The following is a 72,089-nucleotide window of genomic DNA, read 5'->3' on the forward strand; positions in this document are numbered from 1 at the left end:
TCAACAGGGACAGTGCAGGGTTGGTCCCTTCAGTACATTTCAGTGAGTTTAGTTTTACAGCTCCTACCACTTTCCTGATGGGACCATTCCACAGCTTTGTAAGCTGCCCTGGAAGGAAGTCTCATAAGAGCAGACTAAATAATAGAATAATTTTACTGTAAAATATAGATTAGAGGATGATGGTTAAATGCCTTTCAAAAGTCTCACACTCAGCTCAGCCCTGGGAAAACCTGGCCCGGCTACACGAGAGAGAGATGTGGAAGTATCCCCTATCCCTTGTCAATACCGAAACTCAGCCAATCCACACCCGGCCATGGAAGGCTTGGACATCCAAGCCAGCATCCAAACACTTCCATTTTGGGGGGGAGGGGAATGAGGGAGAGACAGACGCCAACTTTAAAATCATTTATTCGCACACTAACAACATGTGACCCAACACCCCCCCCCCCCCCCAAATAAACAGTGACTATGAAAGTCTATGGAATGGCTTCAGCTTTCAGACAACATCCTCCACATAAACATGAAATCAGAACAAAGCATACAAGGACAATGCAATGGATAAGGCAGCCAGGTCAGCAAGAGAGCTCACAATACATCCCAAATGGAGGATTTATAAATATATATTTCTCATATAGCAGTCAAAGAAAGCCAGTCAGATTAAAACCAAATGGCATCAACAGAAGAGCTTAACTCTCTTCTCCAACATTAGAAGTGGTGGAGAGAGACAGACAAACTACAGCCAGCAGTTCCACCCTCCTCCCATCCCGTCCCCAATGACGGTCACAGGTGGGGAGAATTGCGGAATTGATCGGAGAGGAGGAAGGCAGTACAGATGGAGTCTCCTTCACCATCGTGATCCTGCTGCGCTGCCTTCTGCTCCCTTTGGTATTTGATACAGAGCCTGTGTTAGCAGCGCCTGAAGTCTCCAAGGGCCTCTCTGGAGCTAGTAACAGAGGCACAGACCTCTACTTTGAGATGAGGAAGATCATGAAGGAAGTGATTAATTAAAAACTAAAGCCTCCTTAACCAGTCTCACCAGAGACTTTAAAGCCAGTGACCCACATTCAGACCAGGATAGCTCATACCTTTCCTAAGGACTCCCAACCACTCCACACAACTAACACACGAGCAGCCAAAGAAGAGCTCACCTGAACCAGAGGCAGTGCCCCAATGCTCCTTTTATTCAATGTAAGGAGAGTACCACTGCAGCACTGCCAGACGCCTAGGAAAAGGCTCTTCTCCTTCTAAAATAAAGCACCAGCTGGGTAAAGTTAACCTGAATGCCCCTTTGTTGAATGCTGCCATAGCGCAGAGTAAGACTGTTTAAACCAAAGCTGGAAGAGCAAGAAGCTTTTTTAAAAGAGGGGTAAGCTGTATATAGCATTGGTTACCCCAGTGCAGAAATGTATAGGGTTTTAAATGTAGTGTCATTAAGAATTAACTCAAGCACGTCCCTTCTGTGTCTCTACACCCAAAACATGCCTTACATTTAAGAGTCTGAGTGAACATAAAAATAGACAAGTCTTTAAAATGTGTGCCACACATCAGGTGATCAGGGAAAAAACCAACACTGATTTAAAAAGTCAAGAAATTGATACTGCTTCTAGCCACTGTGTTCTCCCTGGCATGCCAGGCTTCCATTCACAGCCTAAGCACGAGGCACTGCTAGGCTAACAAGTATACCACACAGCTGTATTTAAAGAGCTTCTATGCCAGTTCATAAACATCTTCCATTTACTATTTGGAGATTACGCGCGCGCGCGTGTGTGTGTGTGTGTGTATGTATGTATGTGTATATATATATATATAGATATAGTTCTCTATGTAACACATTTCAATGAAAAGTCAACTCTGAGGATATACAGGCCAATCTAACAATGAGAATTGCAGTTTCAGTCCAACAGAAGCTTGTTTTCCTTTTCCGCATGAAAGGAGATTTAACCCCTTCTCCCCTCAAAAGCATCTTCAGGTCACGCTGACGTACTCCACAGGGGCTATTCTTCATCAGAGGAAGAGTTCTGATCCAGAGAGTACACCATGAACATCACGTCGGGTCGCGATGGAACGCAGGGGTGGCCAGGCCTCACAATCTCAAAGCCCAAGAAGCTGAATGTCTTCAGAAGTGGAGCTACCCAAGGGGAGAAAGAGAGAAACCGTTAACCTTAGGAACGAAACACCTTGTTAGCTGTATTCCGCAGCACAAAGTCCAGGTGGGGAATCAACATGCATATAGGCTAACTCCACATTTGCAGGGCTGCACTGCCCACCAAAAAAGGAATTTTTCGGTGGTCTGACCTTTTAAACTCAAAGATTCATGGTTGCCTTGTCCTTTCCCTAAGTCTCTTTATCTTCACCTGTATCTCGTCTGTTCTTTATGCTGTATCTCCATTTCCCTCTCCCTGCTTCCTCCACTCCTTTGGGTATCTAGAGCTCATTGGGGCAGGGACTGAGTGTACGGTGCCTAGCACAACAAGGCCACGAGCCGGACCGGGTACTCTAGGTGCCAATGCAACACACAGTTGCAGAAAATTTGTGTACCAAATAGGAAGGTGGTAATATCACTGTAGCACCTCACAATGAACTAGCCCCTACTTCCCAGGGAGGCTGTGAGAAATATTTACAGATGGGCAAGCGAGGCCTGGGAAGATTAAGTGACTTGCTCAAGGGTACAAGGATTCTGTGGCAGTCACAAATTCCCCAGAGCTCCAAGTCCAGGGCTCTTAGACACAAACCCATCCTACATCTATTGGTAGACTCTAAAGTGTAGTATACACCCTAACACAGTGCAATCTTCCTACATCACCTACGAAAGCAGTGGGTGTTGTACAACAAACTAAAAGAAATCCTTTTAGCCTCTGCAGAGGGGGCAATGGGTCAGTCCCTGCTCATTTTATCTCACATACTTAATATGCAACAAGGACAAGCCTCCCAACATTCGCTGTGGTCTTCGTAAGCCACACATTTATTGCTAACAAATTCAGGTGTGCAGTGTTGTGTTGGTCCCAGGGTATTAGAGAGACAAGGTGGGTGAGGTAATATATTTTATTGGATCAGCTTCTGTTACCTCACCCAACTTGTGTCTAACAAGTTCAGGTAGTAATTTGCTTCTTCCAGCTGCCTGGAAGACGCTATTGTGGAGTCACTCCACACCACTAGGTACAACATTATTTGTAGACCAGACTGTTAATTGGGAGTCTGAATACATCTTCCCTGGCAGATGCAAATTTGAGATGGGAAGCAATGGCGTGAACTGTGAGTGCCACAGGATTACATAAAAATAAGCTTAACCAGCCAACAGCATTCTTGCGGGGATGTGGGGACACAGGGTATTTGACACACACTTAGTGGGCTTGCCTGTGATGAAATCCTTTGGGCCCAGATGAAGGTCACACTCACTCTGTTGCAGTTAAGGACCAACTAATGATGGCAGCCAGAGGAACAAGGAAGTGCCCAGCATCTCCGGGCATCTCCGCTCCCTCATGCGCAAGCAAGGAGCTGTTCCTCCCCCTTCCCTGGAAAGAAGGAGAGAGGACCCTGCTGCAGCCACTCCAGGCCTGGGAAAGAAAGCGAGGACCCCCTGGAGCTGCAGCAGTGAGGCTGGAGGAGGCAGAACTGACGTGGCGAGTGCGGGGGGGGGGGGGGGGAGGAGAACAGGATTGATTTTAGGGGCAGAATTAATTGCTGGGCAGGGGGACAGGCAGATGTGGGGGTGATGACTGACCCCACTTTTTTAGGTCACTTGAAGCACTGATGGCTGCCAACTGGAACTTACTGGCAATGCCACAATTGCAGGGATTATTTACCATGGTTTGGGACATTCTTCCAGCCAAGCAGCTTGCGGTCTTACCGCACTGTACAGATTTTGCCACCAAGGCATCATTCATACAACTCAGGCAGAGTGGGGTTAGCCCAGAAACCCATATTTTGACAAGTTATGGACAAACAAAGGCAGATAATTGGGTACAATGGATACACTTGTTACTAAGAAACCACAGCAGTGTTACCTCTGGTATCTACACCGGGGTGACTCCCAAGTACTCCTTAACTAACCTACCAGTAACAATTAGACATTCTAAAACCTCCGTGTGGGCTCACTCAGTTTAACTGTGCCACAGGACTTTAAAAAGAGAAAGACTCATTGTGGCAGATTTGTTCTGTGTACTGAAGTATTTAGCAACTGGAATGTGAGCTCCAGATCACATGAGATCACACGAGGAAGAAAGGGTTTGAACACCGACAGTTAATTGTTTCAGGACCAGGTAAGAAATTTCACTGCACCTCCCAGAAACCAGCTATTACTGGCCTCCACAGTGGGTAACTCAAGTGTGCTGCCAGCTTTCTATTCACGAGAACAAAAATTCCTCACTCCCAAAAAGACACTGGTCAGCTAACCTATTTTTAAAAAATATTTTCCTGTGTTTAGTGCAAGTGAGGAGCTCCAACCAATCTGAAGATAAAACAGTGATGCAGGAAGACATATAGAATAATCCTTTTTTGAAAAGCAGAGGATTAATATTGGACTTGTAAGAAGAATTTTGTTGCATCTATTAATTACTCCTACCATCACAAAGCTGTTTCATTACTAGATAGTCACTCACTCATGTCTTGTCAGATTCAATACTGGCTTATTCATAACCTTGTGCTTTGCCATAAATTCCCCCAGGCTTCCTTGTTCTAATCACCTATCCAATACATCTATCTTTAGATACTAGCATATCCCCCTTAAGTCATGAGTACCTACAGGCAGGATAAGTTTTACCCACAGGTCTGGAAGAGAACAGAAGTGCTGGGAGATCAACTGGTCAAACATCCGCTCAGAAACGATGAAAGGGATCAACACCAGGGCACAGAGCCAGGCACAACCATCACTAAAAGTACTTTAGTTCCCCCGTGGGGTAGGACAGCCACCCCACTGCAAATCACGTGAACCTGGCAGTTTCATTTCTTGCTGGGAGGAAACATTAAATGAGTCTTGACTAAAGATATTAGCCATCCTGCATTGCTACTGAAGTAGTAGGGAAAGGGCACTTTTCTGTGTGGCAGCCTTACTGTCTGACAGCTCAATTCCTACTGATGCAAGTTACAATGGACTTCCAGCCACAGAGAAATCCAATATCCCTTCTTTACAAGAAATAATCAGGCATTCAAATAAGTCAACAGAAATAATTTCCTACTGGCCAAGTAATTTGCAAGAGAGCTAATTATGACAGTGCTTGTTGTGCAGAGATCGATCACAACAGGAAACTTCCTACTGGCGGAAGTGGCCTGGTGAAGCCCTGCAGATGACAGTACTTCGCAGAGCAGCTGCTGCTTCAGTCTATTCCGAGGGAGGAAAAAACCACACAGAGGCGAAAGTTCTCACCTCTATCTTCTCTGCTTTTTCTGAAGCAAATAAAGACGTAGTTTGCTTTCATTTTCTCTTCAGCAAATTCCAACAGCGCTAGCAATCTGTCAGGGAGGAGCAAAGGGCACATCAGTCACACCAAGCTATCAGTCCCAACTGGGCGCTGTCAGCCTGACTTATGAGGAGGAATTGCTAAGGTGTTCTGAGGCACAAGAGATGCATTCGCACTGATACCTGGGAATTATGCACTTTGGTTAACGCCGGAGGAAGAAATCCTGCGACGAAACCCTGTTGAGGCAGGGCCTGTCTTTTTGTTGTTTTATTGTCCCTACATATTGGGGTCCTGATCCATAACTAGGCACCACAGTAATCCAAGTTAATAATATGAGTCACTGAGTGAGTCTTCCAGCCCTTTCATTGCACATGAGGGAAGTGTTCATGAATTTCCTTGGCAATAGACAGGGTGAGCTCTCCCACATTCATGCCAGTGCACTAGGCACGGATATCTGTCCCACCAGAACAACGGCTAAAGTCTGGGAGGTAGGCCTGATCTACATTGAAAAGTTGTATCAGCAAAGGTACCTCGGTCAGGGGTGTGAAAAAAAGCCAGCCCCTGACTGACGCAGCTATGCCAATCCCCCCGCCCATCCCTGGTGGACACAGCTACGTCAGTGGAAGAGGACATAGCTAACTACATTCATGGAACTGGTGTTTCTACACCCACAGGAAAAGCCTTCTGTCCGGTGTAGGCTGCATCTGTGCTACGAGGGTTTGCCGGCACGGACATGCTGACATGGTTCAAACATACCTTTAGTCTGAGCTGGCAGGGAAATGGTTGGTAACCAAGAGCTCCATAGTTCAGAAGCAACAGTTCATACGTAAACTGCTATTGATCCAACCTGTGCCCTGTTCGCTCCCTTACAAAAAAGGAGGGGGGAGGAAGGGAAGGAGGCAAAGAGGAAAAATTGCCTCGCTGAGCCAGTGAGAATTTTTGCATATTGTTCACAGAACAGGTCTTCTACTCATGATGCAATTTTCCATCAGTGCCATCCTGGTGAGGTGGCAGAAAACTTCTGAAATATTTTCTACCTACTAGTAAAACATAAGTTGCGCTGATCCAAAGTACCACAGCCCCACTGTTCAGTTTAGTCTGGACTCTTCCATCAGTCACTGACCTGAGACTCTAGTACCGTATCACAGGAACGCTTACTAATAGGAATTTCAAGACCTAATTAAACAGCAGCCAGCAAGATTGGAGAACACCTAGGGGGATTAACTTGGAAGGGATTCTGTTAATATGATAATCATCTATTTTAATTATAACCTCCAAGGCTTATTTTACCTAACTAAAAATAATCTATTACAAAATTGTGGCGACTTGGGCAGACAAATACCCTCAGAGAAGAATCTGTGCCTGTGGGCGTTGGGAGAGCTGGAATATTTATAAACTACAGAAAATACAAGGATTTCTCTAGATCCCATTTGTGCAGTATGACATACAGTGCAGGTGTACACTGAATACCCTGCTAGACTGTGTACCAATATGTTTAGATAGTATATAAGTTGGATCCAATTTTTAAGGCACACAAATCTAGATTTGGGATCAAACAAAAGAAGTGGGAAGGCAAATGATGGAAGGCTATGGAGGAGAAACAGAGATCCTGCTAAGGGCCAAATGAAATTTACACACAACATGTATAATTAATCTGTGCTGTCCACTTCAACATGAAGTTATGGAATCTCAGAGTTCAGAGATACTTTAAAGCGTTCTGGGATGGCTACAGGAGAACAACAGCCAGCTCTACTAAGAGCAGGCTAACAAACTGATGACAAAGGAAAATTATGCTTTGGGACAATGTAATTATCTGTAGGGAAATAAAAATGTTCACCCCCAAAAGCTTGTCTAATTGCTCAAGAGACAAAAATTTGGAGAGATAACCCCTTCCCCATAAGCATCTACTCACCAGCCCCTGCTAGAGGCAGGTTACCAAAGCAAGATCACTACTGGTCTGACCTGGAATGGGAAATACTATGTACCAAATAATCATGTTGATCCTTTATACTATTTGAATTCTTATGCTAAAAAGGAGAAGGGCAAATCTCTTTTGATCCCTAGGCGAAAAAAAATACACGCAGAACCACAAGAATAAGGAAGCTTTGGTGTAGAAGGGAATAATGGAATATTTATATTTACAATCTAAGAATGGAGGTATAGCATAAATCCCTTCCCCCATTATCCTGTCAAAGCAATTCCCCGTGTCACATTGGCTATAAGCCATACCTTCTTCCACAGGCAGTTAACCCTCCATATGCCACTCAAACATCTTCAGGATCTTACCCTTCTTTGCTCCCGTCAGCTAATAAGCCATCAGGGATTTCCACAAAAAGGCTCTGATTGGAAAGCACTGCATCCCAGGAGGAGATCTTCACTTCCGTAATCTTGTACTGGAAGTGGACAATGTGAGGTTTCCCTTCATGCACTGGGACATCTTGGTTAACAGTGAGCTTCTCGTCCTTCAGGTTTTGATGGGGGGAAAAAAAGGGAAGAGTGAAATACAGTCCGAAGGCTTTAAAGGCTTTTAAATTAACATTTATAATGAACTAAAATAGAAATGCTTTTTTAGAACTGACTGAATGGGGTCTTGCTTGAATTTTACAAATTGCTGCAGGTAAAGAACAAAATACTAAAACTGTTTGGCTCCAAATTCTTTCCAGATAGGATTTTCCCCCTGACTTCACCACTCCCTTTATTTCTAAAAATAAAGGCCCGACGCGCTAGTACCCACCTGTGAGAAGAGACACCCAGGATTACTAGCCACTTTGAGAAATTAAGGCCAAAAAGAGTTCTTAATCTACATTCATCTAGCACAGTGTAAGGGGGAGGGATAGCTCAGTGGTTTGAGCATTGGCCTGCTAAACCCAGGGTTGTGAGTTCAATCCTTGAGGGGGCCATTTAGGGATCTGGGGCAAAAAATCTGTCTGGGAATTAGCCCTGCTTTGAGCAGCGGGTTGGACTAGATGACCTCCTGAGGTCCCTTCCAACCCTGATATTCTATGATTTTAAGTGAGTGAATGAATTTGCCAAATCCCTTGGTAAACATGTGCTTAGTCTTAACTGCAGAGAATTTGCTAGAAGATTCGAATCTTTCACTGAAAAGTATTAGCTATGATTGGACTGGCCATGGTCTGGGCACATGTAATCAGAAACATACGCGAGATCAGTACTTTAGCTAGGTTTAAAGCTCTCCTGAACACTTTAAAGCCTAAAAACAATAGTATACACCTATCCAATGCTTTTCTAGAATATTCTATTTTCAATCTAGCCTAAAATATGAACTTCAGAAAGATGAACATTTAATATAGGGTTTTTTCTACTACTAAGCATTGTGAAGTAAAACCTGAAATTCTAACTAGGAAAGAATAATTAAAAACTCAAACAGATAGAAAACAGTCATCTTGGCAACTGAAGCCTATAAATAGGTAAAGAACATGTAAATAAAAAATGCACTCTATTTTTAGGGTTTTTTTAAACATTGTCTGATCCTAGAGTAGACAGTGTGTTGACATACCATCATGATCACCGTAAAGAGAACTCAAGTTTCCTCAAATTCCCTCCAGTTCAATTATAACTTGTTTTGCTGATACCACATGTTCAGAATTACACTTGTGAACAGCAGTAATGCCATTTCACTCCACAACAGGTTACACTGACAAATCTGTATAATTAACTATGTCCCAGAGAACACAGCTCTCTTCAATCCCAATACTCATCTAGTAGTTCAGAGTATCAGCTAAGGTCTGACCAGTTCTGTGCCCAGTGGCATTCCAAAACATTTGACCAAAGTCAGATTTACAGCTCCTAAATCTGAAGCCACTGGCCAATTCCAGTGCACATGCATCGGATGGTCAATCTCTGTTGGGGTTCTTTGAACTCCTGTTCTTGCATATAACATGAGTGAGTGAACTCAAGAGCATTTCCCAGAATTTACTGCCAAAGCAGGGGACATCAAATGAGTATTAAACGGCACACAGAATTCTTTAGCGGTCAAATTGAACTGAAGCGGTAATGAAAGGCAGGCTATCCGAATTCATGTTTAGTGACATCTCACTGACAAAGATGTCAGGTCAGAAACACTATTTGGATGCATTCTACATTTCAAATGCATGTCCAAAAAGATGCCATTTCAAATATATCAACTGCCAGTTACAGTTGTAAACAAAATGAACAATTAACAGAATTTTAATTATTAATGGCCTATTTGTCTTAAGGACTTTCCTGCGGCTGAAAATTTACATTCACTGTTCCTCTCTATTACAGATATAGTTACTGTAGCATGAAAGAGATGACAGTATTGCTTTCTTTGGATTTTGCCTAAGAAAAAACTCTTGGGAAACACCAAGAACAGCTTAAGTCATCCGAGACTAATGAAGTCAGAGATGCCAATCACGTAACAAATAGAAAGGAAGCATCAGTTTTGAAAGTGAGGCTATGGCAAGGCCTGGGAACATTGCATTGCTAAAAGACTCCTAGCTGATCCAGGAGAGTTGACTGGCAAGAAGGAAACAGCATCCAGCACTCCTCAGCCAGAAGGTAGCATGTCTGGGAAGAACATGTGATACCACCCCTTACAAGGAAGAAAGGCTTTTATTAAGAGGAATGTTTCAATGGCAGGGTTCTGTTCACTCTACAGCACATTAGACTCAAGTTCATCGGTGAGGTTCTACAACATAGCAGTGCTGCTTTCTGCAGCACACAAACTCCTGGTGGTAGCGTGTCAAGTGTATTTTTTAACTGAGATACTGCCTTGCATTCTCGGCTTCAAACAGTTGCTTTGTGTGGACAATGCAGGTATGCTAGAAATCAGTGGGGAAGCTGGAGTTTTGACAACTGGGCAGAGGGGGAGTTGGGGCTTTGGCCACTGGGAAGAGATGGGCATCAGTTTGGGTTTTTATTTAATGAAATTTATTTTGAAAGTGTTCCCACCTGAAGCATGTACACATGAACAACATTTAATACAAAAAATTGGAAGCAGTCTGCAAAGTATGAAATCCTCCCAACCTGGCGCCCCACCTAATACTTTCCTAGCAAAAGACTGGGAGAAAGCGCTAGTTTTACAACACGATCTAATGGTCAGCAAATTTGGGTTCTGGAAGGACCCTCCTCTCCAAACTGTCTCAAAAACCCTCCCAACTAAGCCAGCTGACTCTGCTCAAGTTCCTCACCTGCTCTCAACTGACCCTCCTCACACAAGCGATGGTCTCTGAGGGGCTTAAGCCATTTAAGGTTATACAGGTTAAAACCAACACTGTACTGTACCCAAACATTAATGGGAAGCTGTGTTGATTATGGAATACAGGTGTCACATGCTGTTTTCAAGCACCATCACAAAAGCAAGCAGGAGGTGGATTCCTGGTGATGTTAGTGAGCAGCACCATCTGGAGCACATGATGGTGATCCAGTCTGGCAGTGACAAGGCATGGATTACCCTGGAGAGGTCCCACAACCACAAGTAATGGCCCTGGCCAGGGGTAGAAGATAAAAAGCATTCTCAGCTATTGAGGCTATTTTGAGCACCCAGGAGATGGAGGAATATTGTGGAATTGGGGAAGGTATCTTTCCCATCTCCCTTGTGGACAGAAGATCGGATAGTCAGTGAGTTTTGTTTTGTTAATGGGAATTCAACTCAGTTCTCACCCAGCAACTCTCGACAGCAACCAGCTGCTCCATGGTTCCCAACCCTAATCACTTCTTCACCCCATCTGTCATAGATAACCACCACAGCTGCACTTTTCTGCTAAATGATCAGCTTTGAAATCGTTAAGGATGGCACTGAAGTCACCGTTAGGTTTCTGAGTCAACACTCCTTGGAGACAAATGGTGCCACTCACAGCTTTGAGGGTTATTGCTTCAGTTTGTCCGGTTACAGACTCAGGAAGACAAAAACATTACAAACATGATTGATGGGTATTATCTGTGCAACCCCAAAGGCTAAAATCTAATCTGGGAAAGAGTTTAGAATCTGCAGCCAACTTCTAATTTAGGGGGCAGACTAAGGACAAATCTGCTGCTGAATCACAGAAGGAGGAGGAGGGGAAAAAAAAAAAGACCCCCCAGAGAGACTCATGCCCCCTCACTCCCTGATGGTATCAATGGATGATGGTGTCGAGTTAGATAAGCACACTTTGAGACCATTCAGTCAATCAACAAAGTGCATAGTCCTCTGAAGAGGATGTAACCTGAAGAAGTGAAAAAACCCACTGCCAATGTCATAACTTATGCTGGACTCTTATTTTTAAAATGTCAGATTACTTCACCAAATCAGTACTAGAACTCCCACCTGCTGCTGATTCATTTTATTCTATTAGCCAGACCTAATACAGCGCACACGGCAATGAAACACAGCAATACTGCTACAAACACTATCTTGTGAAAACAGCCATTATAAAAAAAAAAAAAAAAAGTATTGTCAGGAGTATGCATCTATTCTAGCCAATAAGCCCACATTACAGTGGCAACTATGCTGGTGACAATCAATTTTAAGTGCTAGTATAGTTTAGAACAGGGGTCTCAAACACACGGCCCGCGGGGTGATTTTCTGCGGCCTGTGAGTCCCCCCGCCCTCCCCCAGTGTTTACCAGAGCGGCTCCAGCCGGACATGCACCGGGGGCAGGGCATGCTCCCTGCCTGCCTGCCCTGTGCAGCTCCGGGAAGAGGCTGGAACGTGGGGAAGGGGGGGCGGAGGGGCTGTGTGTTGCTGTTGCTTCAGGCAGCGCCCCAGCAGCTCCAATTGGCCGGGAATGGGGAACTGCGGCCAATGGGAACTGCTGGAGGCGGTGCCTCAAGCAACAGAAACACACAGCCCCTCCGCCCCCCCTTCCCCACGTTCCAGCCTCTTGCGGGGGCAGGGCAGACAGGCAGAGAGCCTGCCCTGCCCCCGGTACGCGCTGGGCCAGATCCTGCCCCCCGAGACCCTCCTGCAGCCGAACCCCCTGCCCTGAGCCCCCTGCCACACCCTGCACCCCGACCCCCTGCCTCACCCCTCACCCTTCCTGCATCCCAACCCACCGCCCTGAGCCCCATGCCGCACCCCTCCTGCGCCCCGACCCCCTGCTGTACCCTGCACCCCTCCTGCACCCTGACCCCTGCCCTGAGCCCCCTGCCGCACCCTGACCCCTTGCTGTACCCCTCACCCCTCCTGCACCCCACACCCCAACTCCCTGCCCTGAGCCCCCACCACACCCCACCTGCACCCCCTGGGGGCAGGGAGGGGGCAGAGTTGGGGTGGGGATTTCGGGGAAGGGGTTGGAAGAGGCGGGGCCGAGGGCAGCAGGGAGGGAGGTGTCAGTAATGCGGCCCTCGGGCCAATGTACTAGTCTTCATGTGGCCTTCATGGTCATTTGAGTTTGAGGGCCCTGGTTTAGAACCAATGAGGACTAGGATATTTTCCACCTCCACATAACTACAGAAGCCAAACTGTGGTACCTACTAATCTCCCAGGTAGTCAAGCAGCACAGTTTTAACAATTGCTAGGGAAAACAAAACAAAACGGTGTGCATTCCTCAGTGTGACTGTGCTAGCCACTGTTCAGATGTCTTGCTAGCACAATTTCAACCAAAGAATGGCTCAGGTCTAAGCATTACAGTAAGGTGGATGCTACAGCCATAACTCAACTGCACTGAGCCTTTGTTTACAGATGGATTTGAGGAGCGTCAGCCTTAAGTTTACATCCTGACTAGTCAGCTTCTGTCCTAAGATGGTATTAAGATCAGATCACCGGTGTCTGATTCTATTAAAACTCAGAGGATTGTATTTGATTATAGCATCCAATGCTGGATCAGATAGCCTCTCACATGTAATCAGACTGTTTTGGGTTTGCTAACTTGAGAAAAGGAATTACCATCTGTTCTGAATGCACAAAACACAGAATAGCAGTGCTGAAAAATGGGTTGACATTTAGTCAAGACTTTTCCTATGGGGAACAGGTTTAGTCATTAGATGTGAAGGGAGAGTGCATGGCTGCACACACCTCATCACAGCTACTTAAGTTTCTTTCCTGCAAAACAACCCCCCCATCCCCACACTCTATTGTCATAACCTGGCCCAGGTTATTCCAATAGTGCATCATAATTACATGGATTAACTTTGGGCCAGTTTCCCCCAGTTGTTTGGGAATTAAGTTTTATATAAGCCCTCTCTCAGGTGGCTGTTTCTTTATCCATGTATATTAAAATACAATTAAACCACTATCTCCCCAGCTCAAAAACCACATGGAGTCGGGAAGAAAAAAGTTGGTTTCCAGTAATGGGAAGCAGATCAGGAGACTTCTGAAATCTGCTCAAAGTGAAGTTCTATTTATGCCACTAAAGTTTGGTTTCAGGTCAACTCAGCAGGATACATGAAAACTGTGTTAGAGGAGTTGGTGTCAAGATAGGGACATTTTTAAGAAACCCTTTACCTCATGTTACTACAGTCTTGAAATAAATCTCTTAGATTAGAGGCTCAAGGATAAATTTCCATTTTAGGGAGAATTTACTGTGCACGAGACATCTAATCTGGTTATATTTTTTCATTAATCCAAGAGGAACAGCAGGAAGGACCATGCGTACTGACAGTTTATTGGGCAGAAAGGATGTTATGATCCACCAGAGCCAAATGACTTGAGAACCCCATGTGTGTAGTTTCCTCTTGGCATGTACAGCACCCGCATCCTCCTGCCAAGTTTACCCACCCAGAGCATGTACTTCAGCACAAGTCCCTGTCTGCAATACAATACCAGCTCTGACCGCTGACTATGTTGTGCGGTAAAGCCCTCTTGATTAAAGAGTTGAATCTTTTAAGTTTCTTAACATGAAAAATGATGATAAAGAAAGGCAGCCTAACCCGTTCAATTTATAATACTGCTGGATACAAATACCATGCGTTTAATATTCTAGTCTCAAATGAGGGAGGGCAGGCAGATTCTCAGGAACAGATGCCCAGGGTCAGAAGTTAACATTTCATTTACAGCTACTTTGCACCAACCCAAGTGCCATACTGGAATAAACCATGTTAATAAGGAATTACTTGCTTTCAACAGAGGCCCCGTGACAACCCATAGGAGCAAAGATTAAATGGATTTTTGCCAACAGCACCCAAGGAATTAAACTTAATACAGGTACAAGAACTAAGGGTCACCAAATGAAATTAATAGGCAGCAGGTTTAAAACAAACAAAAGGAAGTATTTTTTCCACACAACGCAGTCAACCTCTGGAACTCCTTGCCAGAGGATGTTGTGAAGGCCAAGACCATAACACGGTTCAAAAAAGAACTAGATAAGTTCATGGGGGATAGGTCCATCAATGGCGTCCCTAGCCTCTGTTTGCCACAAGCTGGGAATGGGCAACAGGGGATGGATCACTTGATTACCTGTTCTGTTTATTCCCTCTGGGCACCTTCGCATTGGCCACTGTTGGAAGAGAGGATACTGGGCTAGATGGCCCTTTGGTTTGACCCAGTATGGCCATTCTTATGTGGGACATAAGACATGTATTCTTAGACAGCAATTAATGCCAACACCCCTGCTGGAAATCATTTCAGTATCAGTGGCAGGCGAGAGCAATTCTAAATACTAGAGGCCCCCCCAAACCATTATGTTTTTCAAACGTGTCTTCTCCAGAGTGGGCTTCATTCCAAGTGATTTTGTCAGTGGAATACACAAAAAAAGCTTGAGGCAGATTAGTGAATGAATGACAATGGGGTTGGCGAAGTGAACGCTCTTCAGAGCCCCCTGATCTCCTACCCACTGTTTTCTAGGCGACACCCAAGAATTCCTCCAAAGTCCACTACTGACACCCTATCATTTTTCTCTTCCTCTCTCCAAACTGATATCAACTGTTACTTTTATGTTAACTATTTAAAGGTAGCTGTAATAGACATGGCCCATAGGAATCACTCATACTACTGGATTAATAAACCTAGCAAGCATTATATTGCCTTCTCTGCAAGTACCAAAGGGCTATATAGCTTACCAAAGCTGACATTTATAGCACAGCACAATGTTTAACCACAAAAAGCTCCTCCTGCTAGAACACAAAAGAAAAAAAACCTAAAAAGTTCACCGTGCTCAAATTAAAAGAAAAGTCATCCCCAAAATAGGTCAGATAAAATGACTGAAGTGTCTTATTCTCTCAAAGATTCCAGCAGGATATTTTTGTGACTGTGACGATACAGGGCCTATTTTTCCCCCCACAGTCAAAGTAGATGTTTCCTAAAGAGCACACTGTTAAATATCTGTCTAGCACAAAGGACAAATCAAACATTTCTGAATTGGTAGGCACAGCATGCCTTCAGGATTCCAATCACTAATAGATCCTTGCTCCTTGGGCTGATGGGAGGTGTCTTGTGGCAGGTTATCCCATAAAGGAGAAACATTTGTCACTCAAAGATAACCCCATAAAACTATTAAGGAGTATGCTATTGATGGACTTCGTAGGAAGAGACAGACAATTCTCAATGGCCGGAAGTTGAAGAGGAAAAAACAGAACTAAGGGCAAAAAACCAAAGAAAGATACAGATCGACTTATGGCTGGAAGGGACCTTGAGAGGTCAAAGTCCAGCCCCCTATACTGAGGCAGGACCACGTATTGTAAACCTAGACCATCCTTGACTGGTTTTTGTCTATCCTGTTCTTAGAAACTTCCAATGATGAGGATTTCACAATCCCCTTTGGAAGCCTAATCCAGAATTTAACTACACTTATAGTTCAAAAGTTTCCCCTAGTATCTAACCTAAAAATCTTGCTTGCTGCAGATTAAGCCCATTACTTCCTGTCCTACTTTCAGTGGACATGGAGAACTATTGTTCACGCTCCTCTTTATAACAGCCCTTAACATATTTAAAGGCTTATCTGGTCCCACCTCGGTACTCTTTTCTCAAGACTAAACATGCCCATTTTTTTCAACCTTTCCTCATAGGTTAGGTTTTCTAAACCTTTTATCATTTTTGTTGCTCTTTTCTGGACTCTCTCCAATTAGTCCACATCTTTCCACTGGAAACAGTACTCCATTTGAGGCCTCACCAGTGCTGAGTACAGTGGGACAGCTACCTCCTATGTCTTGCATTCAACACTCTTGTTAATGCACACCAGAATGATATTAGCCTTTTTCACCACTGCATCACATTGCTGACTCATTAAATTTGTGGTCCACTATAACGCCCACATCCTTTTCAGCAGTACTACCACCTAGCCAGTTATTCCCCAATTTGTAGTTGTGCATTTGCTTCTTTGTTTCTAAGTACAGTACTTTGCACTTGTCTTTACTGAATTTCCATCTTGCTGATTTCAGACCAATTCATCAAGGTCCTTTTGAATTCTATTCCAGTCCTCCAAAATGCTTGCAACCCATCCCAGCTTGCTGTCATCTGCAGACTTTCTAAGCACACTCTCTACTTCATTATCTAAGTCACTAACGAAATCACTGACTAGTACCGGACCCAGGACTGCCCCCTGCAGGACCCCACTAGATATTATCCCTCAATTTGGCAGCAAACAATTGATAACTACTGTGAGTATGGTCTTTCCAAGCAGTAGTGCACTTACCTTATAGTAATTAAATCTAGACTACATTTCCTTAGTTTGCTTATGAGAATGCCATGTGGGACTGGGTCAAAACCCTAACTAAAATCAAGATACATCACATCTACTGCTTTCCCCCATCCACTCGGCCAGTAACCCTGTCAAAGAAGGAAATTAGGTTGGTTTGGCATGATTTATTCTTGACAAACCCATGTTGGCAATTCCTTATAACCCTATTATCCTCTAGATGTTACAAATTGATTGTTTACTAATTTGTTCCAGTGTCTGTCCACACTGAAGGTAGGCTGATTGATTTATAATTCCCCAGGTCCTCCTTGTTCCCATTTTTAAAACAGGTATTATGTGCATCCTTCTCTAGTTCTCTGGGACCTAGCCCATCCTCCATGAGTTCTCTGAGAGAATCGCTAATGGTTCCGAGGTTGCTTTAAAACAAAAGCTGCAGCTAGAGATGTTTTACTATGAAACGTATATAGGAGAAGAATGCAAACAATACCTAGGGTAGGGGTTGAAAGTGGGGAAGCAGCCCACACCCTTCCATACTGCTATCAGTAGTAATCTCTACGACACAGCAGTCCTGTCTAACCTGTAAGATTGTCAGCTACTCCGGTTTAGCATTTTATCTTTTTGGTCCCTACTTCCTATTGTTTAGAAAGTTACTTCATGTGTTTACACACCAGCCTCATGGATACCACAAGGAACACAGTGCTCTGAGAATAGTATTGGTGAGTTAATTACTCAAAGCAGACCAGCAGGGAGAACCCACTTATTTCTCAGTTAGTAGGTGGTATTTTTTCTTTAAACAAAACAGCATTCAGGCCAGCATTTCTACCTGACTAACCTGGCAGTGTCACTTTAAGGGTCTTACCTTATTTACTTAGTTTATTTACCTTACAACCAGTGCTTGAATTATAGTGGAAAGAAGTAGGGTAGCCATTAATGAATGGGGACACCACAGCAAGTGAGATGCCAGGGTATTCCTTGGCCTGCTCCTGTGCTGGCATCCTCTGCACAGCCAAGCCAAGCTCAGCTGCACAAGACTGCCTTTTCCTCTCTGCCCTCACCATCCCCTCCCCTGCTTTCTGCCCTGCCTCTTTTCTTAACCTCAACTGCCCTTCCTCTACCCAAAATAGGCCTTCCTGCCCTACCCCTAACTCCATCACCACTCCTACCTGTTACTGCCAACCTTCTGGCCCACCTCTTCCCATAATCGTAACTCCCCCTTCTGCACCAACCCAGCATCCCCTCTACCTGCCACTACCACTTACACCCCATCTGCCTTTTGACCCCACCTACTGCCCTTGACTTCCCCAGACTCTGCACCCACCCAACTGCTCCTAGCTCCCCTGAGCCCTATGGGCTCTCCCTCCCACTCTGACTACCTACTCCACCCATGCTTCTCCCAACGTGTAGGTCCCTAAAAAGGACAGGGATGGATCTTTGCCCCCTTCATCTCCTGTGGTGGCAAGCTGCCATTTTCTGCTCTTTCCCTCTTGAAGGGTTCCTGGCTTGTGCAATTTCACCCATCCACCTCTTCACAGCCCTTGGCCGGAGGAGGAGCGGTTGGGACAGGACGCGGCAGGCTTGCTCCGATCTCTGCCAAGCAGCTGGCCAGGGTGCTGGGCAGCACCTCTCGCTTCCTGCTGGGATGAAGGGGCTTCTCTAGAGGAGAGTGTCGGAGCCTGAGAGACTCCAGTGAAGCATTGAGCCCGGGCAGCAGGACCTGCTGTGTTTGGGGGGGGACCTCCCCCCAAACAGAGTGGTGGCACCGGGGCCCCTGATCACACAGGAAAGCCTACCAGTCTCTTCGCAGACCATCCCCTTGTGGTGCCCCAGCTCCCACTGCCATGAGGCAGGGGCACCTGCTGACCTCTCTGCAGCTGTTCCACGCCCTGCTCCTGGCTGCACAGGGAGAAGTGCCAACACACTACCGCCTGCGCCTTTGATTAAATCCGAAGTGGGGTAGCCCCTAGAAGTAGTAAGGCAGCCCAGCCCCCCAACCCCCTAATCTGAGCATTGCTTATAACAAAACAGTAGCATTTCTTTAAGTGCACAGGAGAACTCAGAGCTCTCAATTATAACAAAACAGGTAATTAGCTCTCTACATATCGAATCAGGCTCACCTTATATATCAGAGAAGGATCCCTGCCACCCCCTCGCCCACCGGGGATCTTCGACAGTGGGTGAGGGGCATCAGGAGCACCACAGAGGCCCTGGAACGATGTGCCTGGAGCATGGTAGCTGGGGACTGTTACTCAAAGGTAAAATACTACTGCAAAAGAGAAAGAACAGCACAAAGTTATATTAACAAATGTTTAGTGGTTCAGCTGTCAAGACTCCAAATGACAATTCGAGAACACTCGTGACAGAATGTCAATGACAAATTTCATGTTTCTAACACTTGGACGTGCAAATCAAAGATACCCGAGCTCTGTTTTACCAGAAAAACTGCACCCTGTTATTTGAAATGGGGGAGGGGATTCTTGTGAAAAGTTGGGAGTGTGCTGAGCAACCTCCTACCAATAAGGAAAGTTTGGAAAACTGCCAATAGCAGATGGCTGGAAAGGCAGGACCAGATAAGCACACATTTTCTATAAACAAACACCTACAAATAGATAGGATCTAGAACAGGGAGGTTTAAATTTCACATTTTCCAAGAGGGAGGAGGAACGAGAGGGCTAGTTCTCAAAACATTGTAAGTGCACTATAAAATGTTTAAGGTGTTGACATTTTCATACTCTAATGAAGCCTCATGTGAGATCCAATGTCAGGCTGAAGAACATTTACAAAGTTTTCCACATGCACTTGTCCCCTAAATGTTGTTGATTTCTTGTGGGGAGAGCACAAGAGAGAAGAGAGTTCAGAAGCTTGTTCCTTGGGTTAAGAACCCTTCCCTCACACTTCATGCTTTAAAACGTAGCTAGAGGTCAATGAAGCAAAGACAGAGGGCACGGCTATACTAGGAAGTTTACAACGGTGAACCTGCATCAATGCAGCTGTAAACTCTGTGTAGCTGCTCTAAGGCTATGTCTACACTAAAGCTTATGTTGGCATAATTTATGTCGATCAGGGTGTGAATATTAGTAGGAGAGCTTCTCCTGTCAACTTAGCTACTGCCGTTTGTGGAGGTGGTTTTATTATTCCAATGGGAGAGCTCTCTTCAGACGTGCTACAGCGGTGCCGCTGCATGTATAGGCATGGCCTAAGCCAATGGGAGAGAGCTTTCCCGTCAGCTTAACTACTCCAGCCCCCACGAGCGGCGGTAGCAGCTTTACCGCCAACATAGCGCTGTCCACACCAGCACTTATGTCAGTGTAACTTATGTCACTCAGGGTGGTGGCTCAGTCATATCCTGAGTGACATAAGCTGAGCGACATATGTCTGTATGTAATGCAGACATAGCCTAAGTCTCTTTCACACTCCACCTGATAGTCCAAGACTTTTAGCAAGTCAATGAGGGCAACTATTTTACTTCTGGAATGTTGTTTCTTCCACTAGCCTTGTAATAATAGCTCCTTTTGCTGGGACACTGCTTAGCAACATTACACCAACAAAACCTGCAGAAACCATGCAAAGAAGCAGGAGGTCATTCTTTACGATTCCGGTTATGAAAAACCTCAGAATGAGGTTATATAAATACCACCTTCATGGTTCCACTGAAAACAATGGTGTTTTGAGTAGCTCTGGAGAGGGATAGTCAGTAAGGAACACAACACATTAAAAATGCAAAAAGCAGCATCCACATTAAAGATCCTAAGTTTGCAGTAGGTCCTCCCACACCTTTCGTACACTTTTTGTACAGATTAATCTAGTTGCAAAGTAATGTTTTCCAGAATTTTTTCTCCTCTGTGCTATGCAAGAATCATCTAAGTTTCCAAGGACTGAGTCCTGAATGATACTCTACATCAGGGCTGTCCAAACCAGTTTGTTTGCATATCACGTGACTGATGAAACATTTACAAAAGAGCCAAATTTTAACTTGTGAAGGCAACCGTAAACACTCTGGCAAAATACACACTGAAAAACTCTGGCTACAGTACTACTACAATACTGCAGAATTTAAATCTTCTTCCCCTCCACCATTTCAAATATTTTAACATACAACATGCTTTGGCACTATTCTGAAGGGGCAGTAGAAATGAACTCTGTTTCAACAGACTGTCTGTCACCAGACACAAAGCAGTGATGTATGGCAGGCTCCTCTACACACATGCTCAGTTGCATTTTGTATTAACCTGGTCCTTCCTTACCACCCACATCACTGGAACAATCAATTGATTGTCACACCTCTCTAGCAGCTACTGACAGAGCTGCATGACAAAATGCTTTGCTCTGCATCGCCCATTCCCTCCCACAAAGAAAGCTGTTGGCAGTTTTGTTATCCCCCCCCCCCACCAGTGAGCAGTATAGCACTGATAACTCCCCCTTCAAGTCATGATCATTGTTTCAAGAAGCTGAATAATGAAGTGAAGTGATGAAAACCAAATATTATTTTCACCCAAAGTAACTCACATGAAACATTTCCTAATTTCACTTTTCTTGGTAAGTGTGGAATTTATTACACAGGGGATAGTCATACTTCCTAACCTGAATCCTTTATGCTATGCCAGGCCCTTCACTAGCATCCACGGCTTGGACCCAGAAAGCTCAGCCAAAGTGTTTACAGAACAGCAATTTATTAGCCCTCTTCCACTGCTATGTTTTCTTGGACCTGCATACTACTGCCACCCCCCACCCCATCCTCCACTCTATCTATGCCCCCAGAAAAAGACCCAAACCAATCTAGCCAGGGTACAAAAGCTGTACCTCATGCTACATGCAGAGTTAGTACAATGGGGCAACTCAGCTCTCCTTGTAGGGGGAAGTAGATGTGGAAGGAGCAGATTAAGAAGCATCTTCTCACTTTCCCAAACCTGTACCAATGGCAGCCTTGGAAGGAATGGTATACAAGACTTAGCCTCAAACCATCTGAGAAACACAGTGTCTTGTTCCCAGCATTCATGAACAATGTTTTTATACACTTCTTAAATGTATCACATTTTCACTTTGCGTTCATTTACTGAACACCATGAAGATTATCCTCTTCTCTATTGCTTCTGCCTTTCTCCTTCTCTTTTCCTGGTGCTGGCTCTTTTTTGTTTGTAAAAAGCTGCACTCCTTCAGTTACAACATACAGTTGTGTATTTATTGACATAAAGCCTTTTAACTAAAAAGACACTAGATTGTCTAAAAAGCATATGTCATGTACTCTCTAACTTCTAAGTATAAACTTCTTTGTGTTAAGTCCCATGCCAAATATGAGCTATTTTCAAGTGTGCATCAGTGCGTAGTGGACATCATTTTATCCTGCTAAACCTTTAGATATCCCAAATTGGTAACCAAAATACCGGTAGGACAGTAGTCCCCCCAAAGCTTCTTTGCCCTGGACAACAGGGAGGCATTTGGAGCGATAGCTCATCAACTCTGGATCCCAGACTGGGTCAACTCCACAGCGTGCCTAGGGATCCATTGCACCAGAAGCACCTAGGTTGCTTTCTAATCCATGGCTACCACCAAGATACCTGTTTGGCTCTTGAAATCCATGTGATATATAAATAGAGATATAGTTCCAAATGGAATCTTTTCCACTTCAATTTCCACATCGCTATGGTGGAATTAACCATGGAGACTTTTTTTAAACTGCACATAATAGGTTCTGGGTAGAGTGTTCATTTTTGAACACGCTCCTAACAAAGATGTTAGTCCGTTACTCAACCCTAACAAGTCAGTTTATAAAGTGTCTTGTTTGTCTCTTTAAATAATATTAAAAAGATATACCATGTTCATAGAATGTCTCTTCAAACACATCACACAGAAAATAAGTCAGATACACCCTCCAGTCTCTATTATTGTCTGCACAATTCTGATAATTGTAAGAACCAATACACAGTTTATTCAGGACTCAAAACTATGAACTGATCCAAGTAAAAAAATATCCTTGCTGAAAAAGAAACCACTGCACTTGAAGATATGGTTGGGCAAATGTATCACTACTGATTATGAACTTTTGTCAGCTGACAATATGATCAATCTTTATTCACTGGATGAGTAGAGCCCTGCAAATCTGTGGTTTTCTGCTTTAAATCTGCCAACCATGTCTGCAGATCAGATGGAGATACAAATTTTGTATCCACACAGGGCTCTACAGATGAGGCTTGAAAATTGCTTCTCTTTAGAAGCTCCTTCAGAAGTTAAGCATTGCTCTGACTTTCAGCTTTATTCACCATCTAATGAGTAAAATTTAAGTAGGTTAGCAAGAATTGCTAACTAAAAGATAACAACTAGATCTGCATTATAATCTTGGTACCAGAATTGGAAAAAAGCAGCCTGAAGGGAGAATAGAGAGGATCAGCCCTGGAATGGAAGAGAATTAGTTAAAAAAAAAATCAAACCATTCCATATCTAGTTTAGAATGCAACATGAACAGAAAAATGCTAGCCTTTTCTAGGGACATGCAGTACCCTGTATATCATTCAAGTGTGAAAAGTAATTGCATCATCCCACTAAAACCACTAGTTGAAATATACATATTCTCCACGTGTTCTCACCTAACATGCAGGAATAATCCATACAGGAAAAATCCATGCATAAAATAAGTTTATCCCAAATTTGCAGAGGAAAGAATCTCCTACTCTGAAGCAATCCTGATTCTGTTTTGTAAAGTTTTTGTTTTCTTAACATCAGCTCTCTTTTTAAGACTACCAAAGGCTTAATACTCTCTGGTTTCCATTACTTGCCAGGGGAGAGTCATATGACAGTCAACTCACTGTACATACTGTGCTGGGCAGAAGTAAAACTCATTCCTGTGTCACGTTAATGCCTCTGTGGGAAGCCTCCACTTTTCCCACTTTAACATAAGCAATCACCATTAGTGAAAGATTTGAACACTTCTTTTTTCTCACGCACATAAGATGCTCCCAGGAAACAGGAATACTTTCTCTGGTGACCCACAACGCCTACCCCATGACAGACAAAATCACAAAAGTATTTTAAGATGACTGAGGTTTAACAAGAAATCCAGAGATTCAAGTTTCAGGATACAAAAAGAATACTATACGGTAGTTTTATAAGGGACATTCACCTAATGGAAGATCAATTTTTGAAAAACAGGAAAGACTGAGGGAAAGTGTTAAATAGTTGATATTTTGTTTTTCCACTTATCACTATCAGTTTCACATTAGTAAACACCTGCCTCTAGATATTACACAGATTAAGTCATACAGCTGTAAGAACCAGCTCATAAGAAAGTTACTGAAGGGTTCAATTTTGCTTCTGTAAGGAATGGACAGGATCACCTACCAGATCAGAATTTCAAAGTTAGGCATGTTAACTTGCACACAAGTATCCCAGACACAAATTGGGTGAGGTAATGTCTTTTATTGGACCAACTTCTGTTGGTGAGACACACAAGATTTGGAGTTTACAAAGAACTCTCATTGTATCTCTCACCAACACAAGTTGGTCCAATAACAGATATTACTTCACCCACCTTGTCTCTAATATCCTGGGACCAACATAGCTACAGTAACACTGCATACACAAATAACTTGACATGCATGGGCACATTAGCCTGGCACCCAAATGTATGCAGTAAAATTGCATGGGCATGACTTTGAAAATATGGCCCTATAAATCTTTTCTAGCTGTAGTTTTTATAATCCCTTGAACTGGGTTGTACCTTCAGGACAGAATGTATATGCAGGATGAATATATGGGTAAATTTGGGTGTTAATTTTTTTAATTACGTTTAAAAGGAATGCGAGACATTAAGAAACACTAAGTAACAAGCCTTTAAAAATGTGTGTACAACAGCATGACATTTCTCATGCCTTACATAGGATTGAAAATAAAAGACTTAAAATGAATTATTTCCCTTTGTGGACACTCAAAAGCTAGACTAAGTGTTCATATCTAATACTAGTGAATGCAAGCGAAGATCATCACCTCACTGCTGACCTGATTTCTAGGTCCCTGGATGGAATTAATTTATTGTTTACGTAACACTTAGGGCCTTCAGTTTTTTTTTTCCAAAAGCCCTGTGATGAGAAGTCTCATATACAAAGTCATTTTGGTTTTATCACACCTTTTTATGTTTAGAAACCACTTATCCAACCCCGATGGAAAGGCAGAATTAATACTCATACTGCAGAACCCTTTAGTTTAGTATGTCCTTTTTTATTTGAATGCCCAGCTGCCTCTGAGAGTCTATCCTGATTATACCAAAAAGAAGGTTATTGAGTCATAGTCAGATCATTTTTCCAAGAGTAGTGACACTTTATTATCAGTTTGAAGTCAGAGACAGCAAACAGGTGTGACCCCCTTAATACTGCTGAGTCAGCATTCAGCTTAGGTTAAAAGCTAAGAATTGCTTGAGGGGAACATTCATAAACAAAATGCCTTCCTGCTTTGCCAAACATGCAGTATATGTTCAAAAACGCCTGTCACGTTTGGTTTCCAATGCAAGCGACAAGCTGGCCTGCAGACAGGCCATCAGAGCGTCGATCCTGCTCGCCCTTCTAAACCTCAACCCAAAGGAGTTAACGCTTTGCTTGGGGGAAATGCGAGTCTCTCTAACGCCTCTTTCAAAGCCGGGGCATGATTCGGTTTGATGGCAGCAATTCCAAGCCCCGCTGAGAGGCCGAGCGCTGGGTACCCTCCCAAACCTGGGCTCCCGCAGCCGGATCCACCTCCCGAACAAACCCACCCCTAAAACGCCCCCTCGATTTCAGGGGTCGGAAAGGCGGCGCTTAGCAGCGCGGCCCAATGGCAAGCCCGGGCTACGGCCCCTCAGCTCTAACAGGCCCAGTCCCCCCCTCCGGCCCCCGCTGCGAGCCCGCACCCTGAGGAGGTGTCACGCTGCACAAACGGGCTCCCAGGACCCGCAGCTTCCTCCGCCGCCCCAGCGCTCCCGGCTAAGGCCGCACCGGGGCCACCAGAGCCCGGGAGCCCCCCCGAGCTGGCGCGGAGGGCCCGGGCCTGTTCCGCAGGGCGCCCGCGGCCGGTACCTGTCCTGCGTGTTTATCATCCTCGGCGGCTCCGCGCGGCGCGGGCTCTGCGCGGCTCCTCCTCCTGTGGGGCCGGCCGATGGGCCGGGCTGCTGTGAGCTCGCGCTGTGTCTCGGGCCGCTCCGCGCACAGGCCGCACGCCAGCTCCTCCCTCTCCGAGCGCCGAGCTCCGACTGAGCCGCGCGGCGCCGCGACCACGCCCCCCCCGCCTGGCCACGCCCCCACCGCCGGGGCGCCTGGGAAACCGCGGCCTAAACAAAGGCACCGCTGCGCTCCACCCCGCTCCTCTTCCGCGCGCTGCGCACGCGCCGAACTCCTCGGGTACCGCGCGCTGTGGGGGCTTTCACCCGGCGTAAGCAGTGGGGGTGAGGCGCGGAGCCGGGGTGTGAGCGCTCTGCGTGGCCGTGCCCGCCCGGGGGTGCAGCTCTGATGCGTGGGCCCCCAGCGCAGGCCCGAACCCCCAGGGCTGGCTTTTCTAGTGAGGCTGCAAAGCCAATGCCTGCGGGGTACCCTGAGCTGCCTGCGGGGATCCGAGCCCTCAGGGTTTGTGGCTTCACGTGTTTCTGCAGAATCACCAGGGCTAGACACTTTGTAACCAATGGCAGCCGAGAGGCTCATGTGATAAAGTGACTCCAGGAGCTGGGGCTTAAGAACACCAAATATCTAAATCAGGGGTGGGCAAACTTTTTGGCCTGAGGGCCACATCGGGTTTTGTAAATTGTATGGAGGGCCGGTTAGGGGAGGGGGTTGTGGCCTGGCCCCCACCTCCTATCTGCCCCCCCCCCCCGGGATTCCTGCCCCATCCAACCCCCCCCCCCCCGTTCCCTGATGGCCCCTCTAGGACCCCTGCTCCATCCACACACCCCCGCTCCCAGTCCCCTGATGACCCCCGGACCCCTGCTGCCCTATCAAACCCCTCCTCTCATTCCTGAAGGCCCCCCGGGACCCCTGCCCCATCCAACCACCCCTTCTCCCTGTCTGCCCCTGGAACCCCTGCCCCTGACTGCCCCCTGCTGCCCCATCCAAGCCCCCCCCTCCTTCCTGACTGCTCCCTGGGACTCCTGCCCCCATTCAACCCCCTGTTCTCCCCCACGAACGCTCCGACCCCTATCCACACTCCCACCCCCAACCACCATCCCAGACTCCCCTGCCCTCTATCCAACCCCCCCCCGCTCCCTGCCCCCTTACCGCGCTGCCTGGAGCACCGGTGGCTGGTGGCGCTACAGCCGCGCCGCTCTGCTGGAGCTGGGCCATGCCGCCACTGCCGCCACCACACAGCACAGAGACTGGGTCAGGCCGGGCTCTGCAGCTGCGCTGCCCCAGGAGCTCACAGCCCTGCCGCCCAGAGCATTGCACCAGCAGCGGAGCAAGCGAGCTGAGGCTGCAGGGGAGGGAGGACAGCAGGGGAGGGGCTGGGGGTGAGCCTCCCGGGCCAGGAGCTCGGGCGCCGGGCAGGACGGTCCCGCAGGCCGGATGTGGCCCGCGAGTCGTAGTTAGCCCACCTCTGATCTAAAGCATAGGCAATGCTGCAGTCCAGGGCCAGGCTTGCAGATGTGACCTACCTATATGACCATCCCCACCCATTACTGTGGGCTTTGAGCACCTCTTGACACCCGTGAGGTAGGGCATTGCTCCTATCTGCCTTGTACAGATGGAGAACTGAGCCCCAGAGAGACCAAGTGACTTGCCCAAGGTCACACAAGAAGCCCGTAGCAGAGCAAAGAAGTTAACCCAGGACTTCTGACAGCCAGGCTAACATCCTAGCTGTTGGAACACCTTTCCTCTGCTTTGTTCCAGCTTTCTATTATTTGAAGAGAAGAGCAAAGGGTTGTAGACCGCATAGTTTCTATTTGTAGCTGTTAAGGCTGGTGTGTGCCCCACAGATAGCACTTGCGGCCTCTCTGACAGGTGTTCAGCCCTTAATGCTTTGTGCTGAGCTCTGGTGAACTGTCTGCTTCCTATCCCGTGTTTTCACTCTAATCCATGACAGAATTTGGGCTGCCAGCACAACTGTGAGCTTGGCTTTGACATGAGCTAAGAAACCGATTCATCGGTTTTCAGGACAGAAGGAGTATGGTGATCATCGTCTAGTCTGGCCTCTAGCATAACACAGTCCAGAGAACCTCACCCAGACTCCTGCATCAAGCATAGAACTTCTGGTTGAGCTGGAGCATTTTGTAACCTGCAAGCTGCTCTACCCAGGCAGACCCATGCACTTCATGGGGATCCAATTGCAGGTACAGGACCTAAATCAGTAAGACCTCAGTGTTGCCAAGTCCTAAGAGTCTCACCATATTTGCATCTTTTCTTCAAACCCCAGATGCTGGAAAGAAGAGATTGCGTGAGAATCACAGCTTTTGTTTAAAATCAAGAGTGAGTTTCTAGCCTTCATGTGAAAATAAATTCACTAATGTTTGCAAACCACTCATATGCTATAGTCATGCACGCCATAGAAAAGCCCAGGATAGATCACTACTTTTGCATTCAGTGCAGGGTTTGAATAGAGTGTAGTATGCATTGGACGACATTGGATTATGAGGCTAAAATAAAATATTGAACAGCTACTCATAGAGTGAGCACCAAACATCCTGCGTGCTAGTGATGTAGGGGTCTATGGAAAACAATATGTGATCATGTAATTAACATAATGCAACAGGGGACTGAAATAATGTTGCATGGGCAGCCTTCATTCTGGCATTTCCTAACTTAGGAGTGCTTGACTTTGCAACCGTAATGTTCTTTGACATTTTTTGTGTGTGAGGAGGGGAGAATTAATATGTACATAAGCTCTAGGAATGGGGTTATGTACAACTGAGGACCATTAATGTAACCTGGGTAATAATTATAAAGTTAAAGGTGATCCAGACAGAAGGTAACGAGCAAACTGGAAAAGGCCTAAACTGAATCTTGTGGGATTTCACAGAGAAAGATTCTTGGTGCAGAAGTGATGCTGAAGTCAGAGGTACAGACCTTGGCAGCAGAACTGTGATACGGTAGAAGCAGAGATGCCTTCATGAGTGTTGAAATGGTCCACCTTCAGAAGACAGAAAGTATCCAACCCTGTTGCTACCCCAAAATCACAAAGCAAGGCAGTAGCAGAGCTGGGAATAGAACAGACTCCCAAGTGCTCAGCGCACATGACAACTCAGACAATATCTACTGTACTGCTCCCAAAGGACTCCAGGTTCCCATAGCTGACTGCTGGGCCTGGGACCTGCTGGCTTCCACCCCAGCAGCACTTTTGCATTCACCCAGCAGGAAGTGACCAGCAACTGTGCAGGAAGTTGAAATCTAATCAGAGTCCTAGTTCAAACGGAGCCCATTATTGCCCTTCCCGCTTCCTCCTCATTTAATGTCATGCCTGCAGCCGGAACGCTATTTATAATACCCAGGAAAAACAAACTGAGCCTTTCCCACAGTGCCTGCTTCTCACGCTGATTGTTATTGGGGAAGCTGGAATGTACTGGGTATTATTTTTGTATCCCCATGGGAAAAGGACTTTATCGCATGTCACTCCATGTTCCCATCCAGGCCCAGGGAAGCACACTAGGCATGCTGTCTCTTTACTACTAGTTGTAGTTCTCAGATGGTTTTACCAGCTGCCTCTCAGAAACTGGCTTAGAATGATGTGCACAATTGCTTTGAAAGAGGGGGAGAGGGAGTGCATTGTCTAGTGGTTAGAGCAGAAAAATGGGAGTCAGGCCTTTTGGGCTGTTCCGTGCTCTGGACGGGAGTGTGTTCCAGCGAGTAGAGCAGAAGAATGAGACTCAGGCTTCCTGGGTGCTCTGTTTAGAGAAAGAGACTGGGACCCAGTACGCCAAGGTTCTATTACTGGCTTTGCCATTGATTTGATATATCTGACCTTGAGGTTACTTCATTTCTCTGGGCTTCAGCTTCCCTGTCAGTAAAAAGGGGATGATATGCCTCTCCCTCACAGGTGGCAGTTGGGAGGATTCATTGGTGCTTTGAGATCCTCAGCTGGGAGGTGCTAGAGAAGGGCAGTGATGGAAAGGGTCAGCCCAAAAGGCAGATGTGCCAAGCAACTCCCGAGAGAGGCTTGGACTCTCTGCTTTAGATCTGTGCTCCCCTTTCCCATCAGAGGAGCTGTCAAAGTTAGACTCAGGACTCACAGTTTGTCAGACCACTCTGTTTTATTAGCACAGCGCTCTGCTAATACATTCAGATAAGGTGAGCCCCCCTCCATGACCCACACTGCCTTATTTTATACAGATAAAAAGGGAACGAACTTAACAAGAGGACAAAGAAAGCAGAACTGACAAGTTTACCCAAGGCTAGACATACATATTCAATTACATACTAACTTTTACAGATCTTCGGCTGATGTTCCACCATTAGCTTAAGTGGACTCATTGTTTATGCCTTAAATGTTCCCTTTCCTGACACCTGTATTTCAGCATTCCTTATTTCTGCTTAAAGATACATACAGCATTTCTTTAATCCATTCTATTTTTACAATATAATTCATTCTACTTTCACAGAGCCTATCCCCGTCCTAGAAACAAGGGCCAAAAAGGACAACAAAAGAAACCATGTAAATGAACCTAGAAAAACAAACCCAACTAAACAGCACAGGAAATCTGCTGTGCACCCAAGTGCTGGGCGTTTAGCCCCCACAGGGCGATGCACCAGCTAAGACTGGGTTCAGCATATTGAGCAGGACAGGAGACTCCAAGAAGTTCACAAGGGACTTTGCTACTGATTTTACATGGAAGGTGCCCAGATGCTGCAGGGATGGGTAGCAGTATAAAACCCTTCGATGGGGAGATGTATGGGATGATGAGAGAATGAGAGAGGCTGGCTGGTTCAGGGGATTGGGAAGGGGCATATCGGAAAGATGTTCCCATCTGACATTGTTTAGTGGGCTGGGGTAGTCAACTCATTTCTCATCAGCCACCCAGCAGGATCAGGGGGAGCATCTTTTTGAGACTGTAGAGTGGGGACAGATTTGGCGCAGTGGTGAAATGCTCCCCAGGCTAGTTCTTTCTGGACATCACACTGGAGCTAGGTGGCCCCAGAGGCATAAAGGTCAAAATGGGAAAAGCAACAGTCTTTCCCTTTGTGCTTGTGTTCAGACTGCAAGGGAGTGACTGGACTAATGCCCCTTTAGCAGGGGAAGGGATGGCGTATTAGAAGTGGTAGGAGCTGTGGCAGCTGGGAGCAGGGCTGGCTCCAGGGTTTTTGCCGCCCCAACTGGCGGGGGGGGGGGGGGGGGAAAAGCCGCGATCATGATCAGCGGCACTTCAGTGGCAGCTCCACTGCGCCGTGCTTTCTTCTTCAGCGGCACTTCAGCGGCAGGCCCTTCCCTTCGAGAGGGACCGAGGGACCTGCCGCCGAAGAGCCGGACGTGCCGCCCCTTCCCCCTGGCCGCCCCAAGCACCTGCTTGCTGTGCTGGTGCCTGGAGCCGGCTCTGGCTGGGAGCAGCAGTCAGAGCCGTTGGTGGTGGAAGTCATGGGCTGACTGGGAGCTGCTGGCTGGTTCCGGTTTGCTGAGAAGAGCTGTTAGTACCAGGGCTCTCAGGGCTAGCCCCACAGCCTGCTGAAATCGGGGGGGAAGGGGGGCGCTGTCTGTTGATTTCAAGGGCTTTGGATCAGTCCCTTAGAGAGAGACAAGTAGGGAATGCATCCAGAGGCACAGTCGCAACAGCAAGTCCTCGTGTGTGTGTTGAGAGGTAGGAGTTCCCTTTCATGTGGAAAGTCCCAGTTCCCTGACCGAGCAGGGGAAAACGAGGGTTGCAGCTGTTAACAGCTTAGTAGTGAAAGGGAAAGCTTATTTATAAATTGAGTTTTAGGCGGTAAAGCTCGTAGGTTTGGATTTCTCCACGTCACACAACCCGCCAAGGAGTGGCCCAAGGCCCTGGCCTCCCGCCAAGGAGTGGCCCGGGGCCCTGGTGCTCTGCCCAGTACTAATCCAGTCGTTAGCACCATGCCCCGCAGTGGTGCAGTTGCTAATAGTCCCACCCAGCAGCAGTCTCCTCGTTGTGTCTGTGATGGTGATATTGTGACACTTTGCAGGGTTATCTGAGGTGTCCGGGATGAATTGCTGCCACCTGCTTACAGTGTGCGAGAGCTTTGTCTGTGGCCTCCAGGGAAAACCTTTCCCAACTACCCAGTGCTAGCAACACAAGCGATCTGTGAGCCCCATTTTTTCCTGTTAGCCATTTCCACACCCCACTTTGTTACACTTGGGTGCCCAGGTCCTTATCTCCTGGACACCCGCACCGGGCACCAATCTGCTGCCTCCCTAAAAACACCCCACTGGTTTTAACTTAGTTTAACACTGTCCTGAGCACAAGGCACTTAGACAGGGCTATTGTAAAACCAAATTGAAGTTTATTTAACAGAGCTTGAGAGAAAGATTCAAGTAAAAGTATTTGAAAACATAAGGTTACAGGTAAAGGAAAAACACAAAACACAAACTATAGCCTACATTTATTAACAAGTTCCTTTCCTGTCTAATAAGGTCTCTCGCATCCACAGGTCAGTCCTTGTAGTGCGGGTCCAGTTTAAAGAGCTGGGATCCACCTTTTATGACACTCCACCCCATCCCACCCCACCACTGGCAGAGTTTCTTTTCTTGGGCCATTTCTTCTGCTCTTATACAGCTACAGTTTATTGTTTCTTAGCCCAGGGAGCCCCATGCTTCAAAGAGCTCTTCTGGGGTTTGTCTTTGTAAATGCCCCAGTCTCCACCTGGTCCAGATAGTAAACCAAGTGCTGTCTCCACAGATGTCCATTGTTCTCAACATTGATGGAGCTGTCCCTGAGACACCATGTCACAAATCTGTCCTTGGCAGTGTGCCCCCTTTAGGAGATGTGCGGAGTGCAAACATGTGGGTTCAATTATCTCCATCCTAGCATAGGTGCAGAGTCCGTGGGTGCGCCAGGGCTGGAGCAGAACCCATGGTGCTCAGAACCCACCGGCAGCCCCACCGATCAGCTCTCCTGCTCCCGCCCAGCGCCTCCTACCCGCCAGTGGGCCCCACTGATCAGCTCCTCCCCCTTCCTCCCCAGCGCCTCTAGCTTGCTGGTGGTCAGCTATTCAGCAGTGTGCAGGAGGCACTGGGGGCAGGAAGAGCCAGAGCAAGGGCGGGGTGAACTCGCTGGAGGAACGGGGCAGGAAGAGGCAGAGCTTGGGGCAGAGGGGGGGGTCGAGCACCCCTGGGGAAATTAGAAAGTCGGTGCGTATGCATCCTAACAAATTGACACTCAACTCTCCAGTGATGGCCTCCTGGCTCTTTCTTTCCCTCTCAAGGTCCCAGGTGAAGAAAACAAAACAGTCCCCACAGCCAGGAAACCAAGGTTAAATAAAAGCATGATGGCAAAGAAAACCAATAGACAGGTTCAGTAACAATGCTGCCTCTTACTTCTGAGGTCCTTGGACGTATCACAGTCCCCTTCAGAGTTCACTAGTTTCCAGTACAAGTCTCAGGCTCATTCCCCATCTATGGCACAGAGACCCCTCGGTGGGTCACTAGTCGGTGTCAGCAAGGCCCATAAGACCTGACAAACTCATTAAACCTAATGCATTGCAGTCATGGTATTTGCCTGTCAGAAGGTCATGTGAAGAATCAAATAAAAGTTTATATCACATGGTCACCGTAAGTATTGTGTGGTGTATGTATGGGTGATAATTAAGAAGTTATGTATTTACTAAAAATATATTGAAAGCATGTGACCAGGCAGGGATGATAACAAGTTTGTTCTAGACAAAAGAATGTTGATTTACCTGTCTGCATAGGTCTCCGATGTAAATCTAGCATCGTAAAAAACAAAACATAATGGGAGCTGCATTTGCACGCGAGTCAATAGGAAAAGCCAGGTTGACGGGGGTGGGTGGGCAGGATGTGAAATCAGCATGGGAAGACATCGAAGACTAAAACCACAAGGGGGTTGTCTTGTCTCTGAGATCAAAGCAACCAGTTTGGGGGAATATAAGGAGAAGCAAGAAGATATTTTGTTCTTCATGTCACTGAGGAACACTCTTGGTGGAGGGGAGTGATTCGCGGCCATTATGAATCCTGGTTGTAACTGAAAACAAGCAAGTTCTGCAGACAGACTTCGGTGGTGAGAAACTGCTTTAGCCAAGGCCTCTGACCTGCTCTTAGAAGCATGTTATACTTTTGGTGTATTTGTAATCAATTTTGTTTCAACTATCCTTACTCGGTATCACTTAAATCTCTGTTCCTTGTTAATTAACTTATTCTTGATTTTATTATAAATTAGGGTTACCATATTTCAACAATCAAAAAAGAGGACACGGGGTGCCGCCCTAGCCCCGCCCCTCCCACTTCCCGCCCCCCTCAGAATTCCCCTACCTGTCCCCTGACTGCCCTCTCCTGAGACCCCCCCCACCCTAACTGCCCCCAGGACCCCACCCCATATCTAAGTCTCCCTGCTCCCGTCCCCTGACTGCCCCAACCGCTCTCTACACCCCCTTCTCCTGACAGCCTCCCCCAGAACCCCCGACCAATCTAACCCCCCCGTTCCCTGTCCCTTGCCTGCCCCAACCGCTCTCTACACCCCCTTCTCCTGACAGCCCCCCCAGAACCCCTGACCAATCTAACCCCCCATTCCCTGTCCCTTGCTTGCCCCAACTGCTCTCTACACCCCCTTCTCCTGACAGCCCCCCCCAGAATCCCCGACCAATCTAACCCCCCCGTTCCCTGTCCCTTGCCTGCCCCAACCACTCTCTATACCCCCTTCTCCTGACAGCCCCCCCAGAATCCCCGACCAATCTAACCCCCCCGTTCCCTGTCCCTTGCCTGCCCCAACCGCTCTCTACGCCCCCTTCTCCTGACAGCCCCCCCAGAACCCCTGACCAATCTAACCCCCCCATTCCCTGTCCCTTGCCTGCCCCAACCGCTCTCTACGCCCCCTTCTCCTGACAGCCCCCCCCCAGAACCCCCGACCAATCTAACCCCCCCGTTCCCTGTCCCTTGCCTACCCCAACTGCTCTCTACGCCCCCTTCTCCTGACAGCCCCCCCCGAACCTCCGACCAATCTAACCCCCCCGTTCCCTGTCCCTTGCCTGCCCCAACTGCTCTCTACACCCCCTTCTCCTGACAGCCCCCCCGAACCTCCGACCAATCTAACCCCCCCTGTTCCCTGTCCCTTGCCTACCCCCCCCACCAGGCCGAGGGAGAACTGCGAGCTCCACGTGCAGCCAAACACTGGCGCTGCTCTGCGGGGGAGGAGGAGGGACTCTGGCTGCTAGAGGCCCCAGTGGCTGCAAGCGGCTTTCAATCAGGCCCAGCCATCCAATCAGCCGCGCCGCACTCTGCATGAGGGGAAGGGGGAAATCCCGGACATTTCTATTTTATTAGAAATCCCCCCCGGACGGCCATTTAAAGCTGAAAAAGCCGGACATGTCCGGGGAAACCCGGACAGATGGTAACCCTATATATAAATTAATCTCACTGGTGTTATAGGAAGTAAAATGTGACTCCTTAGGTGAACCAAGCAGGCTCGTGTGTGCCCTGTCCTTTTGGAGATCGCAAACTTGGTAGTTTTGGTAAGTGTCCAGTGATAGGGGCTGGATCCTACAGGGCAATGCTTTTCAAGGGGGTTTGAGGTGCATATAAATTTAACCTGCAAAGCAAAGTAAAGGTTGATAGTGCTTCTAGGATTGTCTGGGTGGCTAACAGAGTGACGTTCCCGGGAGCTGCCACCCAGTTTAGCACGAGCAGGTCTCTCTCTCGCTGAGGAAGGGGAGGGGTTATAAAGTGACTCAAAATCCTGGGTGTCCTGAGAAAGAGTCCCACCTTCTTAGCCTGGGGCTCTGTGTCCCTTGTCTGTGAGGGCAGGGGCTGTACTGGGCTGGCTGTCAGCCTCTCTCACTGGGAAGTACAGCAGCCTGCTCCCTTCCCAGGGCTGCTCCCAGCTGAGCTGAGTTTCCTCCATTTAACTCCTCCTCCAGTCCTGGCATGATTTGCAGATGTGGAGGGGTGAGTCTCCTCCCACCCAGAGCTGCTCCTTAACCCCGTCCATGCTGGTGCGGAGTATATATACCCGAGCACAACCCGCCTTGCCTCAGGTGAAGAGTTTCATTTCAACAGTTTTGCAGCCAATACTCAACATTTTCCATGTCTCAAACTATTTCTTGTACAAACATCTCACAATAACCATGTCAAGCAGCTAGTTCTTATCTTTCAGCAGAGACCCTCTTTGATGAAATATTGAGAAGATGGTAGAACACAGGGTAATATACTTCCTGGATATGTCTGTCACGCCTCTCCCTGCCATTGATGTAGGGCTAGCTACTGGCTATTCTGAATGCATTTGCTCTGGGCCTTCTTGCCTGGACAGAGCCTGGTCTGTGTCCTCCAGGGGAAACCTTCCCCAATTACTAGCTGCTGGCAACACAAGCGCTCCACGAGCCTGCAGGCTAGCAATTTCCATACCCCACTTCATTACACTCAGGTATTCAGGCCCTGATCTCCCAGACACCCGCAGCCTGCACCAATCTGCTGCCTCCATAAAAACACCCCACTGGTTTTACTTTAGTTTAACTCTCCTGAGCACAAGGCACTTAGACAGGGCTATAGTAAAACCAAATTGAAGGATTTTTAAACAGAGTTTGAGAGAAAGATTCAAAGAAAAGCAAGTAAAAGCATTTGGAAACATAAGCATAACCCTTCTGCCAGGTGGAGTCAGCAGCAATGAGGGTTGGGTTCAATATCTAGGGGTTCCTTTTGTCAACACAACACAGAACCGGCTTGAGCTGCCACCCAATAATCTGGGAAAATTACACACCACCCCTGGGTGCCTCTAAGAGGCAACACTTCCCCACTCACAAGCACTGAGTCTGTGTATGGAAAAGAAAACTTTTAATAAAAGGGGAAAGGAACATGACATTAATTTGGGAAAACACAAGCATGATTCGAAAACATGACCATGAGCAAAACACCCAGCCCAGAGTATTCTGCGCAGTGTCCTTTGCCTCACTCTCACCCCTTGTAGTGCGAAAGTCCAACAAATAAACATCCCTTTAGGACACTGCTCCCCTCTCTTTCCACCGCACCCCACTCACAGTTGCTGTCCTTGTTCAGCAATGACCAAGAGTTCAGAGATGCATTCGTGTGAGTTCACCTCCCACCCCGGGTGGGTGGGGAAAGGCATCGAGCAATGCCTCAGCTGCTGCTGCCGCCACACTGTTCACTCCACTGCTGGCTGCTCACTCCACCACCAGTCGCTCTACTACAGCCTCTAGGAGGTCTTGAGATCCCACCACTTATCACAGTTCTCAGCGGTCTCAGTTCTCAGTGATTTCAGTGGGTGGGGGGAGCCTCACAGCTAGTGCAGGGTGGGAAGTCTCGTTCACCAGAGACACTGTCCCATAAACAGGCCTAAGGTTTAGCAATGAATCAGTGATTTCAGCTCTACTGATCCACAACCATAGGCGGAGCATAAGTCTTCCATTTCAGGAGGTTTACACATGAGCACCAGAAGTTCCCTAGGGGTGGGGAGCCACCGGTGCCTGGACTGAGGCCCTGCCATCGCTCCATCATTCTCCACCTCTCCCCCCCAAGCTCTGCCCACTCCTCTCCATGGCAGGAGGGGCGGGGCCTTGGGGGAAGAGGCCAAGACCTCCCATTTCTAAGGAGCTTCGCTTCTGGTGCTCCAAAGGTGGCGGGTCAGTGCACCTCCAAAAGAAGGTGACCTGTGCTGCTTCCGGGGCATTTTCCCTCCTGCATGGCCAGCCTTTTTTGGGGAGGCATCCCCCAGCCTCTTACATGTGCCCACAACAAAGACAACCGAACCCCAGAAGAGTCTTAATCAGGTCTTCAGCGAGTCTTAATCAGGTCTGTCCTTAAACAGAGGAGGGGGGGAGTGTCAATGGTGCCTAGGGCCCGCCCTTAGGCAGAGCCCATGCCACCAGGCAAAAAACACCTGTTCCCACCCTCTCTCATCTCCACTGAGCTTTGACACCCCTACCCTCTGCTTAGCGAGTCCAGTTCAGCTGAGTGTGAACCCCTCAATCAGGGAATGTCAAGCACAGTTCTGCTGCCCTTTAGTCACACAAGGATGACACTTTATTACCCCTGCACCCAATAATAAAATGACTAGCAATCCAACTCCAGCCAAAAGTGATCATTTGGGCAAAACTACTCCATCAAGCTGCGCACCTAGGCAAAGTGGGCATGTCTATGCAGGATAAACACATCATCTCTAGATGTCAGGGGAGAGCTCATTCAAACCCTGCTTACCTCAGGTTACAGATAAAAGAAAAAAAACCCACAAACTAGAGACACTTATTAACAAGTTATTGAGAGAGCTCTTCTGGGGTTCGGTTGTCTTTGTAAATGCTCAAGGCTCCACGAGGTCCAGACAGTAAACAAAGTGCTGTCTCCACGGGTGTATATTGTTCTCAGTGTTGATTGAGTTAGCCCTGAGATCCTGCCTAGCCTGAGGTGACCAGTCTCACTTCAACAGGTTTGCCGCCTAATACTCTATATTTCACATAGCTCTTAAACCATTTCCCTTATGTAAGCGGGGGAATGGTCCCGCTACTGTGGGGAACTTTTCTGGCTTATAAATTACCCAGTGGAATTGGCTAGCGAAAGGATATGAGTCCTCGTTGCCACTCCCTTTACTCAGAGACTTGCCTGACCTCGAGGACTTCCCTTCCACTCTCCTATGTGGCAGAGTCCTCGTAACCCCAACAAGGCTGGGCCCAGGATTCCTGGGGGGCTCAACCCCCAACCTTGTCATGGTCACTTAGGACAGGTGTTAGGGTGCTCTCTCCGCTCTGGACACTTTCCTGACCCACTGATCATTGCCTAGAGTTCAAAGCAAATACAATTTATTAAAGAGCAATCAATTAAAAAAAATAAGGAAAAAAATGGGAAAGGTGAAAGGAAAACATGTCACCCGGCTCTGCGGCATGGAGACATCACAACCAGTCGTAGCTGGAACGTCAGGGCAGTTCATAGTCTGTTCCTCACACGTCCCAAGCCTCATGCCCAGGCCCTGGCTGTGTTGCAGGGATGCTGCGGGTTGGACACTTGCTTTGGCGGTGGCCACACACCTCAGGCTCTAGGTGGCAGGTCCTTCTTCCCAGCATCAGTCCCACCCCTTCCCGTTGGGGCTACGATCCCTCTCCAAGTCCGGCCTGCAGGGCCTCTTGGCTGGGGATGTCTGCCTGCGCTGGGCCCTCTGCCCAGCCTCCCCCTCGCTCTCTGCAGCTGCTCACCACACCTGGCTCTGGACTGCTCCAGCCCCAGCTCCAGCTCCACTCTGCCTCTGCTCCAGCCCCAGCTCCACTCTGCCTCGGCACTGCTGCTTCTCTGCCTCCAGCCTCCTGGGCTGCTCCTCTGGCTCTGGTTGCTGCACCTCTCCTCCCAGCGCAGGTCTGCTCCCTGGGCTACTTCTGTGGTTCTCTCTGGCCAGCGTGGCCCTGCTCCCCAGCTTAGCGCAGGCCCCTGCTCTTTCCTTAGCTCGGCCCCTCTGTTCCAGGCAATTTCAGCTCACAAGGAGGATGGGACCACCCTGGCCTCCTGGGACTCCCTCATTAGCCGGCCTGCCCTGCCAATCAGGCTGACCTGGAGCATTGGCCTCTCCCCATTGCTACTGGGGACTGTCAGTCTCAGGGTCCTGATTTCCCATCGACCCTTCCCCTTTCTTTTGGTACTGGGAGCTAGCCAACCAAAAAATCCCCACTGAATTTCAGAAAAGCGCTAAGGAACTGCTAAGTATTACTACACTGTGAATAGTGCACAAATTCAGCATTTCCAATTAATCAGCATTAGACTAACAATCTCGATTAGCTCTTAGGATTTCAGTAGAGCTGTGTATCGTCACTCATGTTGGTTATACGTATGGCTCTAAAGGTTCATTGGCAGAACTGCATGACGCTAGGAATCAAATATCGAACTTTCATGAGCTTTAATTCACCCATATTTAAAGAAAATTAGAGATTTTTCAGGATTTGTGAATCAGACCTTAAGCCCTGCAAGCACAGATCTAATGAACGCACTAAGTCAAAAGCCTGCTGTATTTGAATGAATAGTCAGAGGAAAATTGAGTAACAAAAGTTTTGTTTCAATATATATCAAGCTCTGAGCTAAGTAGAGTTAATAAAAAATGCTTTAGAAGCCTAGAATCAGGAGGTGGGTAGAGAAGGAATACAGGAAGGATGGCAAGAGATATGGAACAGCTTCTTCGTTCTGCAGTATAGAGACGGGACATTCAGGGCCGGCTCTGGCTTTTTTGCCGCCCCAGGCAAAAAAGCCTCCGCCGCCCCCCCCCCCCACGGAGGGGGGGGGGCGGAGCCCGGGGGGGGGGCGGCGAGCCCCGGCGGGGGCTCCGCTCTCCCGCCGGGGGGAGGGCGGCCGGAGCCCCGGGGCGAGGGTGGCGAGCCCCGGCGGGGGCTCCGCTCTCCCCCCGGCGGCCGGGGGGAGGGCGCCGGAGGGGAGGGCGGCCGGAGCCCTGGGAGGAGGGCGGCGAGCCCCGGCGGGGGCTCGGCTCTCCCCCCGGCGGCCAGAGCGCAGGGCGGGCTCGCCGCTCTCCCGGGGGAGGCGCGGGGGGGAGGGCGGCCAGAGCGCCGGGGGGAGGGCGGCGAGCCCGGCTGTGGCCCCGCTCTCCCCGGCGGCCCGAGCGCCGCGCCGCCCCCCTCCAGGTGCCGCCCCAAGCACCAGCTTGGTTGCCTGGTGCCTGGAGCCGGCCCTGGGGACATTATTTCACTCTTCTGTACTAGTGGTATTTAATCTGTTTAAAAAAAAAAAAAAGGCAGAGATCTGCAGTGTCATTCAAGCCCAGGGGTATGCTGGAGGGAGAGCCGGGAGTCAGAAGGTTTCATCCACTGTTATACAGTGGACTGTACATGGAAGCACAGAACTTGATTCCATGGCAAATTGATTCGATAAGCCAATTCATTTTGCTTCATGATTCCATGTATCCCCAATGAAATTTCCTTGAAGACACCATTGTCTGGATGCTGACACCCTTGAGTAGCACTTTACTCCATTGAAGTCAGTAAGACCACTCGTGGAGTAAGAGACAACTGAATGTGAGCAAGAGGAGCCCGGATTTGGCCCTTGGTGATTCAAGCCTAACTTCAGTACCAGGCAAATTGGGTGAAACTATAGTAAAGAACAGAATTGTTGGATACATAGAATAACACGATTTGTTGGAGAAGAGTCAACTTGGCTTTTGTAAAGGGAAATCATGCCTCACCAATATTAGAATTCTTTGAGGGTGTGTGGACAAGGGTGCTCCAGTGGCTATAATGTACTTGGACTTTCAGAAAGCCTTTGACAAGGTCCCTCACCGAAGGCTCTTAAGCAAAGTAAGGAGTCATGGGATAAGAGGGAAGGTCCTCTCATGGATCAATAACTGGTTGTGACGTTATTGACATGAACTGTGACCGTATAGATCATTGTTGCAACCAAGGTCCTATAGTTGCACCAGATCTTGTACAAATGAGGTCCAGTAAGGTGTCTATGGAAAGGTTATGATTTGCTGGTTATAATTATGCTATCTGTATGTGTGTATCATTTTTGTAGTTGAAGTTACAAATATTGGCTATGTACTTGTATCTCAGTGTGTTTTGATTCTAAGTAGCCTCAGTGAAGCATTTGGTCAGCTTCTTGAGAAAGGACTATTCTCAGTAAGTGCCCAATCAAGAAACAATTGACAATGAACTTTGGGAGACGCCAATCCACATGTGAGCTTTCCTGGGAATGTTCAAACTAACATGTAAACAATGGCGTAGGCCTGTAAAGAACTGAGTCATGCATGGATATGTGACTTGCCCATGTGACTCCAAACTCCATCTTGCTTCTGGGATTTTCCACAGTAAGAAAAAACGGGTGTCCTTCCACATGGCAGAGGATATAATAGGCCCTGGAAACCCCTCCATTTTATCTTCAATCCTGCTCTTACTTCTGGAGGAACCTTGCTACAAACTGAAGCTCTGAACAAAGGACTGAATGACCCATCCCAGCTGTGGATGTACTCCAGAGACTTGATTTGAATCTGCAGTTTATTCCATCACTGCTGCAAGCCTGAACCAAGAACTTTGCCATTGCTGTATGTAATTGATTCCATTTAACCAATTCTAACTCTCATCTTTATCTTTTTTCTTTTATGAATAAACCTTTAGATTTTAGATTCTAAAGGATTGGCAAAGCGTGATTTGTGGGTAAGATCTGACTTGTATATTGACCGGGGTCTGGGGCTTGGTCCTTTGGGATTGGGAGAACCTTTTTTCTTTTACTGGGGTATTGGTGTTCATAACCATTCATCCCCATAACGAGTGGCACTGGTGGTGATACTGGGAAACTGGAGTGTCTAAGGGAATTGCTTGTATGACTTATGGTTAGCCAGTGGGGTGAGACCAAAGTCCTCTCTGTTTGGCTGGTTTGGTGTGCAAAGGTCCCCCAGCTTTGGGCTGTAACTGCCCTGCTCTAAGCAATTTGTCCTGAATTGGTACTCTCAGTTGTGTCCCACCAGAGGAAGCCTCGTTACACTAGTTCAAAGATAGGAAACAAAAGGTAGGAATAAATAGTCAGTTATCACAATGGACAGAGGTAAATAGTGGTGTCCCACAAGGATCAGTACTAGGACGAGTGCATTAACCATAATCATTAGGTGGCAAAGTTTGGAGACAATACAAAATTACTCAAGATAGTTAAGTCCAAAGCTGACTGCAAAGAGTTACAAAGGGATCTCACAAAACTGGGTGACTGGGCAACAAAATGGCAGATGAAGTTCATTAAGTGCAAAGTAATTTACATTGGAAAAAATGATCCCAGCTATACATACAAAATGATGGGCTCTAAATTAGTTGTTACCATTCATGAAAACTCTCAGTCATTGTGGATAGTTCTCTGAAAACATCTGCTCAATGTGTAGCAGCAGTCAAAAAAGCTAACAGAATGTTAGGAACCATTAGGAAAGGGATAGATAATAAAACAGAAAATATTATAATGCTACTGTATAAATCTGTGGTAGGCTCACACATTGAATACTGAGTTCAGTTCTAGTCACCCCATCTTGAAAAAGATATATTAGAACTGGAAAAGGTGCAGAGAAGGGCAACAAAAATTATTAGGGGTATGGAACAGCTTCCATACAAGGAGAGATTAAAAAGACTGGGATTGTTCAGCTTAGAAAAGAGATGAGTAAGGGGGGATATGATAGAGGTCTATAAAATCATGAATGATGTGGAGAAAGTGAATAAGGAAGTGTTATTTACCCCTTCACATAGCACAAGAACTAGGGGTCACTCATGAAATTAATAGGCAGCAGTTTTAAGGACGTACTTCTTCACACAACACACAGTCAACCTGTGGAACTCGCTGCCAGGGGTTGTTGTGAAGGCTAAAAGTATAACTGGATTCAAAGAAGAGTTAGATAAATTCCTGGAGGATAGGTCCATCAACGGCTATTAGCCAAGACAGTCAGGGATGTAACCCCATGCTCTGGGTGTCTCTATGGGTATGTCTACACAACGAAATTAGGTCAAATTTATAGAAGTCGAGTTTTAGGAAGCGATTTTATACAGTCGATTGTGTGCATCCCCACTAACGCATTAAGTCGGCGGAGTGCGTCCACAGTATCGTGCCTAGCATCGACTTTTGGAGCGTTGCACTATGGGTAGCTATCCCATAGTTCCCGCAGTCTCCGCTGCCCATTGGAATTCTGGGTTGAGCTCCCAATGCCTGATGGGGCAAAAACATTGTCGCGGGTGGTTTTGAGAACATGTCGTCAGTCGCCCCTCCCTCCGTGAAAGCAACAGCAGACAACTGTTTCACGCCTTTTTTCCATTCAGACGCCATACTGCTTTCAGCAGACGGTGCAGTAGGACTGCTAATCGTCATCATCCAACCACTGCTTCCGCTGCAACTCTGCTTTCCTGCTCTCCTGATGCCATGAATCCACCTCGCAGGTCCTCTCATCATTCGGTATAAATATCTATTCTCGTGGCATCTGTCGTCATCCACTGCTTCCGGTGCAACTCTGCTCTCCTGCAGACGCCAGACCATGGCAAGCATGGAGCCTGCTCAGCTCACCGCTGCTGTTGTGAGCATTGTAAACACCTCGCACATTATCCTGCAGTACGTGCAGAACCAGAACCTGCAAACGCAGGCAAGGAGGTGACGACAGTGCGGTGATGAGAATGATGAGGACATGGACACAGACTTCTCTCAAAGCATGGGCCATGGCAATTTGGACATCATGGTGGTAATGGGGCAGGTTCATGCCATGGAACGCCGATTCTGGGCCCGGGAAACAAGCACAGACTGGTGGGACCGCATAGTGTTGCAGGTCTAGGATGATTCCCAGTGGCTGGGAAACTTTTACATGCGTAAGGGCACTTTCATGGAACTTTGTGACTTGCTTTCCCCTGCCCTGAAGCGCGAGAATACCAAGATGAGAGCAGCCCTCACAGTTGAGAAGCGAGTGGCGATAGCCCTGTGGAAGCTTGCAACGTCAGACAGCTACCGGTCAGTCGGGAATCAATTTGGAGTGGGTAAATCTACTGTGGGGGCTGCTGTGATCCAAGTAGCCAACGCAATCACTGAGCCGCTTCTATCAAGGGTAGTGACTCTGGGAAATGTGCAGGTCATAGTGATTGGCTTTGCTGCAATAGGATTCCCTAACTGTGGTGGGGCGATAGACGAAACGCATATCCCTATCTTGGGACCGGACCACCTTGGCAGCCAGTACATAAACCGCCAGGGGTACTTTTCAATGGCGCTGCAATCACTGGTGGATCACAAGGGACGTTTCACCGACATCAACGTGGGATGGCCAGGAAAGGTACATGATGCTCGCATCTTCAGGAACTCTGGTCTGTTTGAACAGCTGCAGGAAGGGACTTACTTCCCAGACCAGAAAATAACTGTTGGGGATGATGAAATGCCTATAGTTATCCTTGGGGACCAAGCCTACCCCTTAATGCCGTGGCTCATGAAGCCATACACAGGCACCCTGGACAGTAGTAAGGAGCAGTTCAACTATAGGCTGAGCAAGTGCAGAATGGTGGTAGAATGTGCATTTGGACGTTTAAAAGCGTACTGGCGCAGTTTACTGACTCGGTTAGACCTCAGCGAAACCAATATTCCAATTGTTATTGCCGCTTGTTGTGTACTCCACAATATCTGTGAGAGTAAGGGGGAGACATTTATGGTGGGGTGAGAGGTTGAGGCAAATCGCCTGGCCGCTGATTACGCACAGCCAGACATCAGGGCGATTAGAAGAGCACAGCAGGGCGCGCTGCGCATCAGAGAAGCTTTGAAAACCAGTTTCATGACTGGCCAGGCTATGGTGTGACAGTTCTGTTTGTTTCTCCTTGATGAAAACCCACCCCCTTGGTTCCCTGTAAACCAACCGTCCTCCCCTCCTCACTTTGATCACCGCTTGCAGAGGCAATAAAGTCATTGTTGTTTCAAATTCATGCATTCTTTATTAATTCATCACACAAATAGGGGGATAACTGCCACGGGGAGCAGCCCGGGAGGGGTGGGGGAAGAGGGAAGCACCGGGTGGGGTGGTGGATGAGGGGAGGAGGGAAGGACAAGGCCACACTGCACTTCAAAACTTATTGAATGCCAGCCTTCTGTTGCTTGGGCAGTCCTCTGGGGTGGAGTGGTTGGGTGCCCGGAGCCTCCCCCCGACCGTATTCTTGGGCGTCTGGGTGAGGATGCTATGGAACTTGGGGAGGAGGGCAGGTGGTTACACAGGGGCAGCAGCGGCGGTCTGTGCTCCTGCTGCCTTTCCTGCAGCTCCACCAGACGCCGGAGCATATCAGTTTGATCCCCCAGTAGCCTCAGCATTGCATCCCGCCACCTCTCATCTTGCTCCCACCACCTCTCATCTCGCTCGTCCCTCCTGTCCTCGCGTTCATTTTCTGCTTTCCTGGACTCTGACTTGTTTGCCTCCATGCAGTCTGCTGAGCTCTTTCAGTGCGGGAGGACTGCATGAGCTTAGAGAACATTTCATCGCAAGTGCGTTTTTTCACCTTATCTGCGCTAGCCTCTGGGATAGAGATGATAGGGGGAGCGTTGAAACATTTGCAGCTGCGGGAGGAAATAAAGGGATAGTAGTCTTTAAAAAGACACATTTTAGAGAACAATGGGTAGACTCTTTCACAGTGAACCAAGCTGTTAACATTACATAGCACATGTGCTTTTGGTACAAGGTCGCATTTTGCCTCTTGTATTGAGGGCCTGCCGGTTTGGTGTGAGAGATCACACACGCAGGGCCGGGCAACAGAATTCAGCTTGCAGGCAGCCATGGTAAGACACAGTCTTTCGGCTTCTTCAACCTTCATAACATGTGGGAACGGTTTCAAACAGCAGCACCCTCCTTTCCCATACCAAGCACCCGTTGGGTTGGCCAATTAAAAGGAGGGGCTGTACTGGCCGCGAATGCATCCCAAGTCTTCAGGGCAAATTAATCATTAAACACGCTTGCTTTTAAACCATACATTATATTTACAAAGGTACACTCACCAAAGGTGCCTTCTCCGGCTTCATGGTCCGTGAGCTCACCTTGGGAGGGTTGGGAGGGTATTGGCTCCAGGGTGATAAACAGTTCCTGTATGTTGGGGAGAATGGTTTCTCCGCTTGCGTGCTGTGCGCTATCCTCATCCTCCTCACCTCCTCATCTTCCTTGTCCCCAAAATCCTCATCCCTGTTGCATGAGACTCCTCTCCCCCCCCGCAGGTGTCCACAGACAGGGGTGTGGTAGTGGTAGGGCCCCCCCCTAGAATGGCATGCAGCTCATCATAGAAGCGAGATGTCTGGGGCTCTGACCCGGAGCGGCCATTTGCCTCTTTGGTTTTTTGGTAGGCTTGCCTGAGCTCCTTAATTTTCACATGGCACTGCTGTGGGTCCCTGTTGTAGCCTCTGTCCATCCTGCCCTTGGAGATTTTTTCAAATATTTTGGCATTTCATCTTTTGGAACAGAGTTCTGATAGCACGGATTCGTCTCTCCAAACAGCAATCAGATCCAGTACCTCCCGTTCGGTCCATGCTGGAGCTCTTTTGCAATTCTGGGACTGCATGCAGGGCCGGCTCCAGGCACCAGTGCAGGAAGCAGGTGCTTGGGGCGGCCAATGGAAAGGGGCGGCACGTCCAGGTCTTCAGCGGCAATTCGGCAGCGGGTCCCTCAGTCCCTCTCAGAGGGAAGGACTGGCTGCCGAATTGCCACCAAAGGATGAAGCGGCTCAGTAGAGCTGCCGCCGAAGTGCCGTCGATCGCGGCTTTATCTTTTTTTGTTTTTGTTTGTTTTTTCTTCGCTGCTTGGGGTAGCAAAAAAGCTGAAGCCGGCCCTGACTGCATGGTCACCTGTGCTGATGAGCTCGCCACGCTGGCCAAACAGGAAATGAAATTCAAAAGTTCCCGGGGTTTTTGCTGTGTACCTGGCTAGTGCATCTGAGTTGAAAGTGCAGTTCAGAGCGGTCACAATGGAGCACTCTGGGATAGCTCGCGGAGGCCAAAACCGTCGAATTGCGTCCACACTACCCCAAATTCAACCTGACGATGTCGATTTCAGCGCTAATCCCCTCGTCGGGGAGGAGTACAGAAATCGATTTTAAGAGCCCTTTAAGACAATAAAAATGGCTTCGTTGTGTGTACGGGAGCAGGGTTAAATCGATCTAACGCTGCTAAATTCGACCTAAACTCATAGTGTAGACCAGGGCTAAGTCTCTGACTGCCAGAAGCTGGGACTGGACAACAGGGGATGGATCACTTGAAATTGCCCTGTTCTGTTCATTCCCTCTGAAGCATCTGGCACCATTCACTGTTGGAAAACAGGATACTGGGCTAGATGGACAATTGATCTGACCCAGTATGGTTGTTTGTCATGGGGTACTCTCACTGCTATGGCACTTCCTCCTGGCTGCTCTAGGGATTAGCTCCTTCCAAGTCGGACACCCCCTTCTGTCACTTGTTTGTGCACCCTGCTGCCCCCCCCCCCCCCCCCCCCCGTGATTCAGGCCACTCTCTCTTCCTGGCTTGGCCCTCAGGCCAGGTCACTGTGTGCTTTCCACAAAGTCCCACAGAATGAACCATCCCAGGTGGCTTCCAAATCCACTGTCCTGACTGTTCCACTTCCCCAGTGGCTGGTAGGGGAACCCAGGTCCACACTCTACTCTGAGTTCAAGCTCAGGGATCCTCTAATCTGCAGTCATGGCCTGCACCGTCTTAAAGCCTGCTGCCATTTCCCCGAACCTTTTAATGTCCCTCACTACAACCCCCTTCTGCTGCTAGCTACCTGGCTTTGTCCTAGCCCCACCGGTTCCTTCCCACCATGGCGGGGTGGGGAGCAAAAGCCCCGTTGCTTGCTCCACCATCCGGGCACTTGCCCCGCTCTGCTGGCCACTGCTCTTGCCTCCCCCGCCAGTCACCTTCTGCTGCCACCTGCCTCTCTGCTGTGACCTCTGCAGGTCAGTCTCTTGATTTTCCATTCAACTCTTAGTGATTGTCAGCTCTAAGTGGGGGAACCTGAAGCAGGCTGGGAGGAAACGCTGTCCCAACACAAGTGATTTCAGCTCTATTGAGCACTTTACATAACAAGAGACTCTTAATAGTGAGGAGGAACAGGTTAACCAGACCACGGACTCTTAGGCAGAGTCCACACCTCCCAGCAGCGACACCGGTCCCCACCCCCAATTCCTTTCACAGGGGTCTGGCATAGACTCATAGACTCATAGACTTTAAGGTCAGAAGGGACCATTATGATCATCTAGTCTGACCTCCTGCATGATGCAGGCCACAAAATCTGACCCACCCACTCCTGGAATAATTCTCTCCCTTGACTCAGCTGTTGAAGGCCCCAAATCATGATTTAAAGACTTCAAGTCGCAGAGAATCCTCCAGCAAGCGAACCCTGCCCCATGCTGCGGAGGAAGGCATTCAAGCCCCTGGCTTAGTGAGTTCCTTTCAGCTGAGGACAGGCTAAGCACAGTTCTGCTGCCCTTTACTCATACAATAAAGACAACAACATTGATAACATTTCACTACCCCTGCATTCAGTACTAAAGTGATTTGTAACCCAACACCAGCCAAAGTTGATCACTTTGAGCAAAACAGTTCTATCTGCTGGATGTCTAGGCAGAATAGGTGTGTTCATGTAAATATAGTTTGCTCCTGAAGTCTTTCCCCCTCCTCAGCTAGCTGTCAGGGGAGAGCTAACTCAGACCCGGTTTACAACGCTGTATCCCAAAAGCCAGGGATTCCCATTGCATGGCCCTGGGCTTGCTGTATGTTCAGTGGACCATAGACTATGCTACTAGAAAGGTGGCCAGCTTGTCTCTTGTGACATAGCCCCTTTGCAACTCAAAAAGGCCTGCTAGCCACTCCCATGGTGGGGGCTCAACAGAGACCTGACAGAGAGCTGGCGTAGGCAGCATGGCTGGTTACTCCTTTGGCTGAGCAGCAGCTGAGATCTGGGGCCTTGTAGGGTGGTTTCCATTTGGATGAGAAGTCTGTGATGGAGCTGGGGCATGGTCTCTATCATTCGTTGAGTTACCATATGTACAAGAGCCCCATGTCCCTGAGCAGTGGTAGGACCAAACTACACACAGAAGCCACAGCCAGGCACATGTACCCTGTCCCAAGAGATGGTTTTCTGCCGGTTTCTCTCCAGGGGCCCACACAAGCTCACAGCAGAAAGCAGCCTCTCCCTACTGACAGCTCACACAGGTTCTGTCCCAGCCTGAGCCGTTGAAAACCCTGCTGGTTCCGTGCTCTCCACTCGGCCACATGGTCTCAGCAGGTGGCTCCAGGCATCAAGCCCCCCTCCCCTTTTGCCTGCTGCTGTTTTTACTATGCAGCGATTAGGGCTTAACAATGTTCCTATTTATTGTAACGAGATCTGTGGTCACCTTCGCTTCCAAGACCCCTTAATGCCAGGCTGCTAACAGCAGCTCTTTCATAACCAGCTCTTGTGCCATATGCCCCTGCAGCTCCTGGCATATGGGGACCACCAGGCAGTGTGGCTGGAGCACTCCTGTGCTCTGGCAGTCCCACACTGGGATCCAGAGGCAACTGCCACAGGACTGGCTTCAAGATCAGGGTGCTGCATCCCACCCATGCAGTGCCACAGAGAATCTAGCCCACACAGCAGACGGGGTGGGGGGTTTAGCTGCGCCTTTACCCTTCTGCCCTCTTTGCACACACCCCTCCTCCTGCTGCTATCTCCTTGGGGAGCCCTGGGGTGTGGCAACCATGATCTGGGACACAGGAGAGGGAGCCCAGGCCCTGTAAGGAGAACGTAAGCAGCTCAGACTTCCCCCTGCGTGCACAATGTGTTTTTGTGGGGACAGGCAGGGAGAGGTATCTTTCCATTTGGTGTCTTCACAAGCCAATCCCCTGCAGCCCCAGTCCTGGCACGAGAGCCCTCAGCTCAGTCACTGCCTGACCCATTACTCCGAACAACGTTCCCAACTCATCCAATTCCCCAGCAAGAGGGTACATGACAGGTGGTAAGGTTCAGACACCCAGCGGGTGCAGGCTGTGTAAAATATAAAATACAAAAATACAAAGTGTGCAAATGTCTTAGCCATACCTCCTCCCCTTTTCAAACACCCTTCCACACCCTACTCTGACCCAGCTGGAAGGCCCTCCGGGATAGAGAGTGAAACCAGTGCACTTGTGAAGCACTGTCCATAAACTATTGGACAAGAAAGTACAGCACAACTGTCACAAACAAGAAGATGCACCATTTGAAATGGCCTGTTGAATAAATACAGACACACCTAAATGGTCCTGGTATCTGTCCTTGCTGCCACACATAGTCAAGTGGCTCATGAAGAGAGCTGACATGGCTGAGGCTATGGAGACCCAAGAAACATGTATTTCTTCAGCACAACCAGTGTTTGAGACCCTAGTAACATGCCATGACAGCCTCAACTGTGGTAACTGGTGACAACAACTATGATCACAAAGGCTGTGCAAAGGAAGAGTCTGAGGACTGCCCTGGGGCCCAACCGGTGCTTGACACTCCTGAACCCAATCAGTACCAGGCCCATTAAACATCATGGTCTTCACATACACGACTACTGAACCCTGGAGCATGTGTTGAAGGGGCATGTGGAGGTGGCACACCAGGGCCTAGATGCCGTAGGCACAGGCGTTGTGCTTTGATAGGAGTTGCACAAGGAAGGGTCAAATAGAGGTGTGCTGGCCTGTTCATATGCTCATGTGCCCCCCGATGTGGTGTTCCATAAAACACACCTTTCACACAGCCACGTGGGGTTGACATTTTATTTACAACCACCCACTTTGATTTTATTTTTGCATCAGCAGTTTTGTCCCCTGAGCAGCCTCTAACTTTTAGTTTTCTTACGAAGAGCATTTTAAACTGGTTCTTGTCAGGAGGAGCTGGGGGTGGTAACAGAAAGGGGCCTCAGCAAACTCAATTACTCAGCTGGGAAAACAGATCAGGGTTGTTTGGTTGACACACAGAGTCAAACAGGTCTTGTTTACAAATCTCATTTTGTTCCCTTAACAAGTCTGTTTGCAGATAGTTGAAAAGGGGGGAGTTAAAACTTTTTCATGCTTTTCGTTGTGACTTTATCATTTCTACCAGTGGGTTTAGGGTTGCCAGTTTTGGTTGGACGTATTCCTGAAGGTTTCATCACAAGACAATCTTTAATTAAAGATTAATCTTTAGTTCCAGGAGACTCCAGGATAGTCCTGGAAGTTGGCAACCCTAGGTGGGTTACTTATCAGGGACTGATTCTGGGCCATATATCAAATCCTATTGGTTTCCCTCCCTAGTTAAGGTGAATCTTCCAGCTGGGGGTTAAGAAGGGTTAGGCCAGCCCCTGGAAGGACAAAGTTTTAGGTCATAACATCCTTTCCTCTGACATCAAGGTAAGGCAGGACTTCTGGTGACTCATCATCCTTCTCTTATCCGTCAATCGAAAAATTGACATAAGCCAGGATCAGGATACCACTGGTGTGGAACCACCAATCAGAGATGCTGTGGGGCACCAGGAGAACTCTGTAGCATTGTCTGAAGGACCGTAACACAGAGGAGGGGAAGTGGATACTAGCATTAAGAAAAGGGCTAATGCACAAGCAGGCTACCATCCGCTTGGATGAGAGGGAGAACCTCCTGAGTAATGCTGAATCTCTCCTTGTTTATATCACTGCTGTCCAACTTTTCTGCCCTCCCCCAGGTGCCTCATCTCTATAGCCAAACTGCACTATCCACTTGTGCAGAGAGCTTCTTTTCTTGTTGGGGTGATCCCTTATCAGTATGTTCCACATACTGTTTCTAATAGCATGGCCACAGTTAGACACAGAGTAGCTGTGCCAGGCGTTCCCTCCCAGGGCCTCATCCCCAAATTGCGGTGCAGAATTCAGCCCTTTGGTAGTTTGGTGGTGCAATTAACTCTCCTTGCTCCCCTCCCCCTGCCTAAATAAAAGCTCGTGCCATTTAAGTGTGTTCCTCACCAGGATCTCCTGAGCACTCTCTCTCTCTCTCTCTTTCGCATCAGCCTCTCTTAGCTAGATAGCTAAACTTGGGTTGTATTCTTAGCTCAGACTTCCCCTGTGGCCTGGGAGCCAGTCACTGCCTTACTCTGTGTTTCCCTTCCCAATCTGTAAAATAGGAATGAACTGGGCAGGCTGTGGTAAACTAGCACCCCCTGCTGATCAGAATCAGAAGTGCTCCACTGTATGTCAAAGGACCTATCTTACTAATGGCAATTTGCTTGAAGGGCCTGTGCTTTTGCAGCCAGAGGACCCTGGTTTCACTGTGAAGTTGTAAATGGCATGGTGGTAACCATAGTGATAACCACACTGTTCCCAGTGCACCATGGATTTGTTACACAGGTGTCAGAAGTGAGATTTGAACTCCGGTGATCTGCAGACAGCTGAGAAGCTTTATCTAATTGGGTGGGTGGGTATGCATTACACATGCAAGCCAGTTCATTGTGTACATATGTCTGCCCTTTGCCAGACAGAATCAGAACTGCCCCATGTGTCATAGGCTCCATATAATTATTGCCTAATGGAGATTCTCCTTCAGCTTACATAGCAGGGATTCATACTTGGGGAGCAGGAGGATCCGCATTCAGTCCCTGATGAGGCTATGGGACTCAGAGCAAATCGTGTGCAGCATGTGATGGCACCTCCACCTGGTCACTCTGGGGAATAGCTCACAAGGTCAGCACCCCTTCCTGCAGTTGCACACCATCCTCCACCTCCCTCTCTAGGTCTGTGGCCCCTCTCACTCCATGAGCTGCTGCCACCTCTTTGACTCAGCCCTCCGGCCAGGTCACTATACGTGTGTTCCCCTTCCGGGGTATCAAAGTCTTTCCTCACCAGCAGTCCTAGGCAGTCTTCCTTTTCACTACCCTTCTGGCGCCACTCCCTCAGCAGCTGGCAGGGGAACCCAGGCCCACCATCTGTTCCAGGTTCTGGCTCAGGGACCCTCCAGCCAACAGTCAAGGTCTATTCCCTCCTAGATTTCACCGCCTTTCCCTGAGCCCTGTCCTACCTTCTTGGCTCCCCTGGGTTTGCCAGCCCAAATGCACCTCTCTTCTCCCAAGCAGTGACTACAGCCTTTCCCTGCAGCTAATTTCCTGTCTTGATAGTCTCAGCCCAGCTGGTTCCTCCTCAGCTTGGCTCCCTCAGGGGATTGCTTGGCCACCTGATTCCCCTCAGCTGTGGCTTGTTGGGTTTATTAGCCTCCCTCACTCTGCATTAACCCTTTCCGGGCACATGTGGGGTAAACATCTCATCACAAGCATATTGTGGTGAAGCTTGTTGGTGGCCAAGGGCTTTTGTTGTGCTACTTACCCCATCCCAGCATGCTATGAAGCTAAGTTAGGATCTGTAAAATACTTTGGGATCCTGGCCTGGGAGGTGCTTTGCAAAGAAAATGTTATAACAGCTGTTTAGAGCCAGTGAGTGCTCAGCCCAGCTTTGGACAGAGCAACTCCAAAGAGAATCAACCTGAGAGCAACTCTCCCCAGCCTTCCCAAAGCTTATTTATAATAGCTGCACATGTCACTGACACTGTCCACCCGTTCTGGAGAGATACAACCAAGCCTATCTCCTAGCAACTGACACCCTCACAGCCAATCGCAGCGGAGGCTGCAAGGCAAGCATGGGGTGTTACATGCTCCCTGCGTCAGCAGCCTTGCTAGCTTGGGAAGTGCCCCCTCGGGGAGGTGTTTTGCCTGACAAGGTTTTGTCATCATGTATCTGTCACTGCAGCTTGTGTATCATGTGTGACAGCCATGAACTCTGGGCGCTGCTCAAGCAGGAATGGGCATGGAGTGAGGGGCAAGGAAAGGCACACACCAGCGCAAGGAGCAGAAGGCTGTGTCAGGGACACTGACCCAACCCACTGGTTGGGGCTGGGCCTACGTCCGGAAGAGTTTGCTTTCCTCATTCCCAGTGGATTCTGCACTGGCCAAAGGTGCTGAATGGCCACCTCTGGGGAGCCGCCCTGCAGCCTCGCTGCAGTGCCAGTGTACCCTGCCTGCTGGATACCGGCCGGAAGACCCGTCCCTTGGGTACGGCGAATCAGGGCAACCGCCCCAGGCCCTGCTCTTTGGGGGGCCCACGATAAAATCGTGAGGAGGTGGGCAGGGAGGTGAGGCAGGCGGTGGGCGGGTGAACGGGGTGAGGAGGCAAACGGGGAGGCAAGTGGCAGGTGGGCAGGCGGGGGCTAGAAGCCCCCCTATCAGAACCTCCCCCTCCCCCCAACACCTCCTGCCTGCTGGCGGGTCCCGCCGATCAGTGCCTCCCCCTCCCTCTCAGCGCCTACTGCCTGCAGCGGATCCGATGTTTCACGGTGTCAGGAAGCACTGGTGGGGAGGGGAGAGGAGCTAGGATGCAGTGTGCTTGGGAGAGGGGGAGGAACTGGGCGGGGAAGAGGTGGGGGTGGGAAGAAGCAGGGTGGGGGAGGGGCCTTGGGGGAATGGGTACGGGGCTTGGGCGGAGCCAGGGAGGAGCACCCCCCAGCAGCTTAGAAACTCGGTGTCTATGTCCTGGCCCCCCCAGGGATGGCCCTGCCGGCCGGGGCCATGAGATGTCACAGGAGAGGTGAATTCAGACCCCTGGGCTCACTCAGTCCTGGGCCTCTCCGCTGAGTCACTTAACCACTGGCTTGACTTCTCCATCTGTAAGATGGGGTGATTGATCCATAGATCCTAAGGCCAGAAGGGACCACTGCGCTCACCTAGTCTGATGTCCTTTACAGCACAGGCCAGAGACCTGTCCCACAGTAACTCGGAGGGACTATCTTTTAGAAAAATATCAAATCCTGATTTAAAAAATGGTCAGTGATGGAGAATCCACCACGACCCTGGGTAAGTTGTTCCAAACAGCTGGGAGACAGAACCATACCACTGCTGGACTGGATCAGAGCAGGGTCCCTCTGGACCAGTCTTCTGTCTCAGATAGGGTCCAGCACTAGATGCCCCTTAGGAAGGTGGGAGGACTCTGCACTGGACAATCACAGAATAACCTGCCCACAGGGGCAGTTTCTCACTAAGCCGAGGCTCTAATGGGGGATGGTTTACATCCCCCTCCTTTTCTAGTCTTATTCTCATTACCCACATCAATGTCCAATCCCTTTTGGAACTGGACTTAGCTCTTGGCCTCAGTGCTGTCTTGTGGCAGTGAGTTCCACCGGCTAATCATGCCTTGTGTAAAAGGGATTTCCTGTTAGTAGTGTTAGGCGCGCTGCCTTTCAGTTTCACTGAGTGGACCCTGGCTCTTGTGTTATGAGACAGGGTGAGGAATGCCCCCAATCTACCTTCTCTGCCCCATCCATTATTTCCTCTAGCATGCTCCCTCTTATTCGCCTCCTCTCTACATGAAACAGTCCCTGACTTTTCAACCTCTCTTCCTACAGACCTCTCCTCTAATTCACAGGGATGCTAGGAAGCTTAATTCAACAATGTCTGTAGGGCCTGGTGAGATCCTTAGCTGTCATGGCATGCTCTATTTCTAATGTACTCACCATGGTCCCACTAGTAACCCCCCTCCCCCCAGGTAACCTTTCTGCTCCTGCAGAATGAGCAGACAGACTGCAGGGGCAAATTTCTGAGCTGAACAGAGGTGTTATACTTGGACTAAGGCTAGAGCCAGGGCTCGGGGGCTGTTATTTAGCATGAGTGCCTTGCTATTGGAAATATACACATAGGGCTGGAGTCTAAAATCGAGTTTGGCTTCTTTGCACCACTGAGGCAGTCCAAAGAGAATTTGGTCTGGGTTTGGCCTCGGTGATGCATGTATTCCTGCCTTCCAGGCTGAATGGACACACTGTACCTGGGTGCAAACACAGGCCTGGAGAAAACCCCGGCTAGCTCAGCATGTGGCCTCCCAGGCACCTGCTGAGCAACAAGAGCCATTGTGAGCACATCTGCCCAGTGCTCCAGCCATGGCCCTGGCCCCCGTGGCTACCAGAATCCTGGCGCTCAGTGCACTGGACCTGGGCTGCCTTGAGAATGCCTCGCCCTCTGCCAGAGCTGTGCTCCTGGTGGGGAACAGGGAGCTGCCTCAAGAAGGGGATGGGTTGGAGCAGGGCACCGCGCTCTCCCCAGGCCTATGGAGCGCAATGGAACAGAAGACCAGGCCCCATGGCCTTGCTGGAGCATTCCCACAGTACTAACCACACCGCTCGTCTGTCCAGGGAACCGGAGCCAGGTGTGTGCGCGCAGCCCTCAGGTACCACGGGCAGCGCAGTGACAAGAGGGATCAGCTGGGAGAGAGAGGCCTGGGGTACGCAATGCATGAGGAGGAATGGGGCAGTCGTGTGGAGGGAGCATAGAAGGATGCAGGAGGAGGCTGGAGTGAATGGAGCAGGTAACCAGGCCAGGCATTGCTGCAGGAGGGGGTGTGTGTGCAGGAGAGCCAGTGTGGAGCTCAGGAGTCACATGTATTGCCTGTGCTCTGGCCAGCCCTGAGCCTCCTAGGCTGCTTGGCAGAGGCACGGTCTGCTGCTGATGCTGGTGTTGTTGCGTTACAGGCACCAAGAACACACTCGCATGCCCATGGAAACACAGGCCTCTCCTCTGTCCGCTGCAGGGTGATCTCCACTTCTATCTTCAGGGTAGGTTGCAGCCAGCCACTAGTTGGCAACAAACTCATCCATCCCCAGGATGCTTGGAGATCGATCTTGGGACAGTCCAACACTTTCCTCCTGTTTTCCCCACAAGCAATTCCATGGGGCCCTGCTCTCCTCCTTTGGATGAGTGCTGCTAACAGCACAGGGCTGGGGAAGATGCTGCAGCACCTGCTGTCACCAGGGCATGTTCCTGTGTGTAAGCCCTGCCTGCGCATTAGCCCGCAGGGACAGCAGACCTGCAGCGAGATTCTCTCTGAGACTCCTACGAAGACTCCCCTTGGCTCGTGTAATACAGAGACTGCCAAGGGGCACAGGGCTCTGGGATCCCTCAGCAAGGCCTGCAGCTCTGGCCACGCGCTGTCTGGGGCGTTCTTGCTCTAAGTTAGCAGCAGGGGTGGAGCAGAACAATCAGCGTGGCTGAAGCGGAACCTGCCTCCAGATGTCTTGGCCCTCATCCCAGCCGCCACAGCTTGGCAAGTGGCGCGGGCAGCTCATCGGAGAGAACTCCGCACACAGGCTTTTCCCACTGCAGAGCCGGCTCTTGGACAGGGTTGTTGCTTGTTCCAAAAGGATTAAAACTCTGCCCCCTCCCCCCCCAGCACTTCCGGAAGCCTTCGCCAAAGGCCTGGCAAGGCCGGTGAGCAACAGGAAGTGCAGCAGGTCGTGGGAACAGACGCTGAACAAGGAGCTCTCTGCAGCAGCATGAGCAAAGTCAGCACAGAGCTGTCCCTTCCCACTCCCTCCCCATCACATCTGCCTTCCGCCCGCCGCAGCACTGGCAGGGTGAGGAAGTGAGAAACAATGCTGGGAGCCCAGGACGAACACACACACACACACACACACACACACACACACACACACACACACACACACACACACACACACACAGCCACCACGCACACACAGCCACCACATGTGCACACATACACATATGCACAACCCCACCCACCACACACACGCACCCTCCCACCCACTGCACCCCCCGCCACTGCCCCCACCGTACACACACACATGCACACCTCCACCCACTGCACACACACATGCGCACCCCCACCACACACACACGCACACAGACTGTGTGAGCATACACACACAAACAGAGCCGCTACATACACGCACATGCACACCCCCCCACTGCACCCCCGCACACCCCACCGCACACACATGCAGAGCCACCACACACACACACACACACACACACACACACACAGAGTTACTGCGTGAGCACACACACAGAGAGCCACCATGCACGCATGCGTGCACGCACACACACACACACACACACACACAGCTCATACAGCCACACACACACATTTCATTTAAGGAATGGCAAGAGGAACATTCCCCCCCCCCCCACTAGGATCCCATCGCTCTGAGGTCAGTTTCCCAGTTCTCATCCTGCTTGGAAGCCTGCCCAGGGGTCAGAACCATACGAATGATGGACACCAGGGCCAAACGGCTCAAATAAATAAATACCTCCCTCCCTTCACAAGCTTAAACTCTCTGTTCACAACACCATCTTCAGCCGGAGAGACAACCCTCTGGAGTGAGAGAGCAGAGGTGAAATGCAGCACAGGCTTGATCAGCGTTCCCCAGGGTTAGACATGGACCGGGACTACACTGGGCCGAGTGGCACAGACGCGAGAGACCTTTGCTTCCTAACATACAGTGTGTGCCACCCTTGGAGCGGCAGGGCTGCGTGCCAGCGGCTCAGTGTGCAGCAGGCAGCACCGGGAGAACTGCTCTGCCTCTGGGCTTCAGCGTTTGAGCCCAACCAGAGAGGAAGCCAAGGCAGCGCAGCATTCAGGCATGAGTCCTTCCCCCACATGCGCCGACCGCACTCAGACACTTCCCAAAGGCAGAGTTCTGTAGCGGTCTCAGAGGTATTTAGGCACCAACTCCAATTGAAATGGAGCGAGTGCCAGTGAAATCGGTGGGAGTTGGTGCCCAAATACCTGTGATTAGCTGGGTCTCAGTTCCTAATTGTTACCCTAGGCCAGTGGTTTTCAGACTGAGCTCTCGTCAGGGGGTACGGGTGAAAACACCTGCAATGGCGGATAACACATTGCATTATCCCTTGCAGACCTTTTCTCCCTGTTTTCATAGGTATGTTATGACCCTATCTCAGACTGGGGGACATGGCAGACTATGTTATTTGGAAAGGGGGGGACAGCCTGAAAAGTTTGAAATGCCCTAGACATAAGCAAACCATCATACTACAGCACTCCCTGTTGGGAAGTTGTTACCTATCGCAGTGGTGCTCAAACTTTGGCCAGCTGCCGTATTTCCATACTGCAAAGCTGCTCCAGAGAAGCAGTCAGCTGGGTACACCTCACTCCCTTTCTTGATGTATTTTGGGGCTGCTAGCAGTAGCTTTTTCCGAATGATCTCTAGTGGTTTATGGTATTTTTTTACTCAAATGGTTTCCTGTCCTTGAACATACTGGTCAAACTTTTCACATGCAAAGACTAGTGACAGATATCCCTTTTCACTTTAGGTGTATCTTTGTTCCAGTGGTGAGAGTGACTTGTTGCCAAAGCTACCAGCTGTCCCTTTTGGAGAAGTGATGTCCACACTCCATCCCACTGGCATCACCTTGTCTGGCTACCTCTTAATTCACGCTGTTGTATTTTAGGATGAGATAGTTGGTCAGCAGCTCCTCGAGGTGTGTGATGGCCACTTCTTGGTCAGGTGACCACATCCAAAATGCATCTTTTTCCAGTAGAAGCCTCAAGGCTTAGAAGAGATTGTGTCAGAGAGTTTAGACTGAACTGATTCAATAGCTTTAGGTTTGAGCATCTGCTGTATGGCTTTTACCTTTGCGGGGGTCAGGTCGTAGCCCATAGAAGGTCAGCGAGGGTTTGGAGTCAATCGCAATTTAATCTTGTTTCGATGCAGTTTTAGATTTACCTCCCTTGGCTCTTTCTAGCTGACAGATGAGGCTGTGGTCGTGATCTGCCCCAGCTTCTGCCATGCGGTCTCTGCGGCTGTCCACCAGAATATCATCAGCTGTGACACCAGTCCCTGCGAGTTCTGTTACCACGTCTGGCTGGCAGCTTTGATATTCTTCTGCAGCAGGTTTGATCCACGGTGGCATTCGCAGCATCTGTATCTACCTGCTGGTGTCCTGGGTGCGGTTAGCTAGCTGCTCTTCTTGCAATCTCTGTCTTTGGCATCAAGTCTTGAGAATATTTTGCCTTTGTATCTACATGGGGAACAAATATTTGATAATGGGCTCTTCAGCCTAGGAGAGAAAGTTATAACATGATCCAATGGCTGGAAGTTGAAGTGAGACAAATTCAGACTAGAAATAAGGCACACATTTTAAACATAAATTAACCATTGGAATAACTTATCAAGGGTCGTGGTGGATTCTCCATCACTGACCATTTATAAATCATGATTGGATGTTTCACTAAAAGCGCAGCTCTAGGGATTGTTTTGGGGCAGGTCTCTGGCCTGTGCTGTGCAGGAGGTCAGGCTAGATGATCACAACAGTCCCTTCTGGCCTGGGAATCTATAAACTGGGGCAAGAGAAATAATAACATCAAAGCTTGCAGAGAAGAAAAGCAAAGAAAAAATGCACCATATCGAGGAATCAAGCAATTAGTCAGAGGATGAAATTTTGCATGTGTATGATATCAATACCATAGGTGCCAACTCTGGGGCTCAAGCACCCACTGAAAAAAAGGGGTGCTCAGCACCCACAAGGCCGGATTAATCTTCTGCCCTCCGTTCAGCCTGTGCTCTTCCCTGAGGCCCCGGCCCCACTCGGCCTCTTCCCCCCTGAGGCCCCGCTCACTATTTGCACACGGGAGAGGGGGAGGAGAGGAGCACCCACCGACAAAAACAAAAGTCAGCGCCTGTGATCAATACAGTGTCAAACAGCAAATATAAATGGTTTGTAAAGCTCCGACTAGCACCAGTTGCAAAGACAAGGAAGCAGCACACAAACAAGCAGGAAACTGAATGCCAGATAGGCAGTGGGGCATCAGTGAATGTGCGAGGCTACAAAGACTTCCTCTGCATTATGCAAGAGAAGATAGTGAAATTGCAACCGAGCAAAGCCACATGAAAATGATATGATGGTACGGTCATATACCACTGGGACAATGTAAATTACAAGCAGAATATCAAGGAAAAAGATATAGGCTGAAAAGTCAGGTAGTGCAAACAACCCAGAAGTCACTCCCTTCAGCTAAAACAAGTGAATTCATGAGCCCCGTAACACTAAACCTGGGACAAACAATTCTTGCAATAGCCATACAAGCATAGCAGCAAACATACCCAGAGTAGACAATGCACTGTGGCATCCCTGCAGCAAAGATTACCAGGATGTCTTTGAAGCAGGGGCGGCTCTATGTTTTTTGCCGCCCCAAGCACGGCAGTCAGTCGGCCTTTGGCGGCACGCATGCGGGCGGTCCGCTGGTCAAGCGGATTCGGCGGCGTTTCTGCGGGTGATCTGCCGGTCCCGAATTGCCACCCTCACTGCGACCGGCACGCCGCCCCCCGCGGCTTGCCTCCCCAGGCATGTGCTTGCTGCGCTGGTGCCTGGAGCCGCCCCTGCTTTGAAGGACTGGGATGTTTTCCAGCTATGTTACCCTTTAGAAAACATTCAGTCAGGAAAGCCTCTTCCTCGCATTGCAGTAAGAGAAAAAACAATGAGAGCAATAAGCAAACAAAAAAGAAGACATAATCGCTAAAGTCACCAAGTCCAGAAGTTGGCTAAGATGCAGGGCAGCCATTGAGAAACCAGGCAAGGTGTGGATTTGCAGAGATCCAAACTAGTTAAACAAAGCACTCTAAAAAGCTCATGACCAAATGCCTATAATTGCCATGACCCTCACATCTTTTTCAGTCCCTGCTTCCCAGAACAGAGTCCCCCATTATGTAAGTGTGGCCTACGTTCTTTGTTTCCAGCTGTATGCTTTTACTGTTAGCCATATTAAAATACATATTGTTTGCTTGTGTCTAAATTACCAAGAGATCCATATCACTCTGTGTCACTGACCTGTCCTCTTCAGTATTTACCACTCCCCCAACTTTTGTGTCATCTGTAAACTTTATCAGTGATTATTTTAGTTTTTTTTCCAGATCATTGATAAAAATATTAAATAGCGTAGGGCCAAGAACTGATCCCTGTGGGAACCCACTAGAAATAGCCTCAAATAGCCTGTTTGGAATGATATTTTGAGATCTATCAGTCAGTCAGCTTTTAATCCAGTTAATGTGTGCCATGTTAATTTTATATTGTTATAGTTTTTAAAATCAAAATGTCATGTAGTACCAAGTGAAACTCCTTACAGAAGTCTAAGTATCAACACTATTACCTATATCAACCAAACTTGTAATCTCATCAAAAAAAGATATCAAGTTAGTTTGACAGGATCTATTTTCCATAAACCCATGTTGATTTGCATTAATTATATTACCCTCTTTTAATTCTTGATTAATCGAGTCCCATATCAACCACTCCATTATCTTGCCTGGGATTGAGGTCAAGCTGACAGACCTATAAGTTCTAGAACTCTCGCAGTGTTCCAAGACTTATTGAAAAACAAGACCAGAGAGCTCCTCAGCCAGCTCTTTCAAAACTCTTGAATGAAACTTATCTGGATCCGGTGATATAAAAATGTCTAACTTAGTAGCTGCTGTTTAATATCCTCCAGAGATACTAGTGGAATGGAAAGCATTCTTCTCATCTCCATATGATGAGATGGCATCATCAAGTTTTTCCCAGATTCAGGACAGAAACATTGATTGAACACTTCAGCCTTTTCTGCATTATTGTGTGTATGTCTGTCTGCTCCCCCTGTGGCACAGGTGTCAAGGATTCTGAACCTTTGTGCTGGGGCGGTTTCTGAGCCTGTCCCTTGGCATCGGCAAGGCTGCAGCCAGGAGAGCTGCCCTGGGTGGGGAAGCAGCAGGGGAACTGGGGCTGATTCCATGGCACAGTCTCTTCCTTAGGCCAAGTGTGTGTGTGTGGGGGGGGGAATTGATCCTGGTTTCAGTCTCCCTTTTCCAGGGTAGCAGTTCTGGCGCTACCCAGACTCCTGAGATCCTCTTGCCAACGTTGCTCCAGGCCTGGCACAGAGGCTATGCCGTCCCCTGCCAGTCACGGGCTGGGGGCAGGTGCCCACGCTGATTCTTGCACTGTTCCGTGCTTTTACTCTGCAGCATCATTGGTCCATCTCTGGGGATGTGGGGACAGCAGCTCATGGATCTCTGCTGTGCCCTTGCCGAGAGGACCCAGAGGGCACGGGCCTCATGTGGGCATCCCAGGGCTCTCAGTGTTCCCTGTCTGGGCGTCTGTGAGGGGGGTCTGCCTGGGAGTCTGGCTGTGGGAGCTCTGCAGAGAGATCCTGCCTTGGGCCTTCCAGCTGGGTCACTAGCTGGGGCTGCACCACATGGAGACTCCAGCGCGTCACACAGAACCAGCTCCCAGGCCACAACCCCGGGCAATTCCATTGTTAACTTAGAAAGCCCTAAATAGCTTGGATCCTGGGCTTCCTCTCCTCATGTGAACTGCGGCTGCAGCAGTGGAGCCAGCAGCCTCTGTGGTTGAAGCACAAGGGGGTGGTAGGCAGGCAGTAGTCAGAGACAGTGGCTACACTACGAGCAAGGGGTGTGTCCCCTGCTCACATGCTCTCATCAAGCCTGTGCAAGCATCAATAGCAGGGTAGCCATATCTCCACTGCTGCTACTCATGCTGGCGCGGCCACACTGCTAGTTACACTTGCCACTAGCTTGATGAGAACTACCGCACGTATGTGCATGTGAGCAGGGAACTCACCCCCAGCTCAGAGCCAGAGAAGGGCCCTTGTCTCTGGGACTCCCTGCGCGCTGACACAGATACTCTGCCAGGCTTTTGCGAGCCCTACAAGGTGCTTGTATGTTTCAGTTCTCAGGCGCATCCGACTGCCTTGGCGTGAAGTTTATAGTGTTGCCACTGCTGACACTACTGCCCTTTTCTGACCCCGGTGTCAAACTCCCATGGAGCAGGAACAGATGTCCAGGCCTTGCAGGGCAGCGTCTCAGCCAAGCATGAATCAGTGACGTGGAGTCTGGCTCTATTCTGTGTGTAATGTGTTTTATTTACACACATGCTCCAGTCCTGCAGTGAGATGGTCTCACACCGCCTGTGGGGCAACCCCATTCCCCGGGAATCTCAGCCCAGCCCCAATGCCTGGTTCCCAGGGAGCAACTCTGCCAAGCATTGTCTCCAATCAGAGTCCCAGGCAGTGAGCAAGCTCCCCTGCTACTCATCCTAATCCCAAAGCTGCCTCTATAGCAAAGCCTTGCATGATTCAAAAAACTAACAGCAACCCTGCATGTCTCCCCAACAGTCAAAACTTGTTTGCATGCTAAGAAAAAGCACTTGGAAGTGTATGTGTAACAGCGCCACCTGGTGACACCTGCCGTAGCAATTCACACACACAGAGCCCGGCTGGGAATCCCAAGCCCATTGCACAGAATGGTCAGAGCTACTCGTGCTGGGGAGGGAGAGGTGAAAGGCTCTGTCCCCGCCCCCTTCCTATCCAGTCCCTGCCACAAGCTTCATCCTCCTCATGGTCATTCACATTCTCTCTGCATCACGGGGCTGGGCTATGGGAGCGGTGCTACTGAAACAGAGTGGTATTGACTACCTGACACTGGCCCATGTGCCCAGCTCTAGCCATAGATCCCCTGATCCCAAATCCGACATGGGAAATCTCAGAGCTCAGCATTATTGTGTGAGTCTGGTGCTCAGGGCATTAACGCCCCAACCCTCACACCGAGGCCCAGGCTGATGTTCCAGTATCCAGCCATTCCCAGCTGAAACCTATCGCCAGCCCTGGTATCCCAGCCTTGGGTTCCCTCTGTACAGCTCTGCTGAAGTCTCTTATTCATGACCTGTGGCCCTACCCCCCACTATCCCAGCCCTGGGCTTCCCCCCACCATCTGCTGATGCCCATCAGTCTTGATCCATAGCCCCTCTATTACTACCATTCCAGTCCTGGATTCTTTTGAGCAGAGCTGGCCCACACACCCTCCATTCCTCAGGAGACCATGTAGCACTCCGACATATATCCTCTTCCCAGCTGCTGATGTGCTCCCAGTAACTGTTATTATTTATATAGTTAAAGTGCCTGGAAGCCCCAGTCATGGACCAGGGCCCGAGTGTGCCAGGTGCTGTACAAACACAGACCAAAGAGACAGTCCCTGCCCCAAGGCTCTTGCAAGCGAAGTATACCATACGCCAAGAGACAACAGCTGCAGACAGATGGGAGCCCTAGGACCCACTACTGGGCAGCCCAACAGGCTGTGGTCTCTGCACACCAGCAGCCCAGCCCTTATCCATTGTTTAGCAGGGATCATGGGAAAGGAGAGTTTTCAGGAGGGGTTTCAAGGAAGATAATGAGGTGGCTTTGGAGGTCTATAGGAGCAAGTCTCAAGCGTTGGGGGCAGCCGAGGAGGTGGCACCAAGGGGCGTGTTTGAATATTTAACAAGCGGTGGGGGAACCCCCATTGATCTTTCTCTGGGGGTGGTTTCTGGCCAGGGCTCTGCAGGCGCTGTCGAAGTCTGAGATGTGGGAACTGCTGCAAGGCCCAGGCATGTCCGTGTGGGCACATAATTCCTCCCCAGGCCTCAGTGTGCCAGCTGCACACAGTAACCACCCCTGGCAGCGTGTCATATTGACTAGCATCCCCTGGGGAAGAGCTCAGCAGCCCTGAGTCATTAGGCTTTAGGGACCCAGCTTGTCCCCTTGGCCGGTCCCGTCCCGTCCCCCGTCCCCAACCCCAATCTGTGCCAGAGAGGTGAAGGCACCAAAGGCTGAAATCAGGAACCTGGCAGTGGAACGGAATGTGGGCAGGACACTGCAGCTTCCCTCTCTCAGCAGCAGATGGCACTGTTGTCAATTGTATTTCCCCAGCTTTGGCAGCTCTGCGTGCTTGCCTGCCAAGCGCACACAGGTGCACATGGGCAGCTGGCCGGGCTGGTGCGGGGCCCTGCAGGCCGACCAGCTGGAATGTCTCTGCCCGGAGGCATGGTGGGGGAGGGGCAGGGGGGCACAGATGCATGGCAGAGACAGACAGCCAAGCAGGGAGGGTTTCAGAGCCTGGGGCTCCCAGCTGTGTGATGCCTGGTTGCTTTGGAGCAGCGCCTGGCGCTGAAGAAAAAGACACAGGATTCCAATTCAGAGCCAGCTGCATTTCAGGGACTTCCACGTCACCTGCTCTATGCTACACACCCAGCACAGGGCCCATGCGCATGGCCCAGGAGCTCTGCCGATGCCCCTCAATCCCGACCTGCAGCCCCGTTATCTCAACTTTTAGCTCCCTGCAGACACAGCTGTGCCGATGGCAGCTTTGTCACACAGGCAAACCATGGGCCAAGGCTCAACGGGGACTCTGCAGCTCATGGCCGAGGGTCAGGCTGCAGCAGAGATCCTCATTTGAAGAGCTGCCCTAACAGCTCATCTTGTCACTGCTTTCCCGAGCACCCCATCTCTGGGGTGGTGGTGGTGGGGGGGGACGGAGGAAGAGCCAGTTCACTTCTTCCCCCAGTGACCAATGAGAAGTTTGGCAACATTTGCCAGGGCCGAAGCATGTGGCCAGGCGAATCCCAGAGCGTGGGGGTGTGTGTGTGTACGCATGTGTGTGCGTGCACATGCATGTGTGTCAGCCTTGCCCTGCCTGGAAATGAGAACAACACAGCAACCAACAAGCGGTCTGGTGAGCCCCAGAGAAGATGGATCTGTGGGGAGCAGGCAGGGGCCCTGGGAAACACATAGCTTAAAGAGAAGGTTAAGGGGTGACTTGAGAACAGTCTATAAGTACCTACATGGGCACAGGCGCCGACTTTCTTCTGTCCGGCTGGGTGCGCCACCCCGGCCCCGAGGCCCCACTCCCACTCCGTCCCTTCTCCCCAGGCCCCACCCTCACCCCACCTCTTCCTGCCCCTGCTCCACCCCGCCCCAGCGCACCCCGGGGTCCTTCTCTTCCTGCCACCGCTCTGCCCTCTCCCCCCAGCACCTCCCACCTGCCACTGAACAGCTGATCAGCAAAACCTGCTCGTTTTTTCCATGGGTGCTCCAGGGCTATGTGCATGGGGAACAAATATTTAATCTTCAATATAGCCCAGGACTAACACCATCCAGTGGCTGGAAGCTGAAACTTGACAAATTCAGACTGGAAATAAAGTGCAGATTTTTAAAGGGAATTAAGAATTGGAACAATTTCCCACGGGTGGTGGTTAATTCTCTGTCTGGGGTGAAGTCTTTACATCGTTTAGCTCAGGCAGGAATCACCGGGTGAGGTTCTCTGGTCTTTGTTATGCAAGTAATTAGAAAAGAGGATCAGAACAGGCCCGTCCGGTCTTGAAATCTCTGAGTAGCGCTGGTTGAAAAGCTTTGATCAATTTAAAAAAAAAAACAAAAAATGGCTTTTGGACCAAATCAAAACATTTTCTACAAAGAAACTGATTAATATTTTTCAATTTTTGATAAAAGGCTTCAAAACAAAATGACCATGTTCCCCTTTGTTTTGAAACTAAATTTTTCCTTTCATTTTTCAAAAAGCCAAGCATCAGGTTTTGATTTCAGGGATTTTCTCTCCCTACCTCCCACCAGAAAATGGGGCGGAAAAGGAAACCAAGTGACCAAAGGGAGAAAAAGCAAGGAAAACCCCCTCAAACCCTGAAAATGTTCACTTTTCACAAACCTGTCAAGATCCCAGCAAGGGCAGTCAGGCCCAAGGGTCAGAGCAAGGTTAAACCAGGGGCTGGGAGTAGCAGATGAATTGGTAATTAGGTTTCAGGCCAGGGTCAGAGTCCGAATGAAGTTTCAGGGTCCACTTTGAGATGTGAAGTCCAAATCAAACCAAGGTCAAAGCCAGGAACATGGATAGTCAGATTAGATACAGGACATTTCCTGGGCTGCCCCTTGGGTTTATATAGGGTGAGGAGCCAAGCAGGAACTAGGAGGCTGCTGCCTGTCAAACCCCCTGAGGTGGGACTTCCCGTGGTCTGTGTCCACAGCAGGTCATGAGCAGTGGAGTGCACCCAAAGTACAGGTGGCACCCCGGCAATGTCTGTTCCCTGGCAGCACTGTAAATCTGGGTTCTAGATCCAAAGGGCCTTATTGAACAAACATTTTGAATTCAAAACAATAGGAAAAAGTTTGCTTAAATTTTCTTACAAAATTGTCACCAAAAAATCAACAATTTTAATGAAAGATTTTGAATGAAACTAAATTTAAACCCCTTCTCCTCTAAATGTTTTTCAAAAATCCAATTTGATTTTTTGTCCCCAGATCCCCTGTGTGCAGCCAAAGGGACTTTCTGGTCTTAGCTCCAATCTGCCACCAGTGGGCACCATGGTGACATATAGGTAGTGCAGACTCCTGCTCCCCCAGTGCCAGAGGGTGCTCTGGGCACCCACTGAGCTCAAAGGGAGCAGTACTGGGTCCTAGACTCCAGAACAAACACATGTCAGTAACTTTGCCTCTTTCCTGTGTGTGGCTGGTGTAGGCATCTACCAGGGGACAACATGATGGGCCAGACTCAGCCTGCAGGGAGCAAAGGAGTGGTGGACAAAAGTCAGGGTGACAGTCACTCTGTAACTTTCCAACAAGGTGTGAATGGCCATCAGAGAATTAGTGGCCTCCTTGAGGAAGGTTGAATGACAGCAACCCAGAGCGAGATGGGATCCAGTCACTTCAGGGGAGGGTGGCTGGAAGTATCTGGGCAGAACCCATGCAGCGAGGTTTGCCTGAGTCTGCAGAGAGCCTGAATCAGTAGTTCTGAGAGGCTTGACCTGACCTGTCCTGCCTGTCTCAGTCAGGGGCTGCGGACACTGAAATTCCGTGTCCATCAAATTTGACACTTTCCCAAGATGCCCCAGAATTCAGCATTTTTTCTGTGGAATTTGCCTGTTGGCTGCACCTGGCACCTGGTGTTTTTTTTTTTTTTGTCTCCCTGCCCTGCTGGGACCTACCTGCAGCTGCCTCTTGCAGTGCACCTTTCCCCACACATGGGAGCTAGCTGTATTCCAGTGCATACTCCCTGTGCTGCGCCAGGGGGCCAGAGCAAAGCCCAGCTGGCAGCTCAGGAGTGGAGGCCTGCCTGGGGACAGCACAGCAGCCAAGGCCCAGGGAGCCAGCAGCCCAGCTGCTGAAGCTGGCTACAGGCACCTTGTTCTCTTGCACATGTGGGGAAAGGAGGTTCTTGGCCTTGCCCTCTGGTCTGCCCCCATAGCTGAGGCTCAGGCAGTAGATCCCGGCCCCCTGGATAGCCCAGCCCTAGGGTGAATCTGGCCACATGGCCCAGCCAGTGAGGATTTCTGCCCTAGGGGAAGCTGGGGGCTCCCTCCCTCCATCCCCTAGCTGGACCTGCCCGTCCCTTGTAGGCCACAGCCAGTGATTTGCCTCAAGCCATAAGGAATCTGGGAGTGTGTCAGGGCTGGGCCGCATGGGGGGAGGCTGCTCTCCTTCTTGGGACCTTATCAGCCCCCAGTTCCCAACTCAGGGAGAGTTTAGGGTGTGGCTGAATATTTCATGGGAGAAAGAGACCTGTGTGACCTTCCCCGCCCACCCTACACCTGAGAGACCTGCCCCCAAGAAACCTGCCCCACCCCCAAGAGTCATTCCCCACCGGACCCCACCCCCAAAAGACCTGCCTCACCCTGAGAAACCTGCTCCACCAAAAAGTAGGGAAGAGAATTGAACTGAGAAGTGACACAAAGGGAAAGATCTGCCCAGGTGCTGTGTCTATGACAACAGAGCCTTAGCTCAGGTTCCAGATCCCGGCCCTGGGTGCCAGAGCACTCGCATGCAGAACACGCGAGGTCCCAGAGGAATGGAGAAGGGCAAACATACCACCAATCTTTAAAAAAGGGGAACAAAGAGGACCTGGGGATTATAGACCATTCAGTCTAACTTCAATACCTGGACAAATACTGGAACAAATGAGTTTGTAAGCACCTGGCGGATAATAGGTTTATAAGGAACAGTCAGAACAGATTTGTCAAAAACAAATCATGTCAAAGCAACTTAATTTCCTTCTTTGATGGGGTTATTGGCCTCGTGGATAAGGAGGAACCAGCAGACATGATATATCTTGATTTGAGTGAGGTTTCTGATATAGTCCCACGTGACAGTCTCATCAGCAAACTAGGGAAATGTGGTCTAGATGAAATTACTATAAGGTGGTTGCATAAATAGTTGGAAGATCACATTCAAAGAGTAGTTATCAATGCTTCACTGTCAAACTACTGGGGTCCCACAGGGGTCAGTCCTGGGTACAGTACTAGTCAATATTTTCCTTAATGAGTTGGATAATAGAATGGAGTGTGCGCTTATAAAATTTGCAGATGACATCAGGCTGGGAGGGGTTGCTAGCACTTTGGAAGATAGGATTCAAAATGACCGTGACAAATTGGGGAATTGGTCTGAAATCAACAAGATGAACGTCAATAAAGGCAAGTGTGAAGTACTTCACTTAGGAAGGAAAAATCAAATGCACCACTACAAAATAGGGGATAATTGGCTAGGTCAGCGGTTCTCAAACTGTGGGTCAGGGCCCCAAAGTGGGTCGCGACCCCATTTTAATGGGGTCACCAAGGCTGGAGTTAGATGTGCTGGGGCCCAGGGCCAAAGCCCAAGCACTTCAGTCCTGGATGGTGGGGCTCAGGTTACAGGCCCCCCGCCTGGGGCTGAAGCCCTTGGGCTTTGGCTTTGTCCTCCCTCCCCCACCTGGGGCAGTGGGGCTCAAGCAGGCTTAGGTTTCGGTCTCCCCTCCTGGGATCATGTAGTAATTTTTGTTGTCAGGAGGAGGTCGTGGTGCAATGAAGTCTGAGAACCCCTGGGCTAGGTGGTAGTACTACTGAAAAGGATCTGGGGGTTATAGTGGATCACAAGTTGAATATGAGCCAGCAACGTGATGAAGTTGCAAAAAAGACTAATATTCTGGGGCATATTAACAGGAGTGTTGGATGTAAGACACAGACAGGAATTGTCCCACTCTGCTCGGCACTGGTGAGCTCAGCTGGATTCCTGTGTCCAATTCTGGGTGCTGCACTTTAGGAAAGATGTGGACAAACTGGAGAGAGTCCAGAGGAGAGCAACAAAAATGATAAAAGGTTTAGAAAACCTAATGTATGAGGAAAAGTTATAAAAAATGGGCACGTTTAGTCTTGTGAAAAGAAGAGTGAGGGGGGGACCTGACAACAAGTCTTCGAAGGGCCGTTATAAAGAGGATAATGATCGACTGTTCTCCATGTCCACTGAAGGTAGGACAAGAAGCAAAAGGCTCAATCTGCAGCAAGGACATTTTAGGTGAGATATTAGGAAAAACTTTCTAACTCTAAGGGTAATAAAGCTCTGGAACAGGCTTCCCAGGGAGATTGTGGAATCCCCATCATTGGAAGTTTTTAGGAACAGGCTGGACAAACACCTGTCAGGGCTGGTCTAGGGTTACTTGGTCCTGCCTCAGTGCAGGGGCTGGACTTGATGAGCCCTTGATGTCCCTTCCAGCCCAACATTTCTATGATTCTATAGATTCCAAGGCCAGAAGGGACCACTGTGATCATCTAGTCTAACCTCCTGCACAGCTCAGGCCAGAGAAATTCCTCAAATTAACCCCCTGAGCAGATCTTTTAGAAAAACAGCTAGTCTTGGCTTAAAACTTGCCAGCGATGGCGAATTCAGCGTGACCCTTGGCAAGTTGTTCCAATGGTTAATTACTCTCACTGTTAAAAATGTACACTCTCTTTCCAGTCTGAATTTGTCTAGCTTCAACTGCCAGCCATTGGATGGTGTTAGACCTTTCTGTGCTAGATCGAAGAGCCCATGATCAAATATTAATTCATTGAGGTACTTATATACTGTGTCCAAGTCACCCCTTCATTGTTTCGGTGTTAAGCTACACCGACTAGCACTCTAAGGCAGGTTTTCTATTCCTTTAGTCACTCTTGTGGCTCTTCTCTGAACCCTCTCCAATTTATCAACATCCTTCTTGAATTGTATGCATCACAGCTGGACACAGGTTTCCAGCAGTGGGCGCACCTGTGCCAAATAC

General features: G+C 49.1%; 1 protein-coding gene across 1 annotated transcript; it reads right to left on the reverse strand.

Annotated features, from left to right (window-relative positions):
* Positions 1-390: 390 nt before the first annotated feature.
* OAZ2 (ornithine decarboxylase antizyme 2) lies at positions 391-26,127 on the reverse strand. The gene is given in 6 exon segments (XM_065411515.1): positions 391-2,128; positions 5,363-5,448; positions 7,683-7,858; positions 19,042-19,113; positions 19,115-19,190; positions 25,963-26,127. Coding segments are annotated over 6 exon segments (564 nt in total). The 5' UTR covers positions 25,983-26,127; the 3' UTR covers positions 391-1,994.
* Positions 26,128-72,089: the final 45,962 nt, after the last annotated feature.

This window comes from Emys orbicularis, chromosome 10 (genome assembly GCF_028017835.1).
Source record: "Emys orbicularis isolate rEmyOrb1 chromosome 10, rEmyOrb1.hap1, whole genome shotgun sequence".
NCBI classification, from domain to species: domain Eukaryota; kingdom Metazoa; phylum Chordata; order Testudines; family Emydidae; genus Emys; species Emys orbicularis.